The sequence below is a fragment of the Nelumbo nucifera genome, chromosome 1, assembly GCF_055504915.1.
Source record: "Nelumbo nucifera cultivar China Antique chromosome 1, China Antique-T2T, whole genome shotgun sequence".
NCBI lineage: Eukaryota > Viridiplantae > Streptophyta > Magnoliopsida > Proteales > Nelumbonaceae > Nelumbo > Nelumbo nucifera.
In genome coordinates this window covers 33,839,876-33,911,964 of record NC_142649.1, presented here as the reverse complement: position 1 = coordinate 33,911,964, position 72,089 = coordinate 33,839,876, and the positions used below count along the sequence as shown (strand labels likewise).

The 72,089-nt window shown below is 37.1% G+C and overlaps 2 protein-coding genes across 4 annotated transcripts; both read left to right on the top strand.

The window, feature by feature from the left end:
* The first annotated feature begins 22,404 nt into the window (after positions 1-22,404).
* Positions 22,405-32,021, top strand: LOC104612079 (zinc finger BED domain-containing protein RICESLEEPER 2-like). The gene is made up of 2 exons (XM_088887985.1): positions 22,405-26,399; positions 26,489-32,021. Exon 1 carries the CDS (start codon positions 23,258-23,260, stop codon positions 24,644-24,646), a length of 1,389 nt encoding a protein of 462 aa, XP_088744111.1. The 5' UTR covers positions 22,405-23,257; the 3' UTR covers positions 24,647-26,399; positions 26,489-32,021.
* A 1,405-nt stretch (positions 32,022-33,426) lies between these two features.
* Positions 33,427-69,676, top strand: PBRP (plant-specific TFIIB-related protein). Of its 3 annotated transcripts, none has more exons than XR_016081363.1 (5): positions 33,427-34,191; positions 53,874-54,032; positions 54,435-55,250; positions 55,817-56,917; positions 69,542-69,676. XR_016081363.1 is itself a non-coding variant. In XM_010279347.3 (3 exons), exons 1-3 carry the CDS (start codon positions 33,559-33,561, stop codon positions 55,191-55,193), a joined length of 1,551 nt encoding a protein of 516 aa, XP_010277649.1. In that variant the 5' UTR covers positions 33,427-33,558; the 3' UTR covers positions 55,194-55,644. The 3 variants fall into 3 exon arrangements, 1 of the variants encoding a protein (XP_010277649.1); XR_737754.3 differs by lacking the exon at positions 69,542-69,676 and adding an exon at positions 63,303-63,595; XM_010279347.3 differs by lacking the exons at positions 55,817-56,917; positions 69,542-69,676 and having other exon boundaries at positions 54,435-55,644.
* Positions 69,677-72,089: the final 2,413 nt, after the last annotated feature.

Genomic DNA, 72,089 nt, shown 5'->3' with positions numbered 1-72,089 from the left:
ATCCAAATATGATTTGGATAAGCAGTTCCTAATGGGATTAGGAGCTGATCTTTTTGGTTAACAAAAAGAAGGAGGGGGCGACAGCCTTTAGAAAAGACACATCAGATTTTCTTTAGTGCTGAAATCAAGAAGAGAGAATTTTGCACCCTGCGAATACTCTCTTGCCGCTTCCCTGTTCTTGCCACCCTGTTTGCCAGTTCGATCTCTAGTTTTGGGAGAAGTCAAGATTCGATCTTGAGATCAGTTCTTTGAGAAAGAATTGATAGGAAGTTGTGCTCTCGTGCCATCCTGCTGATTCTTGCGCAGGACAGAGTTCTTGGAGAAGAACATTGCTGATTCTGCTCCATCCTGCACTGCGCCATCTTCAGTGGGAGCAGTCTTTGGATCCTTCCTTGGGCGTGAACACCTCCATTGGGAGATACTACTTCTCCGTATCAGGTATAATTCTCTCCTACTCCTTTTGGTTCAGATCTAGTTCAGTTTAAGGTTTAAGAATGATCCTTGAAAATACGATTTTCTAAATAGGGAATGTGATTCCCAGTTGAAGGGAGAGAAAAATTTTTGAAATTCGCCCCTTATTCCGCAATCTTTGGGCGTCCATGGGATGGATCTCTCATCCCTTCAGTTTTTAGAGAGATTACTTTGACCTACCTTTCATTTTCTAGTATCTTTGATAAACCTTATTCTCGTTTTGATATGTTTTTTTCTTGGATGCTTTTCATTGAACTCTTTTCTTTGTTGTTTTTGTAGGCTCCATATTAGATTTAACTATTTTCTTCATTCAACTAATTTTTTTATGTTTTTGGTCCTTAGTATTGATTATGGTGTAGGATCCATATTAGATTCAAATTCTATCAAGAGTAAGTGAATAACAAAGGGTAAGCAGGTTGATAAAACTCAATGGTAAGGTATATTTTGTACACCAAGAATTTCATAACCATCCATTTAAACTAATGTAAAACATATTGCGGTGAAGTGTTCATTTTGAAAATCCTATAAATCATAGGAAACAAGTGGAGCCACACAAGAAGAGCAAAATAATAATATCCAAACAAACTTGAACAAACACACTATAACTATTTTTATGAACAATACACTACAATCACATCTGAAACAAGCTATGCATACTATTTATTCAAACACTTTAAGCTACAAACACTATACTATATATTCTAAAATTACAATGTTCATTGTAGGGGTTGTTGCCCAAGTAGCCTAACCTAGGAGAGGGGCAAATTGGATTCTACACACTTCTTTCCCAACTAATCTTCTTTTGAAAACTTTGAATATTAATTGGATGATGTTGAGTGCAATAATGTAAAGAACTATATGACAAAAACAATAGTATGTTTATTAATAAATTCAAAAAACAAGGAAAACATAACACACACAAGTTTTATAGAGGTTTGGCCAAATCTAACCTACATCCTCTCCCCAAGCACACCAATTGAGAATTTCCACTAATTAGTTGGGCTTGTAGGTGCCAACAAAACCTTTAAAATAGTTAGACTTCCTAGGTACCAAGAAGACCTTTAGACTAAATAGATTTATGTGTTTTCCCAACATTTCAACACGTCTTTGCTCTCTTGCCTAAACACTCAATACCCTTTGACAATCTTCATGGGTCCTATCCAAATCCTTCACCAAATAGTCTTATAAGTCCTATCCAAATCTTTCACTATGTTCTATTTTAAAATACACAACTAGAAAACCACTAGCTATACAAGCTCAAGGAAATGTAATGCCTCTCATTAGGTTGATATAACAATACAAACAAAACTATTTCAATATGCAAGAAGACACATTTAATGCTTAGGCTCAAGGAAACTTCTTGAGATTCACTAAAATATCAACTTTTCTCACACTTAAGCTCAAAGGTTTTTTGTCTTTTCACCTCAAGGGAAGCTCAATAGCTCCAATATTTTGTTTATTCATGTTTCTCTCTTGTTTTTCTTGGTAAACCCTTTAAATATTACATTTGTTGCCTAAGTTCTTTCTCATTTTCATAGATTTTTATAACCAAAGAAGCAATATCATTATTAATTCATTGGAGATTGATCAAACCTCTATTGGGAAGTCATAGAGGTGATTTCCAAAAAGTTTCAACCTTTTTCCAAAGAAAAAAGAGTCACTACAACTCAAATGATTGAAAAGGAAATCATGTGAGAGAGTTTTTCACATGAAATAGTCAACTACTAAGTTCTAGTAGTTGATTGCATGCCTTCCCAAACACTATTGTGATAGGTAATCGACTATTGAGTGACATTGTTGACACAAGCAATCAATTATTTTCTCTAGGGTAGTCGACTACTAATAGTGTCTAACTTATGTAGATGACTCCTAAGGTTTGAGAATCGACTTCTTAAGACTACTCACTTAGAATTTTCACAATTAAGCTTAGTATAAAGTTTAGGTAAAGCCTATTCATTTAACCATTGATATCTAAGGTTTTGCTACAACCAAGGTAGGTTTGAGTTAAGCCCATGTAGTGCATCTTGAAACTAATTACATCAAGTTCTAGAAATAAATAAACACAAGTTGGAAGCTATGGAACTTGATTCCTTCTTCTTTATCTTCGTCTTTGTGGTAGCATTCTTCTTTCTTAGAGAGTATTTAGTTCATGAAATGGCTGCCCACTTTGCATTTCAAATCATTAGAATTCTTTAAACAATTTTATCAACATTTTAGCTCAATTGATGAAGTCATTTGACACAATTGCACACTTGAGTTCAAACTGTCAGTACTCTCAATGAGTTTATTATCATCAAAACCCATAAAGTCAATAGGGTGACCTCCCCTTTTATAGCTGAGCGTCACTACTTCACTACTATAAGAGGTGATTTAATAAAATAAATGGTGTAAAAATTAATTATGTGTGCCCTCCTAAATCCATAAGTGCATTCAGTGTTAGAAGTCAGCAAAGGATGATAGCATTGGCAGCTAGTTAATTAGAGAAGTCAGTGATGACTTCTATCACTTCTCCCCTTCAACAACAACTTCTTTCTTACTAATCATCCCAAGTTTTGTCCTATACTTGACTAACTTGGTAGGACTTAATCCTATAGTAAATAAATCAACAACTTCTTTTGTCTTTATTGACTTTAGGAAAATTCTCCACACAATACATTTTATCTAATGAAGTGATAGTGAACTTTATTTGTCCTTACATGAAATACTGAATTTTCTGTTAATCAAACTATGGCTAGGTTATCACAATATAATGGCACAGAATTGTTAATTTGCTAATGTATGTCTCTTAGTAGTTGTATGTAGAGCATTACAAAATGTCTCACTTGGACTAATTTGGAGTCACTATCCATTATTTAAAGGAAATGGAAGTAATGGGACCTTTGGGAATTGTGCTTAAAATCATTTTAGCTTATTAGTGACTCCAAATCCAAGACATCAACTAAACTAATCCGAGTAAGACTCGAATGAGAGGGAAGGGGTTAGGTGTGGGGCCCACATGATTAATTCCAAGACAAGTTTAAACACAAAAACAATGTTTTATTATTATTGCTTTATTAATTTACTTATTTATTATTATATACAAGTTTTTATTTTATTATAATTTTTATTTTTATAATTTTAATTATTTGTTTATTATTATTTTGTTTTTAGATAATTAGTTATTGTTTATAGTTGGGATTATCCACTGATATTACCTTCTCTTTTTAGATGTCCCCTCTTCCAACTATCCCCCTTAAGATATGGTATTTACTCTCAATATGCTTAGACATCGAGTGGGCTCTCGACTCCTTAATTTGAACAATGGCTCTAATGTTGTCACACAATAATGGTATGTGTGATGTGTTAGTGAGTATGACTCCTAGTTCCTGGATAAATTTCTTCGTCAATACCACTTACTTGGCAACTTCACTTGTAGTATTATACTTAGCTTCAATTGTGAGATCTGTCATGGTACCTTGTTTGTTGCTTCTCCAACTGATTGTGCAAGATTCTGATAAAAAGATATATCCAAATGTAGACCTTTTATCATCTAGATCTAACTAGAATTTAGCATTTGTATACCTGACAATCTATAGTGAACCACTATCAAAGACTAGATAATAGTCTTTAGTTCTTCTTAGGTACTTATGTATGCTTTTTTATTACAATCTAGTGTTTCTGTCCTAGATTGAATTGATATTTACTTACTACACTACCATCTTGTACAATATCAAGTCGAGTGCATAACATGGCATACATGATACTCTCTACAACAGAAGCATAAGGAATCCTCTTTGTGTCCTTAATTTCCTCGAGAGTCTTGGGTCGCATACCCTTGGAGAGTGTGACTTTATGCCTAAAAGGGACAAATCCCTTCTTGGAGTCTTGCATGTTGAACATCTTCATGATCTTATCAATGTAAGTAAAATGGGACAATCCTATTAGCCACTTTAACCTATTTCTATAAAGTTGAAGCCTTAAGATATAGAAACTTTCTCCAAGATTTTTCATTGAGAACTACTATGAAAGCCATACCTTCACTAAAGACAACATCTTGTATCATTCCTAATGGGTAGTATGCCATCCATTTAGAGTGCTAGAAACTCAACTTTTTCTCCCATTGTCTTTTTATAAACATAGGGCTCATCAGGTTTTACTTCAGCCCATATAAGCCTACTTCTGTAAGACCTTCGTTCAGGAATGTTGTCTTGACATCCATTTGCCAGATCTCGTAGTCATAGTGTACTGCTATAGCCAATAGTACTCTTACAGAATTTTGCATGGCCATAGGTAAGAAAGTTTCCTCATAGTCAATATCCTTTTTCTAAGTGTAACCTTTCACTATAAACTGATTTTTACAAGTCTCAACTTTTCCTTCAGGGCTCTTCTTCCTCTTAAAGATCAATTTGAAACCAATTGTTTTTACTTCAAGGGGTGTTAACAAGAGTCCAGAATTTGTTAGTCTTCATTGAATCCATCTTAACTTTCATGCCATCTACCCACTTCAAAATCTATATCTAATAGAGATTTTGTACAAGTTAAGGAATCTTCCTCACTATCCTTGGTTTCCATCAAAAACATTTATTGATCATAACCATATTGGACAAGAGGTCTAGATACTCAAATAGGCCTTCTAAGTTGGGAGATTGTATCCGGAGCTTATGGGATATCTCCCACTATATCAGAACTCTCCCCATCAAGAACTATTTCTTGGTGAAGATTTCTAAAGATGTAGTCCTCTTCTAAGAAATCATGTTTCAATTAACAAAACCCTTTTGTTCTTTATGGTTATGAAATAAGTACCCAATTGAATCCTTCATATAGCCTACAAATAGGCAATGGTTATTTTTGGATTCTCGTTTGTAAGAACTTATATTGGACAATCTCACACTTTCAAGTGTCTTACACTTGGTTTCTTGCTAGTTTAAAGCTCATACGAAGTCTTAGACACTAACTTCACTGGAACTTGGCTTATCACATAGATAACCATTTTAAGTGCATGTCCCCAAAAGGAAATGAGCAACTCTTAAGTGGATGGGAAGTGACCAAACCATATCTAATAGAGTTTGGTTCCTTCTCTCTAACACTACATTAAGTTGTAATGTAGTAAGATGTGGCAACCAATCTGATCAAAGTGCTTTGTTATGTCTTCCTAACTATTTCTCAACTTCAAATCCAAACTCTTTCAACTTTTCAAAAGATTTAAACTTGTGTCTAATTTAGTATGTAGCTATCCAAATCGGAGGGGGACGATAGAGTCATAACCTAAACTTTTGGGAATTGGGAATTTAGGAAAACCTAGGATTTTCCAAAAAAATGAAAATTTCTTCTTGATGACTCGTTACCTAGGGGTGGCCACGAGTCAAGCCTTTCACGAGCTATTTGAGCTCAGCTTAGCTTGGTTTAAACCAAGCTTCGAGCCGAATTCAAGCCTGATATATAGGCTTGTTTGCTAATCAAGTCGAGCTCGAGCCCAATGAAGCTTGGCTTGTGAGGTTCGCGAGCCTAGTATTAAATAAACAATTTGTATTACATACATACATACATATAAATATATATAGTAAATAATTTTATTATATATAATAATTTTTATTAATATAATATTTTTATTTTTCATGTATAATAGTAAATAATTTTTATAATTCTTATTTTCTTGTATGTAAAATAAAAATAATTTTTATAATTATTTTTTGTATATATAATATTAAATAATTATTATAATTCTTAATTTTTTGTCTAAAAAATAAAAATAATTTTATACATATAATTTTTTATTAATATAATATTTTTATTTTTCATGTATAATAGTAAATACTTTTTATAATTCTTATTTTCTTGTATGTAAAATAAAAATATTTTTTATAATTATTTTTTGTATATATAATATTAAATAATTATTATAATTCTTAATTTTTTGTCTAAATAATAAAAAATAATTTTATACATATAATTTTTATTTTTCAAAAAACACTTGGCTTATAGTCAAGCTCGAGCCGAGCTGAGCTCGAACTTGCGAGCAATGAACCGAGCCGAGCTTGAGCTCAAGTCTTGAGCCTAATACTATTCCTACAAGCCTAGCTCGAATAGCCAAGTATTTGTCTCAACTTGGCTTGAATCCACCCCTATCATTACCTAATGGTGATTAGAAATTCTTGGGGTTCGAGGACCAAGGTATGGTGCGAGAAGGTGTAGGCACCCCATACATGCCCATTTAAACCAACCTCTACTTCACCAATGTTCTAAGGAATATTTTATAATTTTTGGGCTTAACATACTAAGAATGGCAATTAAAAGGAAAGGACGAAGAAAATATTCAATTAGGTATCCAATTAAACAAGTGTTAATATAATACACAACAACATGCATTAAAGAGAGAATAATTAGATGACAATGAAATTTATTAATTTATGCAAAGGATGATTAAAGAGTAACAAGTGAGAAAAAAAAAAAAACTAAAGAGTTAAATGGTTAAGCTATAAAGTTGTTGAACTTTTCTAAAAGATGAAGGTGATGACTTACTAATGATTGATCAATGAACTCCTAAGAGATAAACTATGTGAAATTTTGAGTGCATGTGAGCAATTAAATATTAAAATGTTGTCTTGCAAGAAAAAGGGAGACCAAATTATCGAAAAGAGTAATAATTTGTTCATGGTGATGAAATTGGAAATCTAATGCAACACTATTTTTATTGGAGAGAAAGAGATGAAATCTAAACGTGTTTAAAAGAAATGGCCGGACGGGTGATGGATTGTTATGTGGATTGGGAAGGCTGGATGCCAATGTTTGACTTAAAAAAAAAGAAAAAAAAAAAAAACACAAGGACTATTGGACATGTAATTACTAGACGCGTGAACCTTGAAAAAGTGATTAAATAGAAAAACACCTAAATGCAAACATAGTTCTAAAACAATGATTTTGTTTGAACATAGCCTACTCTATTAATGCAGAGAGAACTAAATTAAAAAAAAAAAAAAGTTAATTTATGTAATGTGTGCTAACTAGATGGGTGCAATGAGAATGAACGATGAACTAAATCAATGCTCACTAAAGATACTAAAGTACTGATTCTAATGGAGACCAAGATCAAAGAGGGGCCCACTTGGACATTTTGACCACCTAATGAAGGATTGGCTTTTGATTCAACAAAAATTTGGAAACAATAAATTCAATTTGATGCAATTTTCTGAAATGACATGGATTGCTTTTGTACACATGTAATGCTTATGGTGGTGTAGATGTATGTTGTATGGAGAAAGAAAGAAGAAAAGAAAACTAGCTAATTCTAAAATAAATCCTGGATGGTTATTAGATGAAGTAAGAGAGTGGAGTGAAATTTATATGCAAATTATAAGCAATTAACAGTATTCTAACAAAGTATTCATCTTTGAATGGTTGGTAGGTCAATCCTACGAGACTATTTAAAAGAAAGAAAAATTTAAATAAAAGAAGAAGATGAAATTTAACTAAAAGAAAAGTGAACTAAAATAGCTAAACGACAAGTCAAAAGAATTATTATATCATTCCTCATAAAATGAGCATCTCGTTCTTTCATTAACACAACCAACAACCTTCAAATGTTGAATTGACAAATCCAACTTAGGTTGCTGCAATGAATGCGCACCCTTTATCACCCTTTACACCAAGAATAGATCTCTAGTTCAAGGATGAATTCCCATTTATTTGGGAGATCAAAGGCATTTGTTATGTAGCCAAAACGATGTAGGATTGTTGTTGTATGACTATGAATTTCTATTGCACTATTGTTGCTTCAAAAATATTTCATACTTCTTCTCTTAGATGTATACATGATTTTGGGAGATTTTTGCTCTCAAATCTCTCTTAGACTCTCTAAAGATGTAGGTAGAATAAGTGGGAAGGTCTGGGATGTGGTTAATGGTTGTGTGGGTGTGTTTCCATGGGTTCCCCCCTTAGGTTAGCATGCGTATTTTTGTGTGAGGAAACATAAGTATTTAACTATTTATAGAGTTTAGGGGAGGACTCTATTAAATGTCAGAGAGGGCTGATATGACAGCCTTGTGAGAGATCTTCTCAATTAATTAAAACAATAAGTTGAATATTTTACAAATTTGCCTAAATTAAATATTCTAAGTTTAGGTGATTGGCTTGACTAATTAGAGACTCCTTAGCTGGTCAAATTTAAATGTAAAAATGGTTCTTGAGGTTGGGAGAAAGATCTAGTCGTGTGAGTCCCTCAGTTTGAAGTTGTAATAAAGAAGATTCCAAATAGAAAGTTAGGATCAAATCTAGCTTTGGTCCTCAAGATGGAGGGGTTAACAGTGTCAAAATTGGACGATCTTGGTACAGTTAGACTCAGAATTTTGAGCTCAATGCATTTACAAGGTTACATTTTTTATTTCATGTGAAGTATAGTTCAAGATCAAAATGATCCCGATTAGATTATCAAAATAAATTCTGACTTCGGGTCTTGAGATGAAGGGGTAAACAATGTCGGATTTAGGTGATCTTGGTGTCGTTGAATTTGGAATTTTGGGCTCTGCATACCTATGGTGTTGGATTTCTATCTTAATGTGAGATAAGGTTTAGGATCAAATGACCCCGATCGAGCAATCAAAATCAATTTTGACTACGAGTGTTAAGATAAAGGGGTAAATGGTGTCCGATTTGGGTGATGTTGGTGTCGTTGGATTTGGAATTTTGGTCTCTACATACGTATGGTATTGGATTTTTGACTTGATGTGAAATGAAGTTTAGGATCAAAATGATCACAAATGAATGATTGGAACTAGGTTCAACTTTGGGTCTTAAGATGAAGAGGTAAATAGTGTCAGATTTGGTTAATCTTGGTGTCGTCGGATTTAGAATTTTGGGCTCTACATACTTATGGTGTTTGATTTCTAACTTGATGTGATATAAGGTTCTGAATCAAAATGACCCCAATCAATGATCAAAATTCATTCTAGTTTCGGGTCTTAAGATAAAGGGGTAAATGGTGTTGTCAAATTTTGAATTTTGGGCTCTATGTACATATGGTGTTTAATTTCTAACTTGATGTGAGATAAGGTTTAGGGTTGAAATGATCCCGATTGAACGATTGAAATCGGCTTTGATTTCGAGTCTTAAGATGAAGGGGTAAGTGGTGTTGGATTTGGGTGATCTTAGTGTTGTCATATTTGGAATTATGGGATTTATGTGGCTATGATATTGAACCCTAGAGGTCCAAATGTTTGTAAAATTTCAAAAATGCCCCTGGGTTGACTGAGAGGTTAGTTGAAACATGCTTGAATCTTGAAGCACTACAGAAAGATTGAAGGGGCACAAAAATGGGGTGCCTACACAGTACACATACCCATACCTTGAGAAGTCGTCAATGAAGGTAATAAAATAAACATGAACATTCCATATCCTAAAATTTAATGAACCACATACATTTGTTTGTATCAAGTCAAGTGTGCTTATACTTTCTACCTTATTGGTGAAGGGCCGTTTCATCGTCTTGCCTTGTAGGTAAGACTCATAAGTTGTTAAATATTTTACTAAAAGAAAATCCAAAGGACCATCTTTAACCAATATTGTAATTCTTTCTAAGCTAATGTGCTCTAGCTAGTAATGTCACAAGTAGGTAGAATTAACGATTTCATATATCATTTTCACAAGGAGTTATTCTGAAATGGTTTCAATTACATTTGTCTTTAGGAAATGGTGAAGTACATAGGGACCGGACCATTCTCAAGTTCTCCACATGTCAAGAATTTATTCTTCAATTATAATTAATTATAATTTTATTACTAAAGAGAATAGAATAATCATTTGAACAAGGTTTGTAAACATAAATCAAAATTTTCTTAATTATGGTACAAAAAGATAATATTTAAGTATTATTCGACCTTCCCTAAAAACTAAATCTGCTATTCCTATAATAATAGCTGCAATAGTTCTACAGCTCCCCATGTAGATCATTATCTTGTCCTTACTCAACCTTCTGCTTTCCTTAAACCCCCCTAAAAGGTATTAAAAACATGAATTGAAGCCTCTTTTTCAAGGAGTCTAGATATTGAGGACAAATCCATTTCCAAGGAGTCTAGATATTAAAAACATGATTTGTTTATCTTTTACGTTTTGGATTTATCACCCTTCTTTAGTGACTTTCTTCCTTTTCCTATTCTTTATACTAAACTTGCCACCTTCAATGGCAACACATCTATCTTCAACTTTTAGCAATTATCAAGCTCTTACAAAGTGATCTTCATTTTGTTGGTGCTATAATTCATGAAAATCTGATTAAAGGATGATGGCAAGGAGTTAAGGATAGAATCAATCTTCAAATCAACATCCAATTTGGTGCCAAGTCCCTCCAATCTTCAAATCAACAAGTTGGCTCTTAGTAATTTTTGTGGTCATCAAAAACTTAAGGACCTTTTGGTAGGCAGAATGGTTCTACTCCCCATACATGGATTTCAAGCTATTTAGAATTTCTTTATAGGATGCGATGTTGTCAAACTACTTCTGGATAGAGTTATGTAAGGATGCCAATATGTAATAATGGGAAAGAAAATTCTTCTCTTCCCATTCTTGATACTTTTCCTTCTAGTCTTGTTGGTTGTTTCATCAAGAGGATTCAAAGCCTTATACATAGTAATTTTATCTAAATTTTCAAATGCAAGGGTAATGTTAAGATTGCATCTCCAATCAATATAGTTAGGTCCTTTAAGCTTGTTGTCATCTAGGAACTTAGCAAATGGTTTGTTTGTCATTTCTAAAAAAAGTTCAAAACATATTAATCTATAACCAGATTTTTATTTCATGTTTTGCATTGTACAAGGGCTTTTATCTAAGGTTCAGTCCCATTTTATTCATCTATAAGATTTTCCTCCTCAATGATAGAGACATTTGCATGCCTATAAGAGTGTGAGAAATCATATAGGTGCATGGAGCCAATTATTTCAAATGATGTAGCCTTGGATGTTATTTTATATTTGTACCTGATGTTTGATGTCCACAAGTGTAGAGATCAAAGTGCTGATTTACACCCAAGCTTTTATTTTCCAAAGAGTGTTTGTAATAAGCTAAAGATGGTATAGCCTTGGATTTGTAGCCTCAATCAATCTCTAAAAATTCTAGTAAGAGATGTGATGTCTTGGTCACAAGTTTAATTGATTTTTTCACCCAAAATACTTTTGGAGTTATTCTCTAAAGGAAGCTCTCAAAGTTTAGTCAGATGGGGTTGAAAAACCCTAGGTGAGTCTCTCTAATTTTGTAGGCCGAATTCAGCTTAGCATAAGGAGAATAATGCACAGTTTGATCCCCTTTCTTGGACCATTAATATAGAAAGGGGACGGTTGTAAGAAGCCCTCTCCTAATTTTAAAAGGTTTCCTACCAATATAAGAAAAAGACTTAAGAGAATCCTGGTCTCCTAATTCAACCCAAATACTAAAGCCCTTATAGTTAAGTTTCTTAGTAAAATCTTGTAACCGACTTTTACTTTCTTATTGGTAGTATAACTAGGTTTCTTTAGAAAGACTTTTAACTAACTTCTAGATTCCATCTAATTCTTGAAGACCCACTACTAATGAGAGAACTAACTTATGCCACATACTCTTAACACTTAAGTTAGTGGGGCTAGACACTTAATACTAATCAGCCCATGTGGCTAATTCACCCATATCCATCATGGGCTTTAGAGAGTTGGCCCAGTAAGTAACTAAACACTTAATCCTTTCCATCCTAAAGGCCCAAGTCCTATTAGTTTAGCCCATTATGTGATAATCAAGTTAAATCAGCCCAACATATCACTTGCAATCAATCTCTTTGCCAATAATACTTGACACCATATTTAAGGACTTTTTTTCTTCTTGGTCTTTATGACATGGTGTCTAACCTCTACTCCTAATGAATCCTTATGAGGAATTCAAATAATCCTACTACCAATAGATTTAGGCATCTATTATAGGAAGTTGTACAAAGTATTATCTATGTCTTAACATAGTAGTAGATCTTATCACATTAATTATCATTCAACATACCATTCTTGACTACCCCAACATCACCGGTTAGCATATTAAAGATATATAGGTATGATATTCTCCTGACACAATATCAAGTCTAGGGATTAATTACAACCAATTGTTCCACCTATTTGAAAGTTCAAGAATACCTTGGGTTTAGTCGAGTTCAATGTTTCTTGTAAACACTCATTCTCAAACTTTAGGTCATAACCCAAGCAATTGAGACTCACTGCTCCACAAATTTGGCAGTGTGGGAATGATAACCTTGTTAGGATAAAGTCCCCAATTCTATCCACTGGTTGTGAACATTTAAGACCATGTTGTAATAACTATGTGCCATCATACATAATACTAATATGAACTAAGGGGTAAATTAGCATAACAAATCCATGAAACATGAAATAAATGAACTTTAATTCATAATAATAAGTTATGTGCAATACATTAGTTGGAGCTGAGGGCCTACACACTACCTAACATGCCTTCCATAATGTATACTTTTTCTGTCCTCTATGCCTATCAGTGGTTGTCTCACGGTTGCTTCAAGGTCCTAGCCATCCCCCATACACACACTCCCATACTTTGCCAAAGTCCTATAGATTCAAGTTTTCTAAGTTCACTCTGTAGTAAGGGTGCATGTTCTTGATGCACTCCTTCACCAAATTAAACTCCAGTACTCTATCATCATGTAGCTCCCAGGTTGCATGCTTGAATCTCTAAACATACTACATCAACTCTTCTATCCTTCCCTATTTCGCATTCCTTAAGCCTGATATGGTTAGCTGAGTCTCCATGACAAACCATTTTTCCAAAAACTTTTCCACTAACTCTCCCTAGCTCTAAGTGCTCTCTAGTACTAGATTAACAAACCAGGGGTAAGCTAAATGAATCAAAGTCTTGGAGAACTCTTTTACCTTCAAGCCTTCATCCATGCCATAAGGCTCGAATGTGTCTTTGAACTTGCTAACATGCCCACAAGAACTCCCAATCACTCATCATATTGTTGCCAAGTTAAAGGTGGGATGTAACCCGAGGTGTAGGGTTTCAAGGCTTGATAAGATATACTAGTGGAACCACCCCCAATGGTAGACTCTAAGTAGTCCAATGACTTTTAGACAAGGGTTAAATCTTCTATCGCCACTCCCCTCTCCTCTATGAAGATTGGATATGAAGCTCCTATAACTGGTATAAGAGATGTCAATGAAGGAGGGTGGGGAGACTGAGGTGGATGGTGTGGTTGTTGATGAATCGGCTCTATAGGTAGTTGCTACTTAGGCTCTTGCTGAAGATGTGGTGAGATGACGGTTTCTAGATCTAGCTGTTAGTGGATGAATGCTTTAGCTGAGGTAGAGGGCTCTCCTACTATTGTTGTCTTGGGTGATGGTGATGAAAACTTCTTTCTCAGCTAGCTAGCTGAAGAGTTGGCCTTGTTTCTCTTCCAACTTTACGAACTTTTGCTATTGTAACTTTTCCATATTATCTAAACGCTCTTCCATGATGTAAACTTTTCTGGTAAGACTAACTAGACGGTCCTAAAACATCTCATCCCTTAGTTTCTCAAGTGGTGAATGGGCAGGTTACTCCAGAGGCATTTCTTCCTTGAAGGTTGTTGTTGTGGTTCTTCTTGGACTGTGGTTTTTCTTAGTGGAATCTTCTCCTCAAGACAAAACCGAAACCAAAGATTCTTAATGTAAGGACGTGATGGTGATGGTCTTGCCTCTTATGTTGAGAAGGAGATGGGAATGAGAAAGAAAAGAGATTAAGGGTTGGTCAACAAATCTTGGGGAGGAAGAATAGATGATCGCATGTTTAAGTGAGTGTATAATAGAATGGTGAAAGGATGATAGAATGTCACAATCTCCACCATAAGATCCTCTATTTATAAAATGATACGAGGGCTCATACATACATGGAATGAAAGGTTTCAAAATATTCTTCTGAAGGTAGTTAACTCGAGTGCCCTGGTTGATTTTCTAGGGACACGCATTTGATCATAGTGTGGGGACCAATTACTAGTTTGTTCATGTAACTATGTTCTCCTCTACAATCCTACTATGTGCCACATGCAGGGTGTTTCTATAGCTCTTGCATGCTTGTATGATGTCTTTGTCTTTTATAGACTTTAATTTTCCACCACGATTCGGCGTTTGCCCATATCTAATGGTCGTAGTTACTATATACGAGGAGGATGACCACAGTTAGCCTTTGGTTCTTGGCCAAAATTCTCTTGTATTTGGTATAGTTATGGTTGTATGTGTATGAGCCCTCTGCTAGCATAATCATGATAGTGCAACCACAACTATCCTTTGGGTAGTATGACTATGATATATAAATCCATCCCCTTATATAACATCAAGTGTTGGTAGAGATAGCAATGGAAAAGTTTATACAGGTATAGCAAGCACTCAGAAGTCCTACTAGATTGTAATGATTTGACTAGCACTTGTAGGTACATAGTGTTCATTAAGACCCTCAGAGTACAAAAGGTATCAAACCAACACTACACAGACGCCTGCAATGAATCCATAACCCATCGCACGATTGCGATAAGTTCATCACAAATCCGCAATTGCGATGAACCCGAATGCGCGTAAAGCTGCGATGAACCTGACACCATTACAGAACCGCAGAATCACGGTAGGACAGGAATAGATACCGATTGCATGTGCGCCTTTTAATTACATATGCATATACGCACGTTGAACGATGACATCACCACGCCACGCCAGTATAACAGGGTTACATACAGAGAGGATCCGTGAGGGGTAGGATTCTCTAATAATGATCCCTTAATAAGAACTCCTTTCCTAATAGGAGAGATCCTCTTTCCTAACAGGAAAGAACTCCTTCCCTGATAACCTTAATTTTCTCTCTATAAAAGGGGAAGAGCAATCCTTCACCGGGGGAGAACACAATCACAGTCCAGACCTAGGGTTTCTCATAAAGAAAGAACTCCTTCCCTGATTACCATGGTGTTTACAACACCATTAAGCTCAGTTGGGTTATGTTAATGGAAATCTTAAGAGGGTCTTGACTAGAGGACATAAGCCAGGGTTGGGCAAACCTCACTAAAATTCTCATGTGTACTGTTCTATTTCTTATTCTTTGATTTGTTTTACACACCTACACATAGTTTCTTGGTTCTCAACAATCAACATTTCTCCACAACATTAAATTTGCATTTAAAGGTTAAAAAGGAAAGCAATTGGCATATAAATCCATGAAAAGAAAATTCATCCCTTCTTGGGTTGGCTATCTAGGCAACAACATTGATCACCAATCCAAATTCAAGAATGATGTAGCTCTACTCTACTCTTCCCATGGATTGCAGAGGCAAATGGTGAAGTCCGAATCACTCAGGGCTCCTCCCTTATATTAGACCTTCAATGGCTTAGATTGGTCACCCATCAATGGCCCAGATCTCACCCTAATCTAACACCTTTTGTGCATCCCACGATCGAGGGGTTGCTCCAATAGACACACTAAATGATGAAGAAACACATTAATGATAACACCCAAGTCAACCACATAAGCAAAAGCAACATGGCCCCTGAAAAATATGTATGGCTCACACAATGTAAAATAGAAAGACTCCTATATCTCCATGAAACAACTGTAGCATGGCTCAAGCTTAACCTCCCACTTGTTTGTCTTAATGATATGTATTCTTAAGTAGTCTTTCTTTCATTACTTATAAATATTAAGACAATTTGTATTTATTTCCTAAAAATTAAGGTGTATATATATATATATATATATAATATTAGGTGATAAATATTGGTATACACATACATTTTAGTTCTTCCATTTACTTTTCAATAGCTACTATCCCAATATCTCACACTTTATATGAACCATTAAAGCATGGTTTTTATGTCTAATTAAATTAGTTATAATCATATAAAACTTAGATTTATTTTTGTAAATATATGTTTCTAAGGATTTATTTGAATTTCCTAGCATATCTATGCATATTTTGATTTTTTTTGTTCGCATCTATGCGTATCCAAAGCATATCCTGATACGCCTCTTAAAATTGTCTTTTCAATACACCTTGCATTTTTTAATACTTTGAACCTTGATCTATCTTATCTATTGTTAATTTCAAACAAAATCAATTATAACTAATAAAAGTTGTAATTGTAATCCATTTAAATTTTACTTAAATTATAAAAAATAGTATAAATTAATTAATAAAATAATGAAATGTATAGAAATATTAGTTTTAAACTTATATTTTATTATATTAAAGAATCTAAGTTCTATTTAAAATAATTAAATTTAATAAAACTTAGCTAGTAATAGTAAATAAATTTAATTTTACTATCAAAATTTTATTAAATTTGTTTATTATTTTATTTTTACATCTCTCTCTCTTAATATCACCTAAGAAAGATAGAACTTGGAGGATGTGTGTGGAGAGTCGAGTAATTAATAAAAATATAAAATAACGATTAAATATTGTTTTCCTATTCCTCGGCTTGATGACATGTTAGATATGTTGCATGGGGCAAAAGTATTTTCAAAAATTGACCTTAGAAGTGGGTACCATCAAATTTGTATCCAATTTGGTGATGAATGGAAAATTGCTTTTAAGACATGAGATAGTCTTTATGAGTGGTTAGTCATGCCTTTCGGATTGTCTAATGCCCCTAGTACTTTCATGAGGTTAATGAATCAAAGTTTACAACATTTTATTGTAAAATTTGTAGTTGTTTATTTTGATGACATTATTATATTTAGCTCTTCACATTACAAGCATATTAACCATGTGAAACAAGTATTGCAGGTTTTGTACAAGGAGAAACTATATATTAATCTTAAAAAGTGTTCTTTCATGACTAATAACGTAGTGTTTTTAGGCTATGTTGTCTCATCTCAAGTATTAAGGTTGATGACGAAAAGGTCAAAGCTATTGTGGAATGACCAACCCCAAAATCAATAACGGAAGTGAAAAGCTTCTAGGGCTTAGCCACTTTTTATAGGCGGTTCATCAAGAATTTTAGTACAGTCATTACCCATGTAACCGATCGCATAAAGTCCAAAAGTTTTGTTTGGACAGATGAAGCTGAAGATAGCTTCAATCTAATCAAGAAAAAGATCACTGAGGCACCCATTCTACCCTTACCTAATTTTGAAGAAGTATTTGAGGTAGAATGTGATGTGTCCCATGTAGGGATTGGGGTTGTCTTATGTCAAAGGGGACACCCAATAGCTTTTCTTTAGTGAAAAGCTAAATGAATCCAACAAACATTATTCCACTTACGACCTTAAATTTTATGTTATAGTACAAGCTTTAAGGTTCTGGCGCCATTACCTCAATCACAAGGAGTTTGTACTATACTCTGATCATGAAGCTTTTTGCTTTCTAAGTGCTTAATAAAATCTCAATGCAAGATGTAGACACCCCATTTTTGTGCCTCTTAGTCTTTCTACAGCACTTCAAGCTTCAAGCATGCTTCAACCAACCACTCAACCGACCTAGGGGCATTTTTGGAATTTTACAAAAGTTAGGGCCTTAAGGATCCAAGACCATAGGTATGTAGAGCCTATAAAACCAAACCCAATGACACCAAGATCACCCAAATCCAACACCATTTACCCCTTCATCTTAACACTCGAAGCTGGAAACCGATTCCGATCATCCGATCAGGATCATTTTGGTCCTGAACCTCATTTCATGAAATCTGAGACCATAGCTACGTAGAGCCCAAAAACCTAAATTTGATGACACCAAGATCACCTAAATCCCCTTCATCTTAACACCCGAAGCCGAAATCGATTTCGATCATCCGATTGGGATCATTTTGATCCTAAACCTTATTTCACATCAAATCAAAAATCCAAAACCATAGGTATGTAGACCCCAAAAATCCAAATCCAACAACACCAAGATCACCTGAGCTTGACACCGTTTACCCCTTCATCTTAAGACCCGAAGTCGGAACTGATTCCGGTCATCCGATCGAAATCATTTTGATCATGAACCTCATTTCACATCAAATCAGAAATCCAAAACCATATGCACATAGAGCCCAAAAATCCAAATCTAACAACACCAATATCACCCAAATCCAACACCATTTATCCCTTCATCTTATCACTCGAAGCCGAAACTGATTCCGATCGTCTAATTAGGGTCATTTTGACCCTGAACCTTATTTCACATCAAATCAGAAATCCAAAACCATAGTTACATAAAGCCCAAAAATTCAAATCTGATGACACCAAGATCACCCAAATCCGACACCGTTTACCCCTTCATCTTAATCCCCGAAGTCGAAACCAATACTGATTGTCTGATCGGGATCATTTTTTATCCTGAACCCTATTTCATATGAAATAAAAAATTCAACCCAGTAAATGGATAGAGCTCGAAATTCTGAGTCCAAATATACCAATATCGTCCAATTCAGACACCATTAACCCCTCCATCTTGAGACCCGAATCTAGACTCGATCCAGACCTTCCGTTTGGAATCCTCTTCACTACAACTTCGAACTTAGGGAATCTTACGACCAAACCTTTCTCCCAGCCTCTAGAACCATCTCAATCAAGCCAATCACCTAAACGTGGAATTTCCAATTTAGGTAAATTGGTGAAAGCTTCCACTCATTGTCTTGATTGATTGAGAGAATCTCTCCCAAAGTTGTCTTGACAGCCCATTCTCTCAATCAATATCCCTCCAAAAACCCTTTAAACCTCATCCACTGATCTCCCTCGTTTCCTATCTCAGCCCTCCATTCCCCTCTCAAAAATCTATAAATAACCCCCTCCCCCCCTTTTCTCAAACTCAATGAGAGAATTCTACCCCATTAGCCTAGAGAATACCCCCTTCACGTCCCAAGACCTTGGCCACTCACTCTTCGACATCCCTAAAGTCGCTTCATATCAGTTTGAAGCCAAAGAACACTCTTGGGTCACGCTTCAATTCAAGAAGAAAAACTTGAAATGTTCTTGAAGCAACAACAGTGTAGTAGAATGATCACTAACCCATCCTATAGAGGCCTATAAGTAGACATTGTTGAAAATACGCTTGCTGTCATAGGAGAATGCATCGGTGGAAACAAGACAATTTCAGCTAGTTAAAGTCTTTCATAAGGTACACCCGTTAGCATGATTGCTATTCATTTTTCTTTCTTCGTATTTTCTGTTTTTTACCCGTTAGCATGCATGATAGTTATACATTTCTTAATTTCTTGTTTTCTTTTTAATGTAGTCTACTAGGATTAATCAACCTAGTTGTCCGATGAATACACCAAATTTCTTGGATTGCATTTTCAAGTTTAGTGATTTACTTATTTTTTAGTCACCTTCATTTTCTTGTCCTTGTTTGTTTCATGCCATTTATTTAGCTTATTATGCCCTTTTCTTTAGTCAATTTCATACTTAACCATCTATCCTTTTTTCTTACTATACCAGAACTCTATCTTTTTATAATGTTTGTTCATATAGCATATTTGAGCCTTACTCCCAACATGTAGCTTTTTTTTTTCTCTTAACTATTTTCTCTAGTCATATTTGAGTCATAGTCAATTTAAAAACTGTAGGCACATAATCTGTTATTCTTTAAGATTTTACTTTGACAATACATCGTTAATTTTAGTTCATTGTACATTGTTTTAGAAGATATGGACCCCTCTAAGTTTTTTTTTGCATAAAAAAAACAAGTTTCTTAGATTAAGAGTGCATTTAATTAATTTCAATTAGTTTATTATTTGTCTCATGTAGGGGTGTCAATCGATCGGTTTTGGTTTGGATCCAATCCAATCCAAACCTTATCAAATTGGATTTGGATGGTCCATTATAATTATTGGATTGGGCCAATCCAAAACAAATTGGTCCATATTCTTATTGGTTTGAATTGGACCTAAACCAAATTTCCAATAATCCTACCATGAGGCCAAACCCTTGTCCAATTTGAAATCAATCAAAACTGAAGCCAACATAAAATCACTTTTACAAAAGCACTTTTATAAAAGTAATTTTATGAAAAGTATTTTAATTAAAGCACTTTATAAAAATACTTTTACGAAAGCATTTTTATAAAAGTACTTTTATGAAAGCACTTTTACAGAAGTACTTTTATAAAATCACTTTTACAAAAGCACTTATACAAAAGTACTTTTACGAAACCATTTTTATAAAAGCACTTCTACATGAAAGCACTTTTATGAAATCACTTTTACAAAAAAACTTTTACAAAAGTACTTTTATAAAAGTACTTTTATGAAAGAACTTTTACGAAAGCACTTTTACAAAAGTACTTTCATGAAAGCACTTTTACAAAAACAATTCTACAAAAGTACTTTTAGAAAAAGATTTTTACAAAAGCACTTCTACGAAAGCACTTTTATGGAAGCAATTTTATAAAAGCACTTTTATGAAAGTACTTTTATAAAAGCCTATGGAAATATTTTTCTAAAAGTGCTTTTACAAAGTACTTTTAATAAAGTGCTTTTACAAAGTACTTTTAATAAAGTGCTTTTGTAAAAGCATTTTTATGAAAATGTTTTTATCAAAGTACTTTTACAAAAGTGTTTTTTTAGTGCCAAAAGTGCTTTTATATAATTTTTGATATTTCATTCGGTTTGAATCGGATCCAATCCAATCCATTTACATTTTAATGGATTGTATTGAATTTGGTTTGTATTGGATTTGGGTTGGATTAGTCCAGTCCATTTATAAGTGGACTCACATTGGACTGGATCGGGTTGGACCAAATCCAATCCAATTGACACCTCTAGTCTCATGTATTAAAATAGTTAGCTTTGATTATTGCATGGTTAGTTAATTTCTTAGGAAGGACTCTAATTAGACTAATTTCCTTCAAGAAAAAGTGTGTAAGTGTTGTTTCTAAGTTTAAAGTGGATTCTGTTATTAGTAGGGGTGGACATGAACCGAGCTTTTCACGAGCTATTCGAACTCGGCTCGTGAAAAGCTTGGCTCGGCTCGACCCAGACCGAGCTTCAAACCAAATATGAGCTTTATATATGGCTCGTCTGTCAATCGAGCCAAGTTCGAACATGTTAAAGTTTGGCTTGTTAGGCTCGCGAGCCTAACGAGCCTCTTTATATGTATATCAATATATATATGTTTATATTATACATATTATATATATAAGTATATATATACCTTTTTAGAAAATTTTATTGGTTGGGACACAGTTATACCATGGTCCCTACACATAGTATACTTCTTCGAGACTAGAGAAGAATTAGAGAGGGAGAAAAATCTTTCATCTTCTTCAATCAAAAATCCTAAGCGGGAAGCGGTTAAACCCTTTCTTTCTCTTGACTTTCAGACTTTCGTTCTCCTGCAGCTCTGCTCTCATAGGCCACAGCTCTCGCCAATCAGCGGTTGGCAGTCTCACCCTCTCAACTCTCACCTAGTTATCGAAACTCTAAAGTGGGAGGACTAAGGAGCCTTCCGATCTTAGGTTCTCAGCTCTCAACTCTAAGAGCACTGGCAACGGCAGGTCTAGAGGATATGACTGTGTGAGTTCTTCTTCTTCTTCTTCTTCTTCTGATTTGGGGTTCTTCTCTATAGACTATAGTTAGGAGTTGGGACCTCAAAATTCGAACTTGGAAGGATTGATTGCACCAACAAGAACCCTGCGGGCTGTGGCATTGCCCCCATTAAGGGTGAATAAACCACAGCTTCGTAGAATCACATTCAAAGGTAACACCCTGAAATTTATTAATTTGTTGATGGATATGCAAATAGATATGCAAATAAATTTATTAATTCATTAATTTATTAATTTTGCATATCTATTCATACTTGTGTGCTCAAAATAGATATGCAAAATGCAATTAATTATTAGAGACTAGAGTTTAGAGTAGTTATTTCAAATCTTGCATTTCTTATTTGGGGTTCTTCCTTCTTGCCCTCTTTGTTTGCATAACTGCATTAGAATCATAGAATTTAATAAAGAATTTTAACAAAAAAAAAAAAGAAAGATAGTTGGGAATATAATTAAAATAGTAGGATTAATTAGTTTCATTAGTTACCTAACTAATAGTCAAACCATGAAAATGAAAGTAATTGCAAACCATGAAAATGTAGAATTTTAAGATATGAGGAACTTATTAAGATTTAAGAATAATAAAGTCACCTATATGGATCTAACACATTAGTTGTACTTCAATACAACTTCAACTGGAAGCTAAATAATAAATCTAGAATTTTATGATATGACTATATGAGGAACTTATTAAGAATAATAAAATCAGCTATATGGATTTAAAACTTTTATATGGTCAAGGATCATAAAGCTAACACTTAACAGTCATTAATTATTTAATTTCATTTTCATTAAGTGCTAGGGAATTAAAAAGATTCCATTTATGCAGTAATTCCATCATCCCCCGGCCATGGTCATAATGTTTTATCAACAAATGTTCCATCAACCTCTATAGGACCCTCACTCTCTCATTCTGTATTTGGTCCTTCCCCTATAATCATGGTTGACATTGCTGATGACTCCTCTCCAAATGAGACAAGTCAAACAACAATTAATGCATAGTATAATCCCATTGCCTCTCCTTCTACCATAGATGGTACTCAGACGAGATCTCGGAGCCCTATTGAAGAAGATGGCCCAATACCGAAATCAAAGAGACAAAAAACTTCATATGTATAGAAGGAATTCAAAGAGCTTGAACTTGCTGATGGAATGAAAAAGGCACAGTGTGTCCATTGTAAGAGCAAATTATCTATACAATCTACTGGGGCAACAAGTCATATGAACTGACATTTAAAAACATGCATACCAAGAAAATTGGCTCAGAAAGGTGAGAAACAACATAAGCAGCAAATGACATTGAATTTCCAACCCGTGGATTCCAGTGTTGATGTAGACATTGTAAGCCCTCCTCTTTTAGATCCTACTATTGCTGCAAAGTATGATCATTCTAAAATGAGGAAAGCAATTGCTCATTGGGTGCTTATGCATGAGCATCCATTTACCGTAGTAGAAGATGAAGGGTTTAATTTCATGATGAAGATGTATAATCCTGCTTTTGAGAAGATCTCTCGGAAGACAACAAAGAATGATTGTATAGCTGTGTATGATGATCAAAAGAAGAAATTGAAGAATCATTTAAAGGGTATTTCAAAGATTAGCATAACCACTTATCTTTGGAAGTCACAAAACCAAAGGATAGAGTATATGGTGATAACTGGTCACTTTGTAGATGCTAATTGGAGGTTACAGAAGCGTGTTTTCAATTTTGTCCATGTTTCTCGACCTCGTCGTGGGGTTGATATTGCAGATGCTATTTACAAGTGTTTAAAGGAATGGGACCTTGAGAATAAGGTGTTTACAGTTTCTGTGGATAATGCATCATATAATGATTCATGTTTGAGGTTTTTGAGAGAGATTTTTTCAAGAAATAAGAAGTTGCTTTGTGATGAAAAATTGTTCCATGTGCGATGTTGTGCACATATTTTGAACTTGTTGGTTCAAGATGGCCTTGGTGAGATTGGTCACATCATTGAAAATGTGCATGAAAGTGTCAAATATATTAACCAATATGAGGCTAGGAAACAAACATTTTCTGAAATTGTACAACAATTACAACTTGGTACAAGGAAGTTGGTCATTGATTGTCCTACTCATTGGAATTCAACTTTTGAGATGTTGTCATGTGCTTTAAAATTCAAAGATGTGTTTCCGAGATTTCAAGAAAGGGAACCAAATTATGACTACTTGCCAACTCCTGAAGAATGGGAAAAGGTGGAGAAAGTATGTGAGGTACTTGATGTTTTCAATGTAGTTACGAACATTATTTCTGGTAGTGACTATCCTACTTCTAATTTGTACCTTAGTGAGATCTATAGGGTGAAGGAAATTTTGAACTTGAAATCAATGGATGAAAACGATTTCATTAGAGGGATGGTTGGAAAGATGAAGGGGAAGTTTGATAAGTATTGGGGTGAATGCAATCTATTAATGGTTGTGGGTTCCATCTTAGACTCGAGATGCAAATTAAGGCTCATTGAGATATGCTTTCCAGAAATATATTCAGAAGCTGAAGCTAGAAATAACATTGAGCAAGTTCTAGGGGCTTTATACCAACTCTATAATGAGTATGTGACTGCTTATAATGCTAGTAGTGAGCATTCCTTCACTCAAGAGAATAGTAGCAATAGATATTCTTTAAGTTCTAGTTCCAATTCTCAATTATCAACAAGTTCGGTATAGCCAAAGTTGATAAATTATGTGAAGAGAGTTGAGACCATTCCCTCATCGAAATCAGAGTTGGATATGTACCTTGAGGAGAGTGTATATATTTTTGAGGATGAAAGGTCACATTATGAGTGTAATGCATTGGAATGGTGGAAGGCTAACAATTTGAAATATTAGGTGTTGTCAAAGATGGCTATTGAGATTCTTGTCATTCCAATATCCACAGTAGCTTTAGAATCTACATTTAGTGCTGGTGATAGGGTAATTGATCCTTATCGTGCATGTTTAGCTCTAGAAACTGTTCAAGCTCTGATTTGTGGAGGGGATTGGATTCATGTTCTTCATGGAGTGAAGAAAAGACATAAGGTATATGACACTTAACTTCTATTTATTATTGTTTAGTGACACTTTAATTATTTATGCTTTGATTTGTTTATCAATGATTTAATTCTGGTACTTTTGCATGTTTGTAGGTGGACAAAAAGTCAATTGAGATAACTCTACCGATCTCTTGATGCCAAGAGAAGGAGATGTGGCCATGTTAATCATTGGTTGTGGTTTCAAGCATGAGAGTATTTAGGTTATGGATTTTTGAGTTGTTTTATGGTTAGAAAAATTCAAGGATGAACTATTGATTGATAAGTGGATCAAACTTTTGAGTTTATTACTTTTTTGAACTATTAAACTTATTTAATGGTTTGATAACCCTTTTTTGTAATAGTTGAAACTTTATTTGGCATTCCTTTTTAATTGGATTTTCTTAGCATTGTTGATTTAGCAACTAGATGTTCTTAAGTTATCTGCTGAAATTGTTTGATGCTTGCATAAGTTGAGAAGCTTAGAGAATAGAGAAGCAGGTAATTCTCAGTTTATCCATCCTATATTCTAATTCAAGTGTCTTTTTTTGCTTTTTTCTGTTTTTTTTTTCTAATCTTTTTATTGTTTTCAGCTTGGAACAACTCTAGAAGATAGAGAGGGAGAGAGTTTCCTATGGAGGGGACTCCAGGAACAAGGCAGAGACCAGTTTTGTCCTCCCCCTACCCTTCCTGTTTTCCTCCTTTTTTTTTAAGTTTAATTGGATTCAATTTTGTTGTAGTCCAACTATGGTTGGACTATGGTTGGTATGTGCACTTGTTTCTTTCCTGCGTTCTGTTTATCATGGATTTATTGGTTACAACTATGGTTGGTATATGCACTTGTTTTAAGAATCCAAGTCACTTGGTTGCTATAGCTTGTGCCATAGCTTGTTTATTAGTTCTGCACCATTAGTCTTTGTTTATTAGTCACTACTTTTCTCTTACTTATTGGTGGTTGACCGTCCATATAAGGCTGGGGATTTAATTGTTGTATGGTATAGTGGTTGCTTGTTTGGGATCATTTAATTAGCCACCACATGATTTTTAAGTTGTCAATGCATTCTATGTTGACAGTGCTAGTTGCTTCTACAAAGGCTGTTGGTGGTGGAAAATTTCCCTTAATAATTTTCTTTGTTTTTTCTGATTTTTTGACTTCTTTTATTTATTACTAATACATCTTAAACTTGGTATGTCATGTTAACATAGGTGTGGACCTCAACCAAATTCAAGGCTGTTTTTGAATTATGGTTTTGTTGATGAAAGTAATCCATATGACCGTATCATGGTTGAGGTGAAATTCATTTGCTGCCCTTCTTTTAATAAGGTCACCATATCTCTAATTGGTTCCTCAATATCAAGAAAGGAGATTTGTTGCTCAAAGACATGAGAAGCTAGTTGTACAAGTTTTCCATGTATGTATTGAATATCTTATCATGAATTCTAACATATACTTTTCATAGGTTTTTTTTCTCATTGAATACAAGGACTTACCTTCCTATAGGTATATGCAGGCAAAGAAAAAGAAGCAGTTTCAGATATGCTTCCTTATTTACGATTGGGATATGTTTCAGATCCATCTGAGATGCAGTCAGTTATTTCTTCGCAAGGCCCTATATGCCATCCATGTAAGTTCATCTTATTTAACTCCTTTAATGAATATTTTGAGCTCCATGGAATTATGGGTGGGAACATAGCAATAATACAGAATATATACATATTTCCATAAGACTAACTTCATTAAATTACTACAGAAACACTAAAAGGTTCTTGAAAACCTTTTTGTAATCTTCACATGAGTGCCAATGCCTCCTCTTAGTCTAATCTTCAAATTCTGGGTTATTCTTTCCATGGCTCACTTTTTCCTTTTTTTTTTCTACCCAAATTTTTGTCAAATGTGTCTATCTATCTACAGAGAGAGAGAGAGAGAGAGGACGAGATGCTCTCCTTTTTATTTTCTCTTTTTTGTATTTCTTTCTTGAGCCCTCAATTTAATTTCTGATAAATCAATGGTAATCAAATAATAAATACACAGAGAAATAACAAAATAGGTGTGGAGAGTTTCTAATTCTTCACCTTCACATAGCCTCTCCATTTGCAAATTAATTCAATGACCTGAGTTTTCAGCAGGTCAGGCAAGGGTAACTAACCCATAGACTGCCACTATTTAGACTTCAATCCTGAAAAATATGTAAATAACCTTTTGACTTTTCAGACTTGACTTCAAAATTATTAAATGCCAATAGAAAAACAAAGGATGATGTCAAAACAGAGGACATTGTGTTCATAGAGAGCTCGAGCTCGAGCTCGAATAAGCTCGGTTCATTATCAAGCTCGAGCTGAATCAAGCTCGAACCTGTGAATTTTGTAATAGAACCGAGTTCAAGTTTATATTTCTAATTTGAACCGAGCTCGAGCCCAAGCTCGAGCCTTGCATTTTCCTACCAAGTTGAGCTCGAATACTCAAATGTTCGGCTCGACTTGGCTCGAATCCACCCCTAGTTATTAGCATTCAAGCTTTAAAGTGGGCCCCTCTTTGATTTTGAACTCCATTAAATTTCACTTGTTTAATTGGCACCTTCCACCTTCCACCTTCCACCTTCCACATTTACACATTCAAGTGATTGCATTAATTCAAAACCTTTCTTGCTTTAGTTTTTTTTCATTTTTTTAAGTCGTTGCATTTGATTATCTTTCTACCATTTAGTTCATGTATTTAGTCAGCATTTGCATTTTTTACCATTGCAGCATATATCATTTGCACTAAGTCTCCATTATCTAAACCATTTAGAGTTAATTGTTGCTTTTTAGAGTTATGTTATAGGTTTTGCCAATTGTCTAACTATTCTCTATCCGCTTATTGTTTATATTTGTTCTCTTGATACATTCATGGAATAATTAGTTTCTTTTCTAATGATTTGGTGTGTGGTAATTTTCCTTTTAAAGGCCCAAAATTATAAAAGCATTCCTTAGAACATTGGTGAAATAAGGGCTGGTTTAACCGAGCATGTGTGGGGTGCCTAACACCTTCCCACACCATACCTTGGTCCCCAAACCCAAAGAATCTCTCATTCCCATTGGACAACGGGTCACCAAGAAAATTAAAAAAAAAAATGTTCTTGAAAATCTTGGGTTTTCCTAAATTCCCAAATCCCAAAAAATTTAGGTGGCGACTCCACTCCATACTCATTCCGTCCCCCTCTGGGTCGGTAGCCACACAAGACATGCCAAGTGGGTTTCTTACCTTCAAGAGTATACATTTGCAATTCATCACAAGTTAGGTACTAAGAATAAAGTAACTCAGTCAAAAGGTTTGTCTTTTTAAAACTTTATCTTTTAAAGTAACTAGGTTTGATCTTTTACCATAAAATTGTAAGACTGACCCTTACTTTGTTAAGATATAGGATGAATGCAAAGTTGGACAAAATGATAAGTTCAACATTTTGGATGGTAACCTTTTTAAAGAAAACCAATTTTGCATTCTAGAAGGATCTCTACGATTGCAAGTTATAAAAGAACTACATGATGGAGGCTTAGGTGGCCATTTTGGAAGAAATATAACCTTGCCATGGTTCATGAGCGTTACTTTTGGCCTAAATTAAACTGAGATGTAGAGCGGTTTGTTCAACAATGTTTGATATGTTAAAGGGCCAAAGGTAAAACTCAAAATCATGGACTTTACCAGATTCTATCCGTTCCAACTCAACTATGGGAAGACATAAGTATGGATTTTGTGCTTGGTTTGCTAAGAACAAAACAAGGCTTTGATTCTATCTTTATGGTGGTTGATAGATTTTCAAAAATGGCTCATTTCATTGCATGTAAAAACACTATAGATGCTTCTCATAATGTTCATCTTTTTTTCAAAAAAATTATTCAATTGCATGGTGTGCCTAAGAGCATCACCTCTAATAGAGACATGTGATTTGTAAGTCATTTTTGGCGCACTTTATGGAAGCTCATGGGCACTCAACTCCAATTCTAAAGTGCATGTCATCCACAAATTGATAGACAAACTAAAGTAGTAAATTGTTCTCTTGGTGATTTACTTCGATGTCTAGCAAGTGATCATCCTCGCCAATGGGACTTTGTTTTGCCCTAAGCTGAATTTGAACATAACAGTTCTAAGTGTTGATCTACTAAAAAGACTCCATTTGAAGTAGTTTATGGGAGGAATCCAAATCATGTATTAGATAAAGTGGCATTTCCTAATCTAGGTAAGAGTAGCATGGAAGCTGAGGAACTTGCTAATCACATCTATGAAATTCAAGAGCAAGTCAGAATGAATCTCAAAAAGGCAAATAAACGGTATAAAGAAGCTACACATGTTCATTGTTGACACTTAGAATTCAAACAAGGTGATTTTGTCATGGCATATTTGAGGAAGGAAATGTTCTCAACAGGTACTTACCACAAGCTTAAGTATAAGAAGATTGGCCCTTGTCACATCTTGAAGAAAATTGGGACACATATAAGATTGAGTTACCATGCAGAATGGCAGTTGGTCCAATCTTCAACATTGCTAATTTATATCCTTTTCATGATGACCTGAATCAGTCCCCAACTACTATTGATGATTTAGGAATTTAATCTTCACTTGGAAAATAAAAAATACTTGATATCCTTAATATACGTTCAACAAGTGTGTGTCAAGTCACTTACACACAATATTTGGTTCATTGGAAGGACAAACCCGTATTAGAAGTTGCTTGGATTAATGATGAAGACTAGAAAAATATTTGTGACAAATTATGGAAGACAATATCTACATCAAAGCTTGAGCGAGTTTTTTTCAAGAGAGGGAGAATGATGCAATCCACAATCATGCTCTAAGAAACATAGAATCATATGGTAGTTGTTAGTGGACTTCTAATAGATAGTTCATTAAAAATTCCAATAACTCCTAATAGCTAGTTTTGCATTTAATACTCCAATAACTAGTCTTTTATTTAATGTTCCAACAACTAATTTTATTCCCTATATAAAGCCTTGTAATCTCAAGCCAAAGGCATCAAGTTCTTTCCTTTGTTTTGAGAAGCCTAGAGCCTTCTTTGAGAGTTGAGAAAGTCCTCTCTTTTGGTGAGTGAGTCCCCAGCTTTGTTGCCTTATATAGTAAGTCATATCATATTAATAGAGTTTCATCCAATCTTCTTCATTTCTCCAATTCTTTGAACAAATTTCTTTTACATTTTCCCTTTATACTTGAACTGCATCAAAGATACTAGTTGTAGAAAAGGAAGCTGTGGGCTTCACTCTTTTCTCTTTCTATTCAATTTATATGGAAATTGTATGTCATTTGGTAACTTTCTCTTGAGCCTGAATTTGCTCCTCACATCAACCTCACAACATGTCCCAATTGCACATTGGAAACATCTCCTGTACTTGTGTGCTATTATTCGTGGAGAGATGTGTTGTGGTGTGAGGTGTGCTTTGTGAGGAGCAAATCCCGACTCATTTCTCCCACATTTTCCTCTCTCATATTAAATACATAACTAATATAGGGATAAACTCTTATTGAAAAATTAAAAAAAATAAAAAAAATCTAGGCTTGATCATTTATGACCTGGCCCACAAATATCTATCTGGCAGAATATTTTATCAAATATATAGTATAATGTGTATGATATAAAACATTTATGGTATATTATATGTGGTATAATATATTAATATATAAATAATAAAATTTTAAATGTTTTTGTAAATTTCATTTAAAATTAAATTAAAATTTTCAGTTTTTAAAAGCCATTTTTTTATTAATTTATACAAGCCAAGGCTTGGGCCTCTTGCCCCAACAGCCTCAAAGACGGTTAATACACTATAAAAACCCAACGTAGTCCATGATCATCACTTACTAAATCCAAAGTTTCTCTCATCTTCTATCACATAATCACATAATCTAATGTGTATGTCTTAGTCCTAAAATTTCTTCGACTATCCTTGAAAATAAATATAATTTACTAACTTAGTGTCCACTTGGAAACAATAAAAATTAATGCAAATTTATTTAACAATAACAATTAAAAAAAAATTATTAGTGAAATTAATAATTATTAAATATTAGTAAAACATAAAATCCATTTAACTTTCATTTAAAATAATATAAAATATTTTAAAAAAAAATTATTAACTTTCAAAATCCATTTAGATTTCTTTTAAAAATAATGAAAGTTAATTAATTTTAAAAATAATTTTCTAATTCAAAATGCATATAAAGAATAAAAAAATTATCAAATAGTACATTACCCAAAAATAATTCTTGGGTTGGACAAGTTCTTTCTACTTTAAGCTCGGTTTACAAAGCCCACATATTCCAAACAATAATTAATAAAAAAATTATTAATACAACTTATGATCAATTTAATTCAATTTAAAAATAATAAAACTTAGAAAGAATAATACAAATTTATCTAGCAATAAAAAAATTAATAAACACTAATAAAAAGAATAAAAATTAATGCAAACTTATAAACAAGACATAAAGCAAAAAATAATGATTAGGTGAATTGTTTAGCTCAGCTCAATTAGGAATGTCATAAGACTCTTACCTTAATTTTGCTTGACAAAAACCATGCATTGCATATTGTACAAAAAGGGATTATAGAGGATCCTAGTTCTTCATTCTTAGTCCAAATCCTTATTCCTCATATTTTTCCATTTCTAAATTGGAGGAATTGCCATTTTAAATCACATTCATGTATGCCTGAATAAGGGGCTTGGGCCACCTAATCCATACAAATAAAAGCTTAATTAATATAGTTGTAGAACGGCTTGGACATAGCCAAAATGTTTAGGTCAAGCTATCTTTATTTTGACCTCCCCAACAACCCAGCTAGTGTCCAAGTTTGGTCTAAGTAGAACTGGTCCTAACCGCCGGGGGTGCGGGGCGGGAGATTCACATGCACCCTAAAACCCTAAGTAGAACTGGTCCTGAACTGACAAGAAATTGCATTGTATTGGTCTCGAACCAAACCTTGTAGGGTTTGTAATTTTAGGCATAGAATTGAACCAATATTAATTTTAATATGTATATAATTAGATAGAGAGAAAGAGAGGGGGGGGGGGGGGGCAAGGTAGAGCCAATCCCAAACCAATAATAATTAAGACTAATAATCAGAACCATAATTGACCCATTAGTATAAATCTTGGAACCGAAACCATTATAATCGGCTAGTTAGCTCAGGTATGTTGGGTAGACCTAACCATTGTCAGCCCTAATCTGAGCCATGTAATTGGGTTATTAATGTTAGTGGATCGGGTAAAGTGGTTAATCCACACGGACCCAACTCTATCGTATCAACCTTAATTAAGCTTTGAATCAGGTTTAGATTGAGGTGAACTTACGCTAAATTCAACCTATTTACATTGCATCATTGAAATATGAATCCGCTAAAATAGATCAAATCGAGTTGGATATAGGTAGTTCAAAATTTGATTCGTTTATATTTAAATTTGAATCGAATATTATCCATTGGATTTATATTAGATTCAAATCGAATTCAGGTTAAAAATAGATTAATGAAAAAAATGTATTAAATTTTACTTATACAAAACTTGAACCTATGATAAAAATTTAAATATATATGAACACACATATATTTTTGAATTAAATAATATTTAGATTGAATAGGGGTAGATCCATATTGCATCCAATTATAATGGATCGATTTTGGATAGGGGTGATCAGGAAACTTGGACCAGGCTTGCAGTATTGGGCCTAAGCCCGGCCTTAAAATTTGTGAGACTGATGTGGGCCCAAACTCTTTTCTACAACTATAGACCTAAGCCCAAAATTTTGAAGCCAAACTTGCACAGGCCTAGCCGAGTTGGGCATGAAATAATCACCCAAATTTTGATCTCCTTTAAATGAGACAGATTTAGGTCGGGAGAGGGTGTCCCAGTCCCAAATGGATTATTAATTGGGACAAAATCACAGACTGATAACCATCTCAATTAATAATTGGGATAATCGGGTCTGACTCAATACATTCAATTATACGATAAATGCGATTATTTATATGGATGACAAATTAAGACTTGAATTTTTAGAATACAGTCTTAATAAAAAAGGCAGTTGTTAAAATGTTTATATATTAATAAATCAAGTGTTTTAACTAAAACTTTCTTATATATTATCTATCAAATTTATCCTTTTAAATATAAAATATAATAAAGATTACAAAAAAATTAGAAAATATTTATATATTATTAGCAAAATAATTGATTTGGAACTGATTCGATTCAGAACAAGCAGAAATAAACTAAAACCGACCCAATTATTAATCTGGAGAAAATATCAGAACCAGAACCGATATAATCGGTTCGATCGATCGAGTAGAACCGCCTTGCTGATTTGATAGCCCTGCCCTAGCCATAATGGATTAATGGTGGGTCTAGATGGCCGAAATTACTGGACCAAGTCCATCTGCAGACAATGGGTTTGTGGCTCGGCTCTCTAGAGGCCCAGACCCAAATTTTTTGCTTTGTAAGTAGCACTGTACCGAAGGAGCATATTAGCATTCAGAGGACACTGGTCAGACTGCCCGTCGCTGCCGAAAGCCGGACGAAGGAGGAAAAATGCGGTGCACCTACTGTTCTGGTTCTCAGGGGCGGTGCACCACCACCACGTCGGGCCGGTCAGTGACGGAGTGCTGCTCATGCGGCCGAGTAGTGGAGGAGCGTCAAGTTCAGCCTCACGATCTCTTCCTCCTTCGGGCACAAGACAACCCCCTCTGCCTTGTTACTTCTGACCTTTCTTCCATCCCATCTCCTACCACCACCACCACCACCACCACCAACAGCAAAGACAACGACGAAGATGAAGACCCATTTGAGCCAACGGGATTTATCACGGCTTTCTCCACCTGGTCACTCGAGCCTAGCCCTGTATTCGCCCGTTCTTGCCTCTCCTTCGCCGGCCACCTCGCTGAGCTGGAGCGAGCCCTGGACTCCACTTCGTCTTCTTCTTCGTCGACGCCGTCGAGTTCGTCGGGGCCGGGGGTCGTCGTCGTGGACAATCTTCGGGCTTATCTGCAGATCATCGACGTCTCGTCGATATTGGGTCTAGATTACGATATCTCGGACCATGCTTTTCAGCTGTTCAGGGACTGTTCTTCTGCTACTTGTTTGAGGAACCGCAGTGTAGAAGCACTTGCAACAGCAGCTCTAGTTCAGGCTATCAGGGAGGCCCAGGAGCCCAGGACACTCCAGGTATCGTTTGGGGTTTTGGGTTTCTCAACTTTCTTTGCGTGCTTGTAGTAGCAATTTTCCATTTCGCTTTATGTTGGTTAGCTTGTAAGTTATGTGAACTGGATTTTCAGTTCTGACGATTTGTGCTTCAGTAGCTTGGAACTTAGAAATTTAGACTACGAAAGTACCAAAGGGTTTCTGTTAAAAAGTAGAATGCAGGCTCAAATAATGTTTACAGTGGGAACCACACTTCCTACTTGACCATCAAAAAGAAAAATCTGACTTGAATTGAATGGAAGATATGTACCCTATAATTTTGTGATGATTATAGAGTTTAATGGTTCAGAATTTGCACAGGTGAACATGTAGCCAATACAAATTGGCTGGGGAAATTGGAGCTCCACATCGTACTAGTTAATGATTTTTCCCTTTATTTTCTCTTGACTGAAAACTCCATTAAGTTCTGGGTGTTGTACTGCCAATTTGTATATTGTGCTTAATAATTCATCATCCCTATGCTTTGGGAAACTCTAGAAGTGTTCTATCTGTAGCACATAATTACACACTGCAAAATTGACTTATGCAAATAATCAGCTAGCTGTGATTTACTCCAAAGGAAAAGAACAAATTAGTTCTCATCTCCACACCGGTATTTGAATCAACTCCTTTCTTATTTCTTCTTGCTGGAAGCTTGGACTACATAGTATTAGAGCATTGATCCGGGCTTAGGCTTCTCAGGTCGTTTTTTTTTTTTTGAAATCTCCTTTTGATTAGAAGGAGAACCAAAATCTCACTGGACTGAACTAGGCTTGTGCTTCTGAGTTTATTCCTTTTTCTCTCTTGGTCGTTGTACCAAGAGGAGGCTCTGTGGTGTCTTTTGGTGGCAGCCGAATGCAGTGAATAGTATTCTTTGGGGTTTGTCCTCTTTTGCATGGACTGTAGATTAGGAGTTTATTGATGTACTCCAGGTATGTATTGTTATATTCAGTTTTTCAGTGTGGTAGTTTGGAGTTGTAGAGATTGGTTCTCTTTGTTGCTATAAGTTGATAGTTATTTAGCTAGGGTTTCCTAACTTCATTCTTGTTGAATTGGTTTATTAAGGCCTCTTTTTATTCGAAGGTGATTGAAACTTTGTTGTTCCCTTTGTTTGAAGTATTTGTTGGACTTTTTTTGGCTCCAATAACAATGCTGTAGAGGTATAGAACCTCAGTTTTCTCAGTTCTGTTGAGGTAGTAGTTGACTACTAAGAAATCTCTTCGTGTAGTAGTCAACTACTAAGAACAAGATACTACTAGTAGTCGGTTACTAGCAATAGGACATTGAAGATTCAGCAATAATACAGTGAGCTCAATGTCCATTGGAGATTCAACATCTTCTGGTAATACTTCTCTCCAAGGAAATCTAAATGGAGGGATGGACAACATAAATTTCTCTATGTCTATCACTCTCTTTGACGGTCTTAATTACATGGAATGGTCTTGAAGGGATGAGAGATCCATATGGATAGCCGAACCCTACAGGTAGGTAGGGTGAAATTTCAAAAATTTCTCTCTCTCCCATGTGGGAATCACATTCCCCGTTTTAGAAAACTGCATTTTCAAGGATCAATCTTGAACCCTAAACCGGACCAGATTTGAAACCAAAAGGTAGGAGAGGGGTGCACCTAATACGGAGTAACAATAACTCCCAACGAAGGTGTTCATGCCCAAGGAAAACGCCAAAGACTGCTCCCACTGAAGATGACACAGCGTAGGGTGGAGCAGAATCAGTAGGTGGTTCTTCAGCAAGAACCAAACTCTTCAGCAAGAATTCGATGGAGGGTGAGTGAGCACGACTTCAGATCAGTTTTTCACCAAAAACTAATATCAAGAACGCTTCTTGATCACTCCTACTGGTGGAGAACGAACTGGCAATGGCGACATCAATAGAGGGAAGCAAGAGCAGAAGATGGCGTCAGTCTCACTGGAGCTGTCTTCTCTCTTGAATCTGTAATCGGCTTGGGTGAATTGGGGTTCGCCCTCCTCTATTTATAGCCTTAAAGAGAGCTCCTCCTAATCCTATTAGGAGTTTCCTAATCCAAATCTTATTTGGATCTGGACTCTCTTTAAGAGATATCTGTAGATAAAGATCTGCCCTCCTAATCTTATTAGGAGTTTCCTAATCCAAATCTTTATTTGGATCTGGACTCTCTGAGTGGATAGGGATAACTCCCTATTCTATCTGCTGATCTAAATCTCAGAACCGCCCCTCTTTAATTAATCAAATTAAACCAGTTCGATTTGGGCTTTAGGACCATTAAGTCCATGTCTTCATTCAGCCTCCAAACTGCTGCCCAGTTGGGTATCCTTGTATGGCGTGGGACCCAAACATTGATCTACACATCAACCACATGGGCTCAGCACAACCTCTGTTACAAGGCCTGGCCGAATTCACTGTAGGAAACAGTGAACCCCTGAGTCCATCACCATGGGCTCTTAATGCGCCCAACACTTACACTAAGTGGTTCCTAGGTCAAGCCACCTTATAAAATCCCAAGGACTGTGGGTAGATGCAAGATTGGTCCATCAAGTATTACCCTCAATGGTCTTACACTTAACCTCTCAGCCCATAATGATCAAACACTGCCCGACAAGAGAGGATCTCTCCCTCGGCTGCAAGGAACAGTGCTGCCTCTCTACTCACATGGATCCCGAGAATTAAAACCTTTTGCAAACATTTTGAAACCTTAATATATATATGTATATCTTTATATAAATATATTTTGCAAAACAAATTTCAACGATTGAAATCGGCTGCCGATAGCTTTGGTTTCCATCAGAGAGAGTGCATCCCCGATCATTCACTTTGTCTGACAAAGGGGCTGATCCAGTCACTATGATCACCCACTCAGATGAATTCTCGGACTGTCCCAACATACCCAGGTTTTGACCCCCTCTAAGAATCTCACTGATTGGCATATCAAAGACAGCCCAATCCGACACCTAGTGCAGTATCATAATCGAGTCTAGGGGTCTTGTGTAACATTCCAGTTTTGCCCATCTATCTCCAAGGTCCAGGGCAATACTGGAATTCTGGTCCGATTCAAGGTTTTAAGAAAACCTACACTACATGTACCTCAGGTCTCACCCTGGCAGCTGAGACATGCCACCCCAACCAACTTGGCGACACATCAGTGTCAGCCTTGGCAAGATAAATCTCCCTAGATCTATCCAACGGTTGTGAAGATTCTAAATTAACACGAGTCTCATATGTGTCCAATTTAAGGGTATTACACAGAAACACACCATAATAACATGAATCAAATATGTACTTTATTCATTAAAATTAAATGTCATAAGGTATATCATTCTGATTGGATCTAAGGGCATACACTGTCTAACAACTCCCACTTGCACTTAGGTCCAATCGGGTATAAGCTGGAGTCCCAAACTTTCCACATGTTTCTCAAACACTTTCAGTGTCAGTGGCTTAGTCGATGGGTCTGCTACATTCTCCGCTAATGCTACATTCTGAATCAGGACGTCCCCTCTTCCATCTATCTCCCGCAGTACATGGTACTTCCTTTCGATGTGCTTTGACTTTGAGTGGGCTCGTGGCTCCTTAGCCTGAGCGATAGCTCCAGTGTTGTCACACAACAGTGGAATGGGTGATGTGCTGGATGAAACTACTCCCAATTCATGAATGAACTTCTTCATCCATAAGGCTTCTTTGGCAGTTTCACTTACGGCAATGTATTTGACTTCGGTTGTGGAATCCGCTGTGGACCCCTGTTTGCTGCTTTTCCAGCTTAGCCCATTAGGTATTACCCTCAATGGTCTTACACTTAACCTCTCAGCTCATAATGATCAAACACTGCCCGACAAGAGAGGACCTCTCCCTCGGCTGCAAGGAACAATGTTGCACTCTCTACTCACATGGATCTCGGGAATTAAAATCTTTTGCAAACATTTTGAAACCTTAATATGTATATGTATATCTTTATATAAATATATTTTGCAAAACAAATTTCAACGATTGAAATTGTCTACCGACAGCTTTGGTTTCCATTAAAGAGAGTGCATTCCCAATCATTCACTTTGTCCGACAAATGGCTGATCCTGTCACTATGATCACCCACTTAGATGAATTCTCGGACTGTCCCAACATACCCAGGTTTTGACCCCCTCTAAGGATCTCACTGATTGGCATATCAATGACAGTCCAATCTGACACCTAGTGTAGTATCATAATTGAGTTAGGGGTCTTGTGTAACATTCCAGTTTTATCCATCTATCTCCAAGTTTCAGGGCAATATTGGAATTCTCGTCCGGTTCAGGGTTTCAAGAAAACCCTCACTGCATGTACCTCAGGTCTCACCCTGGAAGCTGAGACATGCCACCCCAACCAACTTGGCGGCACATCAGTGTTAGCCTTGGCAGGATAAATCTCCCCAGATCTATCCAACGGCTGTGAAGATTCTAAACTAACACGAGTCTCATATGTGTCCAGTTTAAGGGTATTATACAGAAACACACCATAATAACATGAATCAAATATGTACTTTATTCATTAAAATTAAATGTCATAAGGTACATCATTCTGATTAGAGCTAAGGGCATACCCTGTCTAACAGGTCCAAAGGCAACAAACTGTATGTGACAACTAGGGGAAAGGTTGGATATATAAATGGGAAAGTTAAAGAACTAAAACGTGCTATAGATGAACATCATAGATGGGATCAGGAGAACAATATGGTCATGTCATGGCTTTTGAGTTCTATGTGGCCACATGTAAAGAACTTCATTTGGGCTGATAAAGCTTGTGAAATTTGGGAACAGGCCCTGGCAACCTACTCAGAACAACGACATTATGCTAAGATATACGAACTTCAAGCGGAATCATCTACTTTAGGGAGACCGTAGCCATTTGCTTACTATTCAGCCCTTACCTCTGTATGGAAGGAGCTGAACCATTATCGGACCATTGAATGGAAAAACGACGAGGATGCTAAAGCTTTTAAGAAACTTGTCTACCTCTGGATTGCAATGTCAAACTTATCAATTAAGCAAATATTGCAGAACAAATTTTCCATCAAGTAATAAATGATTTATCTTGCCTTTCCATGTTGTGCACTTTGATGTTTGGGGCCTAGTGAACATATCCACTGAGGGCGGATGCAAGTATTTTATCAACTTCATATGATTATTCCAAATATACCTGGATATATCCTATGCATTCCCAAGAAGAGGTTGAAAGAATGGTAGGATCCATCCAATTGACGCCATAAAGGTTGCGGAATGGGTGGGCGAATTTCAAAAATTTCCTACCTTCTCCCAACTGGGAATCATATTCCCTAAATTTAGAATATATTATTCAAGGATCCTACTTGAACCATAATCAAACCAGATCTGTACCAAAAGGTAAATGGGAGGAAAATACCTGATCCGGAGAAGCACTATCTCCCAAAGTTGGTGTTCACGCCCAAAGAACGCTCCAAGATCCGTTCCTGCTGAAGATGACACAGCTGTGGATGGAACGGAACCAGCAGGGTGCGTCCTACACACAGGATCCTTCACAAGAATCCTCTGGAAGAACTAAACACTGTAACCTTTTCAGTCTTTCTTGTAAGACTGATGTCAAGAACAGATTTCTTGACTTTCTTTTCTTGCAAAGATCCAATCTTGCAATGGCAGATGGCGGCGGCAGGAGGAGAGAACCAAAACCAAAAAGCTGAACTGCCTTTTTTTTTTCTTCTCTGGAGAGTATGAGATCTAATCTCAAAAATCGCAGAAGGTATCCCTTGTGTGTCCAAAGGATGGTTCGAAATCTGATGTATTTTCTTAGGGTTTCTCCTCTTTTCTTATTGATTAAGAAACCTCCTAATCAGGAGTTATCCCAATCCAAATCAGTATCTGGATAGAGGATCATCTTAATCCTATCTGCAGATAAAGTTAGTTTACTCCTGATCTTATCAGGAGGTTACCAGATTCAAATCTGATTTGAATTTGGTCTCCCAGAGTGGATAAGGTTAAAAGCCCCATCCTTTTCACTAACATTAATCTCAGATTCGCCCCATCTTTTGGGTGATCATATCAGCCCAGTTCGAAATGGGCTTTTGGCCCATTAAGTATTCAGTGTTTAATTAGTTTCCAATCTGCTGCCCAGTTGGGCTTCTTTGTATGGCGTGGGACCCAAGCATTGATCTACACACCAGCCACATGGGTTCGGCCCAGCCTTTAAAACAAGGCCCAGCCGAATTCACTGAAAAGCTCAATGAACCCCTTGAGTCCATCGTATGGACCATATGGGCCCAACACTTACATTAAGTGGTCCCTGGGCCAAGCCATCTTATAAAAACCCAGGGACTGTGGGCATGTGCAAGATTAGCCCATCAGGTATTATCCTAAATGGTCTTACACTTAACCTCTCAGCCCTTAATGATCAAGCACTGCCCGACAAGAGAGGACCTCTCCCTCGGCTGCAAGGAACAGCGCCGCACCTCCCTCTCACATGGATCCCGGGAATTAAAACCATTTGCAAACATTTTTGAAACCGTACATATAATATAAGTATATTAATTTTGCAAAACAAAATTCCAACGATTGAAATCAACTGCCGGCAGTTTGGTTTCCATCAGAGAGAGTGCATTCCCGATCATTACCCTTTGTCCGACAAAGTGGCTGATTCTGTCACTATGACCACCCACTCAGATGAATTCTCAAACTGCCCCAACATACCCAGGTTTTGATCCCCGCTAAGGATCTCACTGATTGGCATATCAAAGGCGGCCTGATCCAGCACCTAGTGAAGTGTCATAATCGAGTCTAGGGGTCAGGTGTAACTTTCCAGTTTTGCCCATCTATCTCCAAGGTCCAGGGCAAGACTGGAAATCTGGTCTGGTTCAAGGATTCAAGTAATCCCATACTGCTTGTGCCTCGGGTCTTACCCTGATGGCTGAGACAGGCCATCCCAACACTTGGTGGCACACCAGCATCAGCCTTGGCAGGATAAATCTCCCCAGACTTATCCAACGGCTGTGAACATTTAAAACTAACATGAATCTCTATAAATGTCCAGTTTTAGGGTTTTACACAGAATTAAACCAAACAACATGAATCAAAACATGCACTTTATTTATTTCCACTAAATAACAAGTACATCAAATCAGATTGAAGCAAAGGGCATACATAAACTGTCTAACAGCTCCCACTTGCACTTAGGTCCAATTTGGTACAAGCCGGAGTCCCATACTTTCCACGTGTTTCTCAAACACCTTCTGTGTCAGTGGCTTAGTCAATGGGTCTGCCACATTGTCCGCTGATGCTACTTTCTGAATTAGGACGTCCCCTCTACCAACGATCTCCCGCAGTACATGGTACTTTCTCTCGATGTGCTTTGACTTCGAGTGAGCCCGAGGCTCTTTAGCCTGGGCGATCGCTCCATTGTTGTCACACAACAACAGGATGGGTGATGTGTTGGATGGGATCGCTCCCAATTCGTGTATGAACTTCTTCATCCACACGGCTTCCTTGGCAGCTTCACTTGCGGCAATGTACTCGGCTTCGGTTGTGGAGTCTGCAGTGGACCCCTGTTTGCTGCTTTTCCAGCAAACAGCACACGATCCTATCGTGACAACATACCCAGATGTAGACTTTCTATCATCTGGATCCGACTGGAAATCAGCATCGGTATACCCTAAAACTTGCAGTGAACTACCATCGAATACTAGACAAAACTCTTTTGTCATTCGAAGGTATTTGAGTATGTTCTTCACAGCAGTCCAATGCTCCTGCCCTGGGTTTGCTTGGAATCTGCTTACGACACTCACCGCCTGAGCTATGTCCGGGCGAGTGCACAGCATGGCATACATGATGCTCCCTACGACTGAGGCATAGGGAACGTTTCTCACGCTCTCAATCTCCTCAGAAGTCTTGGGAGACATTTTCTTGGAGAGAGTGACTCCGTGCCTGAAAGGAACGTTTCCTTTCTTAGAGTTTTCCATGCTGTATCTTTTGACAATTTTGTCAATATAAGCAGCCTGGGATAATCCAATTATCCGCTTCGATCTATCTCTATAGAGTCGAAGACCCAGTATGTACGAAGCTTCTCCAAGATCTTTCATGGAGAACTGCTGTGATAGCCATACCTTGACCGAAGTCAACATTCCTACATCATTCCCAATGAGTAGGATATCGTCCACGTACAAGACCAAAAAGGTGATCTTATCCCCACTGGATTTCCTGTAAACACAGGGTTCATCCGGATTCTGCTCAAAGTCAAACGTTTTGACTGCAGAATCAAAACGGATGTTCCAACTCCTAGAAGCCTGCTTAAGTCCATATATGGATCTATTAAGTTTACATACCATGTGTTCCTGACCAGCAGCAATGAAGTCTTGCGGTTGCTGCATGTAGATATCTTCACTAAGATCTCCATTCAGGAACGCTGTTTTGACATCCATTTGCCAAATCTCGTAGTCATGGTACGCTGCTACAGCTAGCAGGATCCTAATGGATTTAAGCATGGCCACAGGCGAAAGGGTTTCCTCATAGTCGATGCTTTCTTTCTGAGTATACCCTTTCGCCACCAAACGAGCTTTAAAGGTCTCAATCCTGCCATCGGGGCCCTTCTTCCTCTTGTAGATCCATTTGCAACCAATTGCTTTTACCCCGGAGGGCGGATCCACTAGAGTCCAGACTCCGTTGGTCTCCATTGAGTTCATCTCAGCTCTCATGGCCTCCACCCACTTCTGGGAGTCTATGTCTAACATAGCTTCCGCGTAAGTCACGGGATCCTCTTCACTAGTCAAGGCTTCCACCAGGTAACTATCCTAGTCATAGCCATATCGGACTGGTGGTCTAGATACCCGGGTGGTTCTTCTAGGTTGGTCATTACCTGGATTTTGTGGGACATCTCCCACTGCTCCTGAGCTCTCCTCATCAAGAACTATTTCCTGACGATGAGTGTCCAGGATGTAATCAGTTTCTAAGAATTGGGCGTTTCGACTGCAGAACACTTTCTGCTCACTTGGGTCATAGAATAGATAACCCACTGAATCCTTTGGGTAGCCTATAAACAGGCAACGGCTGGTTTTAGATTCCAACTTGTCCGCACTTGTTCTTTTAACGTGTGCAGGACAACCCCAAATCTTCAAGTGTCTTACACTTGGCTTCCTTCCGGTCCAAAGCTCATATGGAGTTTTCGGAACTGATTTGGTTGGAACTCAATTCAGCACGTAGATAGCAGTCTCTAATGCGTATCCCCAAAAGGATGTGGGTAATTGTGAGCGTACGAGAAGCGACCGGACCATGTCCAACAAGGTCCTATTCCTCCTCTCTGAAACACCGTTGAGTTGAGGTGTAGCAGGAGGAGCTAGTTGTGACACTATCCCATTGTCCCTCAAGTAGTCCCTGAATTCGTTAGAGAGATACTCGCCACCTCGATCTGATCGAAGGGCCTTAATTTCTCTCCCTAACTGTTTCTCGACTTCCTGCCTGAACTCTTTGAACTTTTCAAATGACTCAGACTTATGTCTCATTAGGTACACGTAACCATATCGTGAAAAATCATCTGTAAAGGTGATGAAATACACGTGTTGATTCCGTGTCCTAACACTCAGGGGACCACATACATCAGTATGTATTAGGTCAAATGTGCCTTCAGATCTTTCAGGCTTTCCGTCAAATGGCCGCTTAGACATCTTACCCTGAAGGCAAGGTTCACAAGTGGGAAGATTTTCTACGGTTAGAAAATCCAAAGGACCATCCTTTACCAGCCTTGTGATTCGGTCAATACCGATATGGCCAAGTCGGTAATGCCAGAGGCACGTGGGACTTACTGTATCATGATTCCTTTTCTTGGGATTTTCGACCGACGTAGTTTCGGTTAAGTTAGTTTCCAGAGAAGGATGTAGAACATAGAGACCGTTCTCTAGTTCCCCGCATGCGATGAATTTATTATTCCGTTTAACAGTAATCATATTACTAAAATAAACAGTATATCCATCAGCACACAGTTTTGAAACAGAAATTAAATTTCTTCTCAAGTTCTGTACATAAAGACAATCTTTAAGCACAAGTATTCCTTCTTTAAAAACTAATTCTACGGTTCCTATTGTCGCAGCTGCAACATTTGCAGTCGTTCCCAAGAACAATGTCACTTCACCTTCACTCAATCTTCTGCTAACTTTGAACCCCTGCAGTGAGTTACACGCATGAGTTGAAGCCCCAGAGTCAACACACCAGGACACAGAAGTAACCAACATATTAGTTTCTATGACACAAGTTTCGATGTTACCTTTCTTAGATTCCAGGTAGGCAGGACAATTCCTCTTCCAGTGGCCGGTCTGCTTGCAGAAGTGACAGACATCAGATGCCTTGTTCTTCTTCTGCTTCTTAGGTTTGGCAGCCTTCTTCTGAGGCTTCTTTGCCTTTCTCTTTTTCTTGCCCGATTTGTTAGCTTCAGCAAGCATAACCATAGGCTCATCCTTCTTGAGTAAATCCTCGGTTCTTTGCAACATATTGCTGAGTTCCTGGACGTTGACATTCAGCTTATTCATATTGTAGTTTATAGTGAACGCATTGAAGGAAGAGGGCGAAGAATTTAGGATGGCATCCACTTGCGTGCCAAGATCTAGCCCGGATCCAAGAGCTTCAAGTTCGTTAATGTATCCCATCATCCGAAGACAATGGTCATGAACTTTCTGCCCTTTGGTCATCTGCGCGGTCATGAACAATTTCAGGACCTTCTGTCGAGTAGAACGGTTCTGCTCTTCATACATTGTCCTTAGACTGTCCAATATGTCCTTGGCTAGTTCGATCTGATCGAACTGCCTCTGTATTGAGTTGTCTAATGAGGCAATGACAAAGCAGCGGGCTAGGGAGTTCTTATCCTCCCAATCTTGGTAGTCCCTCCTACGGGCCTCAGAAGCCCTATCACCCGGACGTTCCGGGGCAGGATTTTTCACCACCTTGTCTAACTTTTCGGAAGTTAGGACCAGCATAAGATTTCTGTACCAGTCGGCATAGTTTGGGCCCTTAAGCTTGTTATCGTCTAAAAGCTTTGCAAATTGACCGTTTGCCATTTTCTGATAAAACAGCAAAATCATTAGTCCACAACCTTGTTTTGATTCATGTTACCTACATAGATATGGCTTTTAATCTATGTTCCATTCCCATTTGTTCATCTCTGAGATTTCCCTCCTTTCTCAGCGACGGAGACGACGAAATGTTTCTGGAAATGTGGGAAATCACATGGGGTGCGTGAAGCCAACTGTTTCAGCTGCATAACCCCACCACCTTTCTGTGACGGATCATATCCACTCATCAAATGAGTTTCCCTTTGGCCTCTGTCAGACAAGGTTCAGAGCTGTTTTTAGGTAAACCTTTCTGTCCAGTGAGTGCACACCCATCATATTCAGGTTACGCCAAGGTACCGTGAGAGAGTTCCCATTTTCTGGTGAAGCCTCTCCCACATCGGTCTATGACGCCCCTATCATCTTATGAAACACTCTAATAGATCCAACAGCAAATGGATAGCCCAATTTTATGGTGCGTTTCCTCATTACTGAAGGACCTATCATTGTGCTAATGACGGAAGGCTTTTAGAGAATCCATCAAATGGATCTCCCTATCACATGCATTCATATTTGCCGGAGGGAACAAAATTACGCCCTATTTTTAATTTAGGTCAAACCAGAGTGGCTCCCATTGACTTTCATAAAGTCAGATTTTTGGTGGGCCTTAATCGGCTAGGGGTTCCGTACGCATCCCTTTTCAGGGTTGTGGGGCCCACCAAGCAAAGAGGGGATCATCCAATGACCTCTAGGGACACCATGGCAATGATGTGCATTCAGCCATGGTGTGCGCAAGAGCCACTAACGAGTCATCATGGGCCAAGTACTTATGGCCCATGGTCGCAGCACATCAAACATCCAAACATCACATGTAGAGCAGAAATTGATCCAATCAATTAACTGCTGTAAAGCCCATCGAATAGCCCATTTAAAATCCAAGTCATTAACAATTAATGTCTACTAGGTGTATGGGCTGAATCGTAAATAGCAGTTCGGCCCATACAGCTCATCTCACAATAATGGGCTTTTGCAGTTTTAACCCTTTAAAACTGGGCTTTACAGGTGGGCCAAATTAATCCCTGTAATTGAACATCAGATTTGGAACAATAAATGTGAGAAATATGGACTGAAAAATAGTCCCTTTCGAACCCCAGATTCGGTCCAAACAGTTTTGGTCCAATCTGGTCCGAGAGGATCCAGAACTGATTTTCAATTCAAGAATTAATTCACGACAGATCTGAAATTAATAATTTTGATTTCAAACAATCACAAATCAATCCATGGACTGTTCGCACCACCTGCAAAACAGAGGCTAATCACAAGGGTTGCAGTTTCACAAACTGCAAATCGCAGAAAGCGATTTCTCCAACTGCAAATCTCCAACGCCGCCTTCTTCTTCCTTCTTCTTTAATCAAGAAAAATAAAAAACAGAAATCCTATTTCTATTAATTACATTCTTGATCAAATCCTATACATTCAGTCTAAAAAATCAAAATAAATAAAGAACAATTCTAAATAAAATTTTGGATTTTAAAAAAAAAATTAATTTCAGATCAATCGCCCTTAACAAGAAACAGTTTCTTGAAAAAGAAAACAATCTGCGCAAATCTTGAAAGAACACCTTCTATCCATCTGCACAGGGTCAGATCTGATTTTCTTTTGGTTCAAGATTCGAACCTATGGCTCTGATACCACTGAAAGAATGGTAGGATCCATCCAATGGACGCCATAAAGGTTGTGGAATGGGTGGGCGAATTTCAAAAATTTCCTACCTTCTCCCAACTGGGAATCATATTCCCTAAATTTAGAATATATTATTCAAGGATCCTACTTGAACCATAATCAAACCAGATCTGTACCAAAAGGTAAATGGGAGGAAAATACCTGATCCGGAGAAGCACTATCTCTCAAAGTTGGTGTTCACGCCCAAAGAACGCTCCAAGATCCGTTCCTGCTGAAGATGACACAACTGTGGATGGAATGGAATCAGCAGGGTGCGTCCTACACACAGGATCCTTCACAAGAATCCTCTGGAAGAACTAAACACTGTAACCTTTTCAGTCTTTCTTGTAAGACTGATGTCAAGAACAGATTTCTTGACTTTCTTTTCTTGCAAAGATCCAATCTTGCAATGGCAGATGGCGGCGGCAGGAGGAGAGAACCAAAACCAAAAAGCTGAACTGCCTTTTTTTTTTCTTCTCTGGAGAGTATGAGATCTAATCTCAAAAATCGCAGAAGGTATCCCTTGTGTGTCCAAAGGATGGTTCGAAATCTGATGTATTTTCTTAGGGTTTCTCCTCTTTTTTTCTTGATTAAGAAACCTCCTAATCAGGAGTTATCCCAATCCAAATCAGTATCTGGATAGAGGATCATCTTAATCCTATCTGCAGATAAAGTTAGTTTACTCCTGATCTTATCAGGAGGTTATCAGATTCAAATCTGATTTGAATTTGGTCTCCCAGAGTGGATAAGGTTAAAAGCCCCATCCTTTTCACTAACATTAATCTCAGATTCGCCCCATCTTTTGGGTGATCATATCAGCCCAGTTCGAAATGGGCTTTTGGGTAATCTCAGATTCGCCCCATCTTATGGCGTGGGACCCAAGCATTGATCTACACACCAGCCACATGGGTTCGGCCCAGCCTTTAAAACAAGGCCCAGCCGAATTCACTGAAAAGCTCAATGAACCCCTTGAGTACATCGTATGGACCCTATGGGCCCAACACTTACATTAAGTGGTCCCTGGGCCAAGCCATCTTATAAAAACCCAGGGACTGTGGGCAGGTGCAAGATTAGCCCATCAGGTATTATCCTAAATGGTCTTACACTTAACCTCTCAGCCCTTAATGATCAAGCACTGCCCGACAAGAGAGGACCTCTCCCTCGGCTGCAAGGAACAGCACCGCACCTCCCTCTCACATGGATCCCGGGAATTAAAACCATTTGCAAACATTTTTGAAACCGTACATATAATATAAGTATATTAATTTTGCAAAACAAAATTCCAACGATTGAAATCAACTGCCGGCAGTTTGGTTTCCATCAGAGAGAGTGCATTCCCGATCATTACCCTTTGTCCGACAAAGTGGCTGATTCTGTCACTATGACCACCCACTCAGATGAATTCTCAAACTGCCCCAACATACCCAGGTTTTGATCCCCGCTAAGGATCTCACTGATTGGCATATCAAAGGTGGCCTGATCCAGCACCCAGTGAAGTGTCATAATCGAGTCTAGGGGTCAAGTGTAACTTTCTAGTTTTGCCCATCTATCTCCAAGGTCCAGGGCAAGACTGGAAATCTGGTCCGGTTCAAGGATTCAAGTAATCCCATACTGCTTGTGCCTCGGGTCTTACCCTGATGGCTGAGACAGGCCATCCCAACACTTGGTGGCACACCAGCATCAGCCTTGGCAGGATAAATCTCCCCAGACTTATCCAACGGCTGTGAACATTTAAAACTAACATGAATCTCTATAAATGTCCAGTTTTAGGGTTTTACAAAGAATTAAACCAAACAACATGAATCAAAACATGCACTTTATTTATTTCCACTAAATAACAAGTACATCAAATCAGATTGAAGCAAAGGGCATACATAAACTGTCTAACAGAGGTACCTAGAATTGTGAAGGAATTTCGTCGCATGGTTTTAACTCAATTTCATGTTGATACACAAACTTTCTAATCAGATAATGCGAAAGAATATTTTCATCATGATCTAGTTGACTTATTTGCATCTCATGGATCTCTTCATCGAAGTTCTTGTGCCAAAACACCACAACAAAATGGTATTGTAGAAAGGAAGAGTCGACATCTTCTTGAAGTTGCCCGTAGTATGGTGCTACATATGAATGTTCCCAAGCGGTGCTAAGTTGACGCTGTGATGACTACAACATATGTTATTAATCGCATGCCCTCTCGTCTCTTGCAGTACAAGGCCCCACATCAACTCTTGTTTCCTCAATCCCCTTTGTTTTCTATTCCTGTGCATGTGTTTGGCAATAAATGTTTTGTTCATCATTTGTCCCCAAGTTGAGGTAAGTTGGACCCAAGTCTATCCCATGTATTTTTTTTGGGTTACCCATCCTCCTAGAAAGGTTACAAATGCTTTAATACTATCTCTCACAAGTTCTTTGTATCAATAGATGCCTCCTTTTTTGAGTTTGATCGTTCCTTCAAGGCCTCTTCTCATGGGGAGAATAGGGTGCAGGAGGAGAGGCAAGTTCCCCAAGTGTCACTCCCATTCATTCTTGACTCCACCCCATTTTGTGTTTTTTGAGATGTCAGAAGGGACAACTGAGTTCAAGGGATGTGGAGAGGCAAGCTCACTATATTATTGCTGAATCTTCAATGTCCTGTTGCTAGTTGTCGACTAGTAGTACTATCCTGTTCTTAGTAGTTGACTACTACACGAAGAGATTTCTTAGTAGTCAACTACTACCTCGACAGAACTGAGAAAACTGAAGTTCTATACCTCTACAACACTGTTATTGGAGCCGAAAAAAAGTCTAACAAATACTTCAAACAAAGGGAAAGTTTCAGCCACCTTCGAATAAAAAGAGGCCTTAATAAACTAGTTCAATAGGATTGAGGTTAGGAAACCCTAGCTAAATAGTTATCAGCTTATGGCAACAAAGAGAACTAGTCTCTACAACTCCAAACTGTAACACCCTCAATTATACCACACTGAAAAGCTGAATGTAATAATACATACCTGGAGTACATCAATAAACTCCTAAGCTACAATCCATACAAAAGAGGACAAACCCCAAAGATGTTGAAATGGTACATTAGCTAGTGCTTAAGGAGCATGAAAATGTTGAGTTTGCAAAAGGGTACCTAGTACCCACAGGTATATGGGGTTGACTATGCATCAACCTTTGCCTTAGTTGCTAAAATGACACTATTCGGATCATATTATCCTTGGCTGTTAACTTTGAGTGGGAACTTCATCAATTGGACATAAAAAATGCTTTCCTGAATGGGGGTCTAGAAGAAATGTATATGATTCAGCCTCCTGGGTTTATAGCACAAGGGTGTGAAGGAAAAGTCTACAAACTAAAAAGATCACTATATGGTTTGAAGCAATCCCCTAGGGCATGGTTTAGTAGATTTCACTTGGCTCTTCAACAAACTGGGTTCAAGTAATGTCAGTTTGATCATACTTTATATGTAAAGAGAAATTAAGTGAAGGTTGTGGTTCTAATTTTGTATGTAGATGACATAGTAATTATAGGGAACTAGGAATCTAAAATACATAAATTAAAAAAAAAATTCCTTGCTGTGCCTAAGGATCATGTGGAGGTGCCTAAGGGTTGCTGTTTGTCCCACTTTGTGGGAAGAAAGGAATTCAAGGATCTTCTCAAATAGGGAGAGGAATATTGAAACTGTAATAGAACTAATCCACCTAAGGGCAGCACAATGGTTAAAGACCTCTGATTTTTTTATTGGTTTTACTTTGGATGATTTGATAAGAAAGTGGAAGGAGATTGCTAGTGCTACTTAGATTAGAACTGGGATTAGTCCTTGGACCCCTCCCCCTACTAGGTTTATAAAGTTGAACTTTGATGGCAGCAATAGAGGGAACCCAGGACAATCTGGTATTCGGGGAGTTTTCAGGGATGAAGGGGTTAATTCAGCTATGTTTTCAAGTCCTCTAGGGGTAGGTGATTCCCTCAAGGCTGAGATCCTTATGGTTTTGGAAGGAATCCGGAGGGCAAAGGGGTTGAATATAAGGAGATTTGTGGTTGAAGGTGACTCGGAGGTAAGGGTGCAAATGGATCAGATCATGATCTGATCCTATTTGGTCGAATTTGGATCACCCCTGGTTGGTTCTTCGGATCGGATCAGATCCTATGATCCGATCAGAAATCGGATTGGATTCGGATCACCCCTATTTGATCCGATGTGTTTATTTATAAATATAAATATATATAATACATAATTACATATATGTGTTATTTATTTATTTATAAATATATATTTATATTGTATTTTTATAAATTTGTTATATTATTTGTTTTTTTATAAAAAACATGTATATATGATGAAAATAGTTAAAAAATACTTGTATTTTTTGTTTTTTCTTTATTTAAATTGGTATATTTATTTTTTCTTTTAATAATTTATTAATTTTTAAAGAAAACAAGTCGGATCAAATTAGATCCGAAGATTCGAATTCAGATCGAGTCCTATCAGATCCGATCGGATCGAATTCAACATGAACAATGTCGGATCGGATTCGAATATACCTTGATTTGAATCCAATCCGTTTGCATCCCTACTTGGAGGTGGTAGTAGGATGGCTAATAAGAGGATAAGGCGAGGTTGTGGAACTTTAGCAATGAAAAGAAAAATTACAAGTGGCTGGCAAAGGATATGGAAGTGAAGTACAGTTAGGTGAAGAGATCTGCTATCTCTTTTGCTGTCGGGTTAGCTAAGCAAGGGGTGGCTCGGGAATCTTTATTTTGGGCTTTGTTGTAATTCTACTTTATTGCTTTTCTAGGGGCTCTTGCCCTACTCGAGAAGTTAAGAAAATTTATCTCCCCTTCCTTGTAATTAATTTTGTTTCATTTTAATGAAAAGCTGTTGTTATTGATCAAAAAAAAAAAAAAAAAACTTGCTGTGCAATTTGAAGTTAAGGACCTAGGACTGTTACATTATTTCCTTGGAATTGAAGTTGGGCATCTTTATTTCTCAAAGGAAATATGTCATAGATCTCTTACAAGGTACAAGGAAGTTGGGAGCAAAGCTATGAATTCCCCTATTGATGAAAATCATAAACTTGGTGATTGTATTGGAGAACTTGTGACAAATGTCAAGAAATTTCAAAGGTTAGTAGGAAGGCTTCGCTATTTGTTGATAACTTGTCTGGATATAGCATACATTGTTGGTGTCCTCAGTTAGTTTATGCATTCTCCAAAGTCTTCCCATTTGGAGGCAGCAGAGAGAGTCTTAAGATATCTAAAGAAGTATTTAGGGACTGTCATTTTGTTCAAGAAGCATGGTCATATGAAAGTGGGAGTCTACACAAATGCAGATTGGGCTGGTGTAGTTGATGATAGGAAGTTTGCTAGTGGATATTGCACCTCTGTTGGTGGAAAATTGGCCACTTGGAGAAGCAAAAAACAAAGTGTAGTGGCCAGATCCAGTGCTGAGGTTGAGTATAGAGCTATGGCTCATGGGGTTGCAGAAGTGCTTTGGGTAAAAAAATTTGATTGGTGAATTGGGCTTCTCTATTGATAGTTCAATGTCCCTTTATTGTGATAACAAGGCAGCCATCAATATTGCTGCCAACCCAATTCTTCATGATAGGACCAAGCATATTGAAGTTGACAAGCACTTTATAAGAGAAAAACTTGACGAGGGAGAAGTATGTACTCCTTACATTAGTTCCAAGGAACAACTAGCAGACGTTCTTATAAAAGGTCTTTATTACTTGCAGCATAATGAGTTGTGTGACAAATTGGGCATGATTGACATATATACTCCAACTTGAGGGGGAATGTTGAAACATGTTATGTATTGCCGTAGGGGTATTTTTGTCTTTTTCCTTATCCTTTTATTCTATGCTGTCGCCCTAAGTATAAATACTAACTTAGGTGCTACCAGCCAGTGTACCTTTCCAATAGAACTTTTCCTTCTCTTTTCTCTTTTCTCCTTCCTCTTCTTTTTGTCTTCTTTTCTTATTTCTTCTTGACGGACCACAATGATTGACTACATCAAGCTGAACTTTGATGGGCATGGTGCAGGAAACTTGGGTCCTTCTGGTATTGGAGGGGTTTTTAGAGATAGTGAAAGCAGAGTTATTGGATTTTATTTGGACCCAATCACCCAATTGGAGTAGTTGACTCCCTAAGGGCTGAGGTTATGGTTGTCATGGAAGGATTGCAAAAGTCAAAGGAATTGAATATGAGAAAGTTGATTATCAAAGGTGATTCAAAGTTAGTAGTGCAGTGGTTCAAAAGGAAGAAGAGATTTAAGTGGCTGATTCAAGATGTGGGTGTGCAATTCAGCTGGATTAAAAGGACTGCAAATGCCTTTGCTGATGTTTTAGCAAAACAAGGAGCCAGGAGGGAATCAATTGTTTTGGGCTCAATTGTAATTGCGTTTTTGTTGTGGAGAGGTAAGATAGTTTGCCTCAGTCTTATAATTTTTTTTTTTTTTTTATATATCTAATGAAATTCTGTCGTTGATAAAAAAAAAGAATAATCAGCTAGTATGGTTGGTACTGATCCTGGTTCTGTATGCAACCAAATTAACTTGTAGGACATCCATTTAAGTAATTTTTCTTTAGTGATATTCTCTCTGGTTCTTCCTCTAGGTTCATACTTGTCTTGAAGTTCTAGAGGTTCTTTTATGTTCTCCTTTTCAAGCATTGACCAGGGTCACTTTCTTGCATTTGACAATGCTTTTCAATTTTCTGGTTTTTTTTTTTGAGAGAATTTTATTAGATAATAAAAAAATGTAACAAATAGAATCAGGGCTCCTAAGGGCCAAATTGCTAGATCATATATGAAAATGCTGGAGCTTAAAACTTTTATTTCCCGAACAGGTGGGACCTGTTATAATTCTTCTGTAAAAGATTAGGTTTTGTTTCCACTTTTCATTAGAATTATCTGAACTCCTATTGTCCTTTATATACCACAGGAAATTTCAATTGCAGCTAATGTTCCCCAGAAGGAGATAGGGAAATATATTAAAATACTAGGGGAAGCTCTGCAACTGAGTCAACCCATTAACAGCAACTCGATATCAGTTCACATGCCAAGGTTTTGCACTCTCCTCCAACTCAACAAATCTGCTCAGGTATATTATTTGAAGAAATTTATCATGAATCATCTTTGTTTTGAATTATGGATTCCCTGCATTAAGGTTGATTTAACACTTTAACTCACATGTGGATGAGGCTCTCCCAACTACAAATACTGCACGGAGCAAGTAAACTTACCTAATGTTGGTCCAAGCTATCTGGGGCCTTGGGAGGGGTAAATATAGATCTAACCTTTGGCATATTTTAGCACAAAGTGGCCACTTGCAGACTTGAATTCACATTCTCATTCTTGTCAGCCTGAGATTTTACCATTATACCAAGTAATGGTCCCTAATTTTTTGTCCAATTCATTGACCTGATTGTTGGAGTTATTCAACCTTGCTCTTCATTTATTTTCTTTAACAGAATTCCATTTTATTCTCTTGTGACCTTCTCAGGAGCTAGCAACTCATATTGGAGAAGTTGTGATCAACAAATGCTTCTGCACTCGTAGGAATCCAATTAGCATCTCTGCAGCTGCTATTTATCTGGCCTGTCAACTGGAAGACAAACGCAAAACCCAGGCAGAGATTTGCAAAGTGACAGGTCTCACTGAGGTCACTCTGCGAAAAGTCTACAAGGAGCTACTGGAGAATTGGGATGATCTACTCCCACCTAACTACACTCCAGCTGTCCCTCCAGAGAAAGCATTCCCCACAACTGCAATTACCTCAGGCCGTTCATCAGCTCCTAGAGTTGATCCAGTTGAGATTTCATCTTCTTCAGACAAAGACAAGCAACTTGAAGTTAATAAACCTAACAAACTACCTGAAGGTTTGCAGACAGACTATCAGGGCAAAGGAAAAGAAGAGATTGAGAGTAAAGGTAATCCTCATATGGTCCATCACCCTCCTGCATCATATGGATCAGGACACAGTGAACATGTGTCAAATCGTGCAACGACCTTCTGGCAGCCCCATCATCTCTATTCTACGCCAAGGCCAACAGATGGAGAGAAAAATCAGAATGTCAAGCGAGATATTGATATTAATGAAACACAGGCTAACCCTCCAGAGGTTGAACAGAAGGTGAACAAAGACCCGAAGGCCGCTACCATTTCTCAAAGACCAAAGCAGTTTTCTAGTTCCAGCCCATCAACTGCAGCTGGGGGCTCCCACCCATGGCCCCTACGCCCACCTAGGCCTCCTTATGTTTGATCTCTGTATCTGTCAGCAATGGTATTAGGTTTCTCAAAGTTTAAAGGAATCAACAAGGTGAGAACGGACACAGGCGTGGGGACACAAAGTAGGCAGTCTTGTGGTCTTTCCTATGAAGCAGTGAAATTCTATTAGTGTCTGCTTTGACATTGCAGATTCCTAATTAAAGTCGAATCCTTATCTGTATATAGTTTTAAGGATGAAGGATTCACATTCTGACATTGTTTCCTCATAACTCACTTATGAACAACTAATTCTTGAATCAGTTGGGTCGTCATAGGAGGGATTAATAACAGATCCTTGTATTTGTAATGATAAGGTCTAGTCATATTCCTGTGTAGCTGACTCATTGTTTATTTCTTGAGGAAGAGCACTGACTCATTATGGATCTATACATTACATTTCTAATTAACCCATATTAGAGATTAAATCTATTGCAAGGCCTCGAACCAAATCCGTGCAAGTATGATGGCTTTTGCCTTTTGGTCTAGGGTGTTATAATCAATGTTTTCAACTCTTTGTTGACCCAAACAGTCAAATTGTTTGACCGTTTCTCATCTATTATTATCCTGTCCTCTTGTGTTTTGTTTTTGTGAATATTTCTGTTCTCTCTTTGGTTGCAGATGGGTGCCCCCACAAGATGTGGTAAACCTGTTCAACCCCAACTTCCTGAGGCTAAAGGAAAAGAGAGGGAAAATCATGTGGAGGACAGTAAGAGCTGCATTGGTTTGGATGATATAGGAAGAAAGGAACAATACAATCTTCAATGAGAAAAGCAGGTCTAAGGAGGAACTATTGGAAGCTATCTTCGTGAGAGCTGGACATTGGGTAAAAAACATTGGAGCTGTTTAGATCTTTTCAGTTAAGAACATCATTAGAGCTTGGTCTGAGGTGGCGCAAACAGGTAGAAACATTGAAGAGGTGAGAATGGATTGGAAGCCCCCTGCTGTAAAATAAACTGAAACTGAACTTTGATGGTAGCTCTATGGACAACCTGGGAAGAGCAGGTATTGGGGGAGTGATGAGATCATCAAGCATTGGTGGTGGTAGTGTATCAGGTCCGGTGGGATTGGGAGGCTCAATTAAGATGGAAATTTTGGCACTTTTACAAGGTTTGAGATTAGTAAACAGCTTGGTCTTAGAAATTCGGAAGTGGAGGGTGACTCACAACTGGTAATTCATTGGGCAAAGCAAGTCAAAGCAGCACCTTGGAAATATAGACATGCTTTTAGGTAAATTGATGTTATTGCAAAGCAATTAAATTCACATTTCAGCTGAGTGAGAAGAACTGCCAATGGGGCAGCAGATGTACTAGCTAAACAGGGAGTTAACAGGCCAAATCTATTATGGGAAAACTTGTAAAACTGTTACTGAAGGGTGTTGGAATCTTCCAACAGTTGTATTAAGTTTATTAGTTAATTTTAATGAAATCCTTTTGCTGAGAAAAAAAAAAGAAAATAATAGTTAATCTCATCTTTGTTATGGTCTGGGGTGGTATAGAGATTGAGTCTATTGCAAAGCTTTGAGCCAAATCAGTGCAAGTGTGATGGCTTTTGGTCTAGGGTGTTATGGTAGTATTTTCAACCTGTTGTTTACCCAGATGGTCAGACCTGGAGAATACCTGTACTGTCACCGGCATTGGATCACCAAGGACAAATCTCAATCATCATTTGAAGCTTCTATTTGACACAGATCTGAGAGCAAACCCTTTTCTAAGATCTCAGGTATGTTTTCTGATCTTTTTCTTCTTATGTTGTTCAAAGGTTCAGGTTGGGCTCTCTTTGGGATTTTTTTTTCCTCTTTTTTACAGTCTGTGGACTGATATGATATCAATTAATGGGTTAGTCTTTATTGGAGGTTTTTTTTTTTTTTTACAATAGCACTATCTATGATTTGTGATTTAGATTTGATGGGTTCAATTTATTGTTTCTAATTTAGATTTCTGCAACCTGAGTTGAACACTGTCTGAATTTGTGGGATCCAGTTGCAAATGTTGTCACTTGCAATACTGAATTTCTGTTATTGATAAAAAAATTTTCTATTGTTGTTAAGTTGAATAATTTTAAGAAGAATTGAGTATTTAAATGGTCTTGTATGCAATTTGAATGGTTAACGATCTGCCTAGTTGCAGTTACAGTTAAGCATGAGGCCTAGTGAATCTCCATGTTGAATCAAATTGAATTTGAATCAGATATCCATTTACTTAATTGAATTGAATTTGAATAGGGAAATATGAATATCCATCAGTATCTGAATCAAATTTGGATATTGTGTTTTTCTGGTTGAATATAATTTTTTTTTTTGTTTTTTTTTTTTTTTTTGCTTCATGGGGCTACACAATGGGGGGTAGCCCATCCCCATCCCCTCCCTTAACCCCGAACCCTAGTGGCAATGAGATTTGATCCTGGGTCTCTACTCTGACGAATCAGAGATCCTACCAACTGAGCCACCATCAGTTGGTATATAAAAAATAAAATTTGGGTTTTACAACCCTAACATTACTCATCCGCTTTGAAGAATATTTTCCACAACTTGACACATCATAGACATACCCCAAGTCCAATCAGTGAGAAAGTGAGACCTCAGAACTCAAATGGGGAAGAATTTCTGGAATTGATTTCTGGTCCTGCTTCAATTCTTTGGAGTCAAATGAACGATCTCCTTAGTAATATCTAATTCTGCTTAACACTAAATTTGAAGACTACATTTTCTAGAAAAGTCATTCTCATTATTTTTAGAGGAGACATTCTCAAAGATGGTGTTCTCCTCCAGGAACCTAAAGCAATAGTGAATGATGCTTGGACTTGATTTTTTTTTTATTATTTTTATATGTTTTTCCTATAAGGTTGGGGAATGTTTACCCTTGGGGTTGATGGGTTGTGATTTAACAGTTAATAGAACCTCACAAAGATGAGTTGTGATTTATTAGGGTTTGGCCTATTGATTATTGATTATGGAGATTAAGGTTGTGTACTTACTCAACTTTTCATCATCATCATCGTTATCTTCATCCATGTCTTATCCCAACTATATGGGGTCGGCTACATGAATCCTATTTCGTAAATCTGTTCTATTTAAAGCCATATCCCCCACTGTGAAATTATTAGTGTTTAAATTATTTCTTACTACTTCTACCCATGTCCTTTTTGGTCTACCCCTAGCTCTTTTAGTGCCTTCCACTTGTAGTAACGAATAACTTCTTCTAACTTGAGCTGTTGGTGGTCTTTTATGAACACGACTAAACCATTTTAGTATATTCTCTCCCATTTTATCACTTATTGGAGCTACTCCTAGGTTTTTATGGATGGCTTCATTCTTGATCCTATCCTTTCTAGTTCTTCTACTCATTCATCTTAGCTTGCACATTTCTACCACACTCATTTTCTGAACATGTTTCTTGACTGCCCAACACTCTGCTCCATACATCATAGTTGGCCTTACAACTGTTTTATAAAACTTCCCCTATTAACCTATGTGTTATTCTCCTATCACACAAAAGTTCAGATGCACCCCTCCATTTTGCTCACCCTAACCTAATTCTTTGGGTGACATTCTCTTCAGTCTCTCCCTTGTTATGAATTATTGAACCAAGGTAGCAGAAATGGTCACATTGAGTTATCTCTTGGTCTCCAATCCTAAGTGTATCCTGATTTACACTCATATTATTACTAAATTTACATGTTATATATTTTGTTTTCGTCCTACTTATTTTAAAATCTCTTGTTTCTAAGGCATTGGTCCATAAGATTAATTTTGCATTTAATCATTCATTAGTTTAATTAATTAAAACAATGTCATCCACAAACAACATGGACCATGGAACTTCTTCCTAAATATGTTTAGTCAATTCATTTATGACTAGTGCAAATAGATAAGGGCTAAGTGCAAATAGATATGTATGAAGTCCCCTCATACATATCCTTAATTAGGTCAATATATCTATTTTGAACCCTTTTCTTTTCCAAGGCCCACCATATTATCTCTCTAGGAACTCTATTGTTGAAATAACTGAGTTTATTTTAAGTTTAGTGCCACAAGGGAACCTTTGTAATTTTCTTTCTTTTTTTCTTTATGGTCACCCTAGTATATATACCAAATAAACTGGTGTCGCCAGTTGACTTTTTGTCTCTCTCAATTCTGTTTCTCTTCTCTCTTTTCTTTCTTCTCCCTTCTCCTTCTTCTCTTCTCTCTATTCTGGAACCATACCATCTCAGCACCAAGAAAACATGGTATCAGAGCGGCAGATCCAACCTTTGGACCAGGGTGGCACTTCTTTCCTTTTTTGTCTATTGGTGATCGAACCAAAGAACAAGATCTCTGGTGGACATGTGAGGAAGCTCACTGCAAGACGGTTAATTTCTCTTGGTTGTGAGCCTAGAAATTATCAGGGGAGAGAAAAATCGAATGCTGTGAGTCAGTTTTGAATACTGTGAGTTTTTCTTTATTTTTCTTCATCAGTTTTGTGGGTTGAACTGATCCTTTTGTACCCAGATCAGTGGGTTATGTGGGTCTGATCACCTGTGGCTTGTGTGAGAGTCTTCTCTCAATGTATGTGGATCGAGTGATCCTTCTTATGCCCTGAAAGGTGTGATTTCTTCAAGACTGCAGATCTGTAACTGATGTGACAGCAGTTTATTGCTAGGGCCAAAATCTAAGAACAGTAATGGTGTGTGACCAGCTTTGATTTCTTTGTGTGAGAACAAGCTTTCTTGTGTCCAAAAGTGTGACTGAATTGAGACGACAACCTGTTTTTGACTGTACTGTGAGTTTGAACTAAATTGAAAACTTGTTCTCTAGTTGGGTTGTGATTGATCAGATTCAGCTTCTCTGTCTTCTGAAGATTCTGGTATGTCTGGTGTTACCTCTAGTCAAAGTGGGATGAGCGGAGGTTTTGACATGAGTTTTCCCATGGCTGTGATTCCCTTTGATGGCCTCAATTACCTAGAATGGTCAAGGGGAATCAAGCTCTACATAATTGCAAGGGGAAAAGCGGGGTATATCAATGGCAGAATTAGAGAACCCCAATCTAGTGGTATGGAACATGATAGGTGGGACCAGGAAAACAGCATGGTGATGTCATGGCTGTTATTATCTATTCTGCCACAAGTGAGAAAGACCTTCATGTGGGCAGAAACAGCTCATGAGATTTGGGAGCAGGCTCAGTCTACATACTCTGAACAATGGCACTATGCTAAAATATATCAGTTGTAGGCTGCCTCCTCAATTTGTAAACAAGGGGAGAGGAGTCTCTTTGCTCACTATTCAGACCTGACTTCTGTTTGGAAGGAACTAGATCACTATTAGAATATAGACTGGAAATGTGATGCAGATGCCAAAGCATTCAAGTCTTTAGTTTCCCAACAATGAGTGTTTGCCTTTCTCTTAGGGCTGAATCCCACATATGAATCTATTAGGGTTCAGATATTGGGGGGTAAAGACCCCTCATCATTACAAGAAGTATATGCTCTTGTACAGTCAGAAGAGAGCAGACGGAATGTGATGAATAATCCTGAGGGAGAGCATGTTGCTTTAGCAGCTAAAGGGGGGTGTTGCTACGGGTGGTGGAAATTCTTTCAAGAAGAGTGACTCCCAGAAGAAAGTTGATGGCAAAGATAAGCTATGGTGTACACACTGTTAGAAGACTAGGCATACTCGGGAGACATGTTGGGAGCTTCACGGGAAGCCAAAGTGGGCTTAGGAAATGAGTAAAAAGCCAGATCAAAATAAGAAGCCAGGACAACAAGGTCAGAGAAAGTTTAATGCAGCAAATTTAGCCTCTCAAGAGCCTCAATCATCTACCACTACTATGAGTCCTTCCGGGACTGATCCGAGGGAAGATATCATTAATTCTTTTTGTAACCATTTGGAGTTGTATGGGAGGGCAATCCACCAGATGGATTCTGCTTCTCCATCCTCGACTTCCTTTGCATCTACATTAGGTAACGGTAACTTTGCCACAACTTTCCATGTGTTGTCTCATCCCTCAAACTCCCCTTGGATAATAGATTGTAGAGCCTCGAACCATATGACGGGTAAATCCAATTGTTTTCAATCTTATCATCTATTATCTTGTCGGGACAAGGTGAGACTTGTTGATGAAAGGGATGGTAGGATCCATCGTATGGATGCCAAAACAGTTGCGGAATGGGTGGGCGAATTTCAAAAATTTCCTACCTTCCTTCCAACTGGGAATCGTATTCCCTGATTTTAGAATCAATTTCAAGGATCCTACTTGAAACAAACCAGACCAAATTTGAACCAAAAGAGAAGGGAGTGATTATACCTGATCCAGAGAAATAATATCTCCCAAAGTTGGTGTTCACGCCCAAAGAAGACACCAAGATCAGCTCCCACTGAAGATGACAGTGATGGTGGAGCCGAACCAGCAGTGTTCGTCCCATGAACCAGGTTCTTCTGAAGAACTTGATGGAAGACTGTGAGCACCACACGTACAATCAAGAACCTTTCTTGATTTTCTCAAACTGAGAACTCGAACTGGCAGAAAAGGTGGCGGCTGCTGCTGGAGGAGAATGCTAGAGAAGATGGCAAACTGCTTTTTCTTCTCTAGGGTTTCTGAGATCTTATCTCAAGAATGCAGAGTGTTCTCCTGGAAAGAACCTAGGGTTCGAATTCAAGTAAGTCGAAATTAGGGTTTCCTCCACTTGCTTAATGATTAAGAAAACCTCTTAATCATATCAGGAGTTGCCCTTATCCAAATCTGTATTTGGATTAGGACTCTTCTTAATCTTATCTGCAGATTAGATAAGCTTTTGGGCTCATCCTAATCTCAGATCCATCCCCCTTTAGTGACTGATCAAATAAGCCCAGATCAAAATGGGCTTTAGGCCCATTAAGTAATAAGTGCTCAATAGTCTTCCAAACTGCTGCCCAGTTGGGATTCTTTATATGGCGTGAGACCCAAGCATTGATCTACACATCAGTCACATGGGTTCGGCCCAGCCTCTGTTACAAGGCCTAGCCGAATTCACTGGAAAGCCTAGTGAACCCCCTGAGCCCATCACATGGACTCTATGGGCCCAACACTTACACTAAGTGGTCCCTGGGCCAGGCCATCTTATAAAAACCCAGGGACTGTGGGCAGATGCAAGATTAGCCCATCAGGTATTATCCTAAATGGCCTTACACTTAACCTCTCAGCCCATAATGATCAAGCACTTCCCGACAAGAGAGGACCTCTCCCTCGGCTGCAAGGAATAGTGCTGCACTCTCTACTCATATGGATCCCGGGAATTAAAACCATTTGCAAACGTTTTGAAACCATATATATCTATATATCATATATATAAATTTTGCAAAACAAAATTCCAACGATTGAAATCAATTGCCGGCAGTTTGGTTTCCATCACAGAGAGTGCATCCCCAATCATTACCTTTGTCTAACAAAGGGGCTGATCCCGTCACTATGATCATCCACTCAGATGAATTCTCAGACTGTCCCAACATACCCAGGCTTTGACCCCCGCTAAGGATCTCACTGATTGACATATCAAAGACAGCCCAATCCGACACCTAGTGCAGTACCATAATCAGGTCTAGGGGTTAGGTGTAACTTTCCAGTTTTGCCCATCAATCTCCAAGGTCCAGGGCAATACTGGAAATCTGGTCCGGTTCAAGGGTTCAAATAATCCTACACTGTGTGTGCCTTGGGTCTCACCCTGGCGGTTGAGACAAGCCACCCCAACAGTTGGCAGCACACCAGTGTCAATCTTGGCAGGATAAATCTCCCCAGACTTATCCAACGGCTGTGAACATTTAAAACTAACACAAGTCTCGTTAAGTGTCCAGTTTTAGGGTCTTACACAGAAGTATACCACACAACATGAATCTAGCATGTACTTTATTTATTTACATTAAATATCAAAAGTACATCAGAACTGATTGAAGCTAAGGGCATACAAAAACTGTCCATCAGTTGATGGTTCTTTCTCCACCATAGCTGGTCAAGGAACCATCTCCCTTCCTTTTGGACTCACCCTCTCTGATGTTCTACATGTTCCTAAACTGCCCATAAATTTGTTCTCTGTTAGTAGTATAACAAATTCGTTGAATTGCTCAGTAACCTTTTTTCCTTCCTCTTGTGTGATACAGGATTTGGCCTCAGGGAAGACGATTGGTAGAGGTCGTATGGTAGATGGTTTTTACATGCTGGAGAATAAAGCTTATCTTGCGGCTATTGAGTCTAAAAGTCAGTCTAATAAGAGTTAAGTCCTTTTATGGCACAGTCGTTTGGGTCATTTATCTTTTGAGTCATTGGAAGTTTTGTTACTATATTTATTTAAATTAGTGCCAGTGTCGGATTTCACATGTCAAACTTGTCAGTTGAGCAAACATTGTAGAAATCACTTTATTTCAAGAAATAATAAATTTGATTTTCCTTTCCATATTTTGTATTCTGATGTCTGGGGCCCTATTACTTTAACATCCGAGTCTGGCTATAAATATTTCATTACACTTATTGATGACTACTCTCGATATACATGGGTGTACCCTATGCGGTCCAGAGATGAAGTACCAAAAATCATTAAAGATTTCCAACGCTTGATATTCACTCTATTTCAAACGGAAATCCAAATTTTCCAATTAGACAATGCCAAAGAATATTTCCATAGTGATCTCGCGGAGTTTTTTGCTTCGTGCGGATCCATACACTGTAGCTCTTGCGCTAGAACCCCCCCAGCAAAATGGTGTTGCCGAAAGAAAGAATCGTCATCTTCTTGAAGTTGCTCGCGGGCTACTTATACACATGAATGCTCCTAAACGTTTCTGGTTGGATGCTATGTTGTGTGCTACCTATCTCATCAATTGTATGCCATCTCGCTTGTTAGGGTACAAGGCTCCCCATCAACCCCTTTTTCCCAAGGCTCCCCTCTTCTCTATTCCTATTCGTGTGTTTGGTTGTCGTTGTTTTGTCCAGGACCTTTCTCCTACTCATGGAAAACTTGATCCTCGTGCTCTTCCTTGTGTCTTCTTGGGTTATCCTTTTTCCTAGAAGGGTTATCGATGTTTTGACCCTGTTTCCAAAAAGTAATATGTCTCTATGGATGTGTCTTTCTTTGAAAGTTATCATTTTTTCCCAGTTTCTCCTCAGGGGGAGAATAAGGTGGAGGAGAAACCAGTTCAGGTTTAGATTCTCCCTCCTTTACCTGACCTTCCTCCATTTCGTGTTTTTCATCATCGCAAGAGCCAGCTAAATTCAAGAGCTATAGGCCAACTTGAAACTGTACCGCCAACATCATCAGATTCACCGGGGACAGATCATATCCAACCAGGTACTATCATTCCTATTGATGTTCTTGATCCTCTTGCCATAGATATTCCATTTGGTGATGATTGTGACATTCCCATTGCAAAAAGGGAGTTAGGTCTTGTACCACCAAGTACCCTATTACTCATTTTGTTATCTGTGAGAACATCTCACCCTCCTTTCTTGCTTTCATTTCTTCCATTGACAGTGTCCCTATCCCAAAAAATGTGGCAGAAGCTCTCTTAGTACCTGAATGGACAGATACAATGAAAGAAGAGATAAATGCCCTACATAAAAATGGTACATGGGAATTAGTGGATCTTCTTGAGGGTAAGGAATCAGTGGGGTGCAAGTGGGTGTTCATAGTGAAGCACAAGGCTGATGGCACAATAGAAAGGTACAAGGCTAGGTTGGTGGCAAAAGGGTTTACCAGGTATATGGTGTAGATTGTGTAGAGACTTTTGCCCCAGTAGCCAAAATGAACTCCATTAGAGTCCTTTTCTCCCTTGCGGCAAATCTTGATTGGGATCTTTATCACCTAGACATTAAAAACGCCTTCCTGAATGGAGACCTTGAGGAAGAGGTGTACATGGTCCAACCTTCTGCCTTTAGTGTCCAAGGCAAAGAGCAGAAAGTGTGCGGACTAAAGAAGTCTTTGTATGGTCTGAAGCAATCTCCGAGAGCCTAGTTCAGCAAGTTTCATTTGGCTATACAGCAGATTGGCTATGAACAATGTCAGACTGACCATACCCTATTTGTGAAAAGTGGGGAAGGAAAGATTGCAGCCTTGATAGTGTATGTTGATGACATAGTGATGACAGGTGACTGGAAGGTTGAAATTCATAGACTAAAAGCTTTCTTAGCCACTCATTTTGAGGTGAAGGATCTATGTCCCCTTCGATATTTCCTTGGAATTGAAGTGGGTCGCTCTCAGAAGGGGATCTTCATTTCTCAGAGAAAATACATCCTAGATTTGTTACAGGGTACAGGAAAACTAGGGGTTAAGCTAGCCGACTCTCCCATTGATCCAAATCACAGATTGGGTGACTATTGTGGTGAAGTAAAACACTTTCAGAGACTTGTGGAAAGGCTCCTGTATTTATCCATGACCAGGCTAGACATTGCTTATGCAGTAGGTGTTCTTAGTCAGTTCATGCCTGCTCCTAAGAGCACACACTTAGAGGCAGCAGAAAGAATACTCATATACCTAAAGAGGTTTCTTGGAGCTGGTTTGTTATACCAAAAGAATGGTCATTTGAAGATTGAAGTATATACGGATGCTGATTGGGCTGGATCAGTTGATGACAGAAAGTCTACTAGTGGGTATTGTTCCTTTGTGGGAAGAAATCTAGTCACATGGAGAAGCAATAAACAAAATGTGGTGGCTAAGTCTAGTGCTGAAGCTGAATTCAGAGCAATGTCCCATGGGGTGGTTGAAGGCATGTGGATAAAGAATATGTTGAACGAACTGGGTTTTCCTGTTAATGTCCCTATGTCCTTGTATTGTGATAACAAGGCTGCCATCAATATTGTAGCCAACCCAGTTCTTCATGATAAAACTAAGCATATAGAGGTTGACAAACACTTCATTAGAGAGAAAATTGTTAATGGAGAAGTGTGCACCCCATATGTGAGTTCCGAAAAGCAACTGGCAGATATATTTACAAAAGGCTTACATCACTCGCGGCACGATGATTTATGTGACAAGTTGGGCATGATTGACATCTACATCCCCAACTTGAGGGGGAGTGTTGAAATAACTTAATTTATTTTAAGTTTAGTGCCACAAGGGCACCTTTGTAATTTTCTCTTTTCTTTTTTTCTGTATGGTTGCCCTAGTATATATACCAAATAAACTGGCGCTGCCAGTTGACTTTGTCTCTCAATTCTGTTTCTCTTCTCTCTTTTCTCTCTTCTCCCTTCTCCTTCTCTTCTCTCTGTTCTGGAATCATACCATCTCAGTACCAAGAAAACATCTATCATTAGACTTTTTTAGATCAATGAACACTATATGAAGATCTTTTTTTCTCTATGATTTTTTCTATCAACTGTCTTAAAAGAAATATTGTTTCCTTGGTTGATATCTCTGGAATATTTTTGATGTGCAAAATGTGTGATTGGATTGGAACAAATTAACAAATATGGAATTAGAAGATAGAACTAAGATATTGCATAGCGTATGTTGAGCTCAAGCTTGGGCCTGGACATTTTCTGTTGATAAGTTGTAAAACCCAGGCCAAGCTTGACCTATGAACAGGTCTAGAACCTATAAATTCACTGGTTTTAGTGTTGTTAGAAGGAAATGGCTTCAAGACAATAGCATCGTTACGAGGTCGATGGAAATCTGAGAGAAAACCACTTGAATAAAAAAAGGGGGGAAAGCAAGAATAAATTGTATGACTTAAAGGAATGAAAGTGTTTGGGTTACGCATATGTCTTTGGGGTTAAGCCTCTTTTTGATGCATTTGGCTAAGCCAATCGGCATGTTATTTGTACGATGGTCTATGCATTGTAATTGATTGTCTTTCAAATTTCTAGGTTCTATTTCAATATCTTGTAGGTTGCTACTGTTAATATTTTTATGTCTGTTGCAAAAATCTTCTATATTTATTTTAATATATACTAGTTCCTTGAGATATGATTTTAACTTATATTGTTGCATGGATGATGGTCTATGCATTCCTTATCCAATCTCCCTTTCCTTCTATGGTTTTCTTCTAAAGAGCTATCAGTAGCATAATTCTTTGTTATTGCAATAAGCACCTATTGGAAAGTTTAATTGGTAGTTGACCCAGTCAGCCTTGTGAACACATGTCATTCTTGACGACCACATCATACCATCATGGGCATTGACAAACTAGTGTGGTTTGTATGATCTTCAAATAAGTAGTTAGTTGTTTAAGACTAGATCCAAATGGGATTAGGCCCTTCTGTGTATGAGCCATGCAAGCCAAATGAAACAAAAACGACTAACTAAAACTCTTGCTAGCCAGTGGCTAATAAAGGACCTCGTACATTTTCTTTTTGGGTAGACTACTTACTAGCAATGATTGTTGCCCATGTCATTGACCATCCTTGGCATTCACTTGAATAGGTGTGTCTACAAACTGCAAAGTGGCAGGCCTCTGATAGTCTAATGTAACTAGCCAAATGTGTATTTATTCCCAACCAATAACAATCATATTGTGTGCCAAGGGAATGTGATTCCATGTGAATACAAGGATCTTGGTCATTTTGACTGGATCATAAACCTGGGCATGTAGGGTGTTAGATTGCATATGGGGCTATTTTCTTTTAATTGATTTGCACGAGGCTTTTGAATTTAGGGGTAGTGAATCAAAACAGAAAATTCAAGCTAAAATGTGGGTTGCAGATGATTGATTCAATTATTATGCTTATATAAATGTTTGGTTTGTTAATAACTAAGTGGAATGTCCGGTAAAAAATAAATAATTATTGTTAATGGTGCTATATAGCTTTTCGTTAAATTAACTAGAATAGTCCAATTGTACGTTGCATATTCTTTACTGGAGGTTTCTATTCTCTCTATTAATGCAGGATAATGTATCTCGTAGCTAACATTCCACGCATTTGTACTCAGTAACCCTTTAGGTCCTATTGTGCAGTAGTAGAAGCAGGCTTATTTTGTTCATGACGGTATTAACTCTGTATACCACCAATAAATTGTTTAAATCTAGGGAAACATGGTGATTCCTGACTGCTTTGCCACAAGTTTTTCCAATGCAATATTTTGATGTTTTTTTAGCATATTAGGATTAGTTCCAAGAGTCGTACGATTTTACTTTGCTATTTCTTTTGTTCTATAGTTTCTATTATGCAAAACAAAGTGCAAGTCCATGGTATTATTTATTGATTTATATGCTTGATGTCGTAATTGTCTTATTTTGGTATCTCTTGTACTTTACTTTTTATTATCCTTTTATTATACATCATTGCCATTATCCTTTTAGTGACACCATTGACATTTTCTTAAATATTGCTATTTTCATAGCAGTGCCATATTGACTTTCCTTTTCATGTCACATTCTTTCAAAACTTCTCTTACATTATACATTATTTTTGCTTCTAGGTTCAAACAGATCTTTTTATACATATTATGCAATGGTGATAACCCTGCATTTTGATGCTTTAAGGGCATCAATTCAGGGGTATTTTCGGACATAGAGTAGTCAAAGTGTATCATTTTTCTAGTTAAAATCAATTATGTGACGTCTGAGGGTTTCTGTGCAAATTATGTAGAAAATTGGGAAGTTTTCATGGCTAAAATGCAGATTTTGGGAAGTTGGTGTGAAGTCCAAATGAGAGAGGGAGTGTTTTTGTGAAAAACTGAAAGCAGGAGGGTGCCTCCTAGCTGCTAAACCCAGTTTGGTGCCCCTTCTATTGTATTAGCATGCTTCTCATGCCTTAGCAAACCCTAGGGCGCTTTTTAACCTATTATTTTCACTCTTAACAAACCCTAGTCGCTCTTAACTATTAAATCCCCACTTTTTATCCCTTCTAATTTCCATCATCCATTCTAGGGCACTATCTTTTTCGCATTCTAACCCTAGGAACCACCTAATTTCTAATATTTACCATTCAACCTTTAGCCATTAAATCTCAACCCTACATAATATTGGGCTACCTTTCCTTTTATTCTTAACCTTAGGATCACTCCAAAACCATCATAACCCTTCATTAGAAACCTAGGGTACCCATAACTTTGCTAAAACCCAGTTGTCGCCCATTTCTTTCTCTCTAATTTCAGTTGTGTCCACCATTCTCTATAAAAATGACCCAAGAGCTCCTAAGAAGGTTGTATTCTGCCCCTAGGTAAGATGAAAGGTTGATCTTGAGAATTTCAAGGGTAGAGGAAAAGGACGCCCAGGCAAGAGGAGAGGTTCCTACTTGCAGTTCACCAATACCACTATTGCCACCTCTAGAATCGGATCCCAACCAGTTTACATTAGCTTTAGTTTTAATTTCTATTCTTTTAATTCTAGTTTCATTATTTTCTTCTTACAATTTATTTTCATTCCGTTTGATTTTCGTTTATTTGTCTGCAAATCTGGAATTCGGCCAGGTAAGACGAAAGGCTTAGTTCGAGTGTTGAAGGAGAGATTCAAAGACTGTTACCTCTGATCGGATGAAAGATTCTTTATTTTGTTTATTTCTGTATTTATTTTTTTTACACTTTTAATTTTCAGCAATGATTGAATTCTATTTTATTCAAATTTAATTAATTAATTTTTTTTTTTATTTCTGCACTCTCTAATCGTGTTCTCTCCCGGACTTAAGTAAATAAACGATTTTTCCCTCGTTTCCCCGTGGATACGACCCGTTCTCACCCATTTACTGCGTTAGTATTTGTTTGAGAATCGAAAAAGTTTATAAATGTTTAAACTGGTGTTCCGAAGTGGTTAACGACACGCTCTGGATCACACCAAGTTTTTGGCGCCGTTGCCGGGAAAGCAACGGAGAGAAAAATTTTATTTACTTTTTTTGGATATGTTTTATTATTTTTTCTTTTTTGTTTGATTGCTTGATCCATTATCTCGGTTTAATTTTTGTTTCTCTTTGATTCTGCATGACAAAATAGTGAAAGGTGGGGTATCAGAGCATTGCAAGACTACGGGACGGAAGAAAAGAGAAGAGAAATTGGATTGCGTTTCAGGTGTAATCGTTTCATTTTATTTTTAATTTTCTTATTTTTATTTTCAAACTCTTTTTTAGGTAGAATAGTAATTTTTCAATTTTTTTTAATTATTTTTTTCCTTAAATCCAATTTATTTTCTTTTACTATTATTTTGCTTCCATTTTGTTTCTAGATCTATTCATCTTTCTTTATTTTAATTTCTTGTTTGATTTTTTTGCTTTATTAGGTTTGTGTTTTTCTTTTATTTCAGATTAAAAAACAAAAAAAAGAATTTTTGTTTATTTTATTTAATTATATTTTCGGTTTAAATTTTAGATTCATTTTTTTCCTTTTATTTCAGATAAAAAAACAATAAAAAAGAAATAAAAAATTTCATTTATTTTATTTTATTCATTTTTGCAGCGTATTTTTCTTTCGTTAATTTTATTTTCGTATTAATTTTTAGATTTGTGTTTTTCTTTCATTAAAAAAACGAAAAAAATATCAATAAATAAAAATTTTCAGCATATTTTTTCTTTATTTTATTTTATTTTTGGTTTATTTTTTTCTTTTCTTTTATCTATTTCTTGCATCATTTTCTTTGTTCATTTTATTTTCAGTTTAATTTTTATAATAACAATTAATTTGTTAGAATTTATTTTTGGTAGTTGTTAATTCTGTTTAGCACAATCAATTGTTGTTTTATTTTCTATTTGCAATTATTATTTGTTGCTTTATTTAATTTTCTTTTCTTTTAGTTGTTTAATTGAATAATTAATTGTTAAATAAGAAATTGTTGAAATTTTCAAATTTGAGTTTAAATTTCATATATGAATTTAAATTTAAATTTTAATTTGAATCTGAATTTGAATTTGAATTTGAATTTCAAATTTCAAAGTTTAAATTTTTAAATTTTCGAATTTAAAAAAATTGAAAATAATAGAAAATTTAAAAATTCAAATTTAAATTTTAGGAAATTAAATTTTAAGATCTGAATTTGAATTTAAATTTCAAATTTAAAAAAAATCGAAAAAAAATTTTGTTTAAATTTTTGCATTCCAACATTTAGGGTTTCATATTCTAGGGCATGCATCATATAGGTTTATTTAATTGATTATCATAGCTAGTTGTGAATGTGTTAGGTTGTCCTTTTTATTATTTTAATTGTTGCTCTTGCTTAGTTTATTTTATTATTTTATGTTATATTGTTGAATCGCATTTTAGAAATAATTGTTCTTGGATGCATTCATTTTGTTTGATTGTTTTTTTTTCCGTTAATCCATTTAAGGGCATCCAACTTAAATAAGATAAGGTGGAGATTTCATCACCATTCCTTGGCCCAAAAGCCTCACATTTGGTTCAAAGTTGTGCTGAATTTTAGGAAAGCTTGTAATTATTTTCCATAACCAGTGGTTATGGAAAGTAAGGGGAGCCTCCCACATCCCCACCTCTTACTTGGCTAACCAAAAGTAGTGTAATTCCAAGTGAACCTAAAATGATTCACATTGGTTGAACCACTAGTTTAGGAAACCCTAGGTCAACTCTATGTTGTGTTGTTGATTTGCTTGAATTTTTTGTTTTAAATTTAAAAATTCAATTCTGAATTTAAAATTCAGGAATTTAAATTTCAAAATCTGAATCTGAAATTGAATTTAAATTTCAAAAATATAAATTTCAAATTTCAAAAAAAAAAGAAAAAAATATATATAATAATAATAATAATATTGCAATGGCCGGAGTGTGTGGAATGAGAAACTACTTCCAACCTAAGCCACAAATGGATTGGAATCATGTGTCAACAGTTGGACAAGATCAATGGGATGACCCAAAGACTTGACCAAGTTGCATATCAACAACAATTCCCAACTTTGTCATTGTATTCAACATGTTCCATCTGTTCAAGCCCGGTCCATCATGTGAGTCAATGCCTTGTGGTGGGCCCTTGTCAACCGATCATTCCAGAGCAAGTACATGCAACTAGCGGATTTCTCTAACC

Bases quoted from the DNA above. Each gene is read 5' to 3' on its own strand.
- LOC104612079 (XM_088887985.1), top strand. From the start codon at position 23,258: ATGACATTGAATTTCCAACCCGTGGATTCCAGTGTTGATGTAGACATT.
- PBRP (XM_010279347.3), top strand. From the start codon at position 33,559: ATGCGGTGCACCTACTGTTCTGGTTCTCAGGGGCGGTGCACCACCACC. The intron at 34,192-53,873 runs GTATCGTTTGGG...TATATACCACAG, and splicing joins AGGAGCCCAGGACACTCCAG to GAAATTTCAATTGCAGCTAA. The intron at 54,033-54,434 runs GTATATTATTTG...TGACCTTCTCAG, and splicing joins AACTCAACAAATCTGCTCAG to GAGCTAGCAACTCATATTGG.